The sequence below is a fragment of the Platichthys flesus genome, chromosome 19, assembly GCF_949316205.1.
Source record: "Platichthys flesus chromosome 19, fPlaFle2.1, whole genome shotgun sequence".
Classification (NCBI taxonomy): domain Eukaryota; kingdom Metazoa; phylum Chordata; class Actinopteri; order Pleuronectiformes; family Pleuronectidae; genus Platichthys; species Platichthys flesus.
In genome coordinates, this window is record NC_084963.1 from 6,216,397 (window position 1) to 6,283,533 (window position 67,137).

Sequence of the window (67,137 nt, forward strand, 5' to 3'; positions counted from 1 at the left end):
TTTAACGACAGATAAAGAGAACAAACGGAGCAAAAGCCACCGATGTATCTGATCTACTGTACATTGTCCTCAGCTCCCTCCCAGTGACTGTGTCGACCCTGTGCTCACACTCCTGACGTTCAATCTGAGAAGCACTGGGGGGGGGGGGGGGGGGGGACTTTCGGTAAAAGAGTGTTTTGACGGTGAAAGGGGATATGAACCAAACCCACTCAGAACCTGTATGTGGTCCAGTTGGCCTGCGTTAACACTTACGTGCACCTACGTGTATGCACATCCCCATGCATATGCACAGTGATGTTTGCATGTGTGTGTGTGTGCTCGTCCCTCTTGTGTGTTTGTGTGTGTGTGTGTGTTGGACTCTCAGCTGGAACTCCCTGTGTGACCGTCCTCCTCTCAATAACACTCTTTAAAACTCTGTTCCCATGAATGGGATCCATTGACCTGTGCTGTAGCTGAGTGACACCCTGCGGTGCAGCACCAGCACCAGAGGAGCTCATTTGTTTATAAGCTGACAATCACAGACAGGCGGACCCCGACGGCCACAGACACACATAAACAACTCCCACTGAAACACAATATTGATGTAGTGTACGAATCATTACACAGCTGCTTCTCAGACTTTTACTTCTTTGCTACTTTTTTAAGTCTAAGGAAAGAATAGAAATAGAAATATGACCTCTTGTCCTCGCTGTAGCTCATTCTACCAACACTCCCTCTACATTTACAGATAGAGACTAAACATAGATCCATTATCAATGCTGATCCTTTAGCTGGACTCACAGGGTCAACACATGGAAGCAAACAACCACTCAGTGTGATATGTTCACACCTACACGCTCAATTTAAAGTCTCCAATTAACCGAGCCCCAGCCTGCATGTCTTTGGCCTGTGGGAGAAAGTTGGAGTCCTCAGGAAAAGAACCCACACACAGAGAAGAGAGAACCAGGGTTCAAACCGGGAACCGGGCACCACCGTTCCACTGTTCCCCCCTGAACGCAACCACAGCATAATACAACCACAGTTTCATACTTGGGACATTATGTATATGCATATCTTCTTTAGAATGTAAGCTTGAATTTTGCAGGGCTCAGACCCCTTTGCTAAATTTTCTTCCAACCAGCAAGAATGAAAACACGATAATAATAATAATCATTAAATATTGGAACAAATCCCCCCTCCCCCCCCGCAAAAAACTCCTTTAATAAATGATTCATGAAAACAACATTAAAACCACTCTTCTCTGTGGCTGCAAGAACTTTGCACAGTTCGAAAGCACAGATGTTATGAATAATATCAACAAGGACTCTTTTGTATTCAAGCAAGGACAATAAGATGAACTGATAATTTGGGCATCTTTCGTTTTATTATTAACGCCTGTGCTATATATATTTAAAAATGTTTGCTCTGAAAAAAGATCAAGTAATTAGTTGAGAAACTAAATTGGGTGAAGAAAGAAAAGAGCAAAACAGTCAGAATCTTTTACCCTCCACCGTGTCAGCCCCACAGACAATAGAGGAAAAGAGCGTTGTCTATTTGAATAAAGACAAATCTTGTTGTTAATACTATAAACACTGGTCAAAGCCCCGACAGGCACAAATAACACATTACATTTAACCCTTAGGAGATTTGCTGTATAAATACACTGAGGCCTCGGTGTGTTAGCGTAGCTCTCAGTTAACACAGTGTCAAGCCTCAGACTGATGCAGGGATAATAACCAGCGCTCGGCCTTCGTCTGCTTATTTGTGCAGGGACCAGAGCGGAGCCACGTGAGATGAACTGGGACACGCTGGGCTTGTTTTAACAATGGGAAAGTGATTTGACCTTGTGACCAAAAGGGGGGACGGGACCTCCGACGGGAGGAAAAGAACATGTAAACATAACCAGGTGAACGTTAGATCCTCAGAATGAGAAGATGAGAAATGACTGAGAAGAGATGTCAAAACCAAATCTATTATAAGGCTCACAAGGCCACCTAGAGTATTAATAGGTATATCTTAGCCCCACCTACCAGCAATGCGTGCTAAAGGCTTATTCGAGTTTCTAGGGAAAAGCACTTCAGCCGAAACTTAAAAGGCGAAGTTACACTTTGAGCTTGTGTAGCGAGAGCTTCACAGATTTAGTTTCCTAATCTTATAAATACTCAGATGTAAGCTTTGAGGCAAACAAGTGCTTTTTATGTGATTTTTTGCTTTTAAAAGAGGAGAAATGGCCAATTCTATCTTTTCTTTCAAAAGCATTGAGTCATTGAAAGGTGTGATTTTCCAAACTTTCCCCAATAAAGCATCTGATTTCTTTTTAATGAGGGCTACAGCTACACAGGAAAGCACCAATAAACAACGCGGCGTTTCAGTCCTTTCGAAGAGAACCCACTCTGACATGTACCTAACAATGCCTCGTCTTTTCTTTTGTTTAACTGGTTTCGTGCTCCACAGGAAACAGACGTCTGCGTGCACATCTGCTTTCAATTCCTCCAGGTTTACTCTGTCCAATCTGGCAACCCCACCTCCTGTCTGGTGTGGCATGTCTTCATGTTTTTACAAGAGCCCTTTTCTTATTTAAGTGTGTATTAAGGGATGGATGATTGTCGAAGGCATTTTTCCAGATTGCAAAAAAAAAAATGTTTGCTTGTATTAAGGGCCAAAAACAGAACAAAGGGCTGGTTTAGAAGTTGTGTGTCGATGTGATGTGATGGCACAGATGATCAACGTGAGATTTGAGATATAGATATAGATTACACTAATATCTGTGTTAGCTGGTGACTCATACACGTTTCGTTTGCAGGTATTTTGGGGTCAGAGCCTGGAATCAGACTCCCCTGTTATTAAACTTCAGGATTTACAACTTGCAAACATGATTTTGGGCAAAAAAGCTTCAAGCGCATTGTAAAAAGTGATTTGTGTCCTGATCTCATGTCTTGAAACCGTTTTTCACATTTACCTCCTTTGCCCCTCGGTTTGACTGGAGGAATTTCCCAGTCCTCTGCGCCCACTGGGTCTGATGGTAAATGACCTGTGACGTCTGTCAGCAGCAGCACTCAGCGGGGGGGTGGTTGGAGGTGTAACCTGTGCCTCTGTTTGTTTATTCTCTGATGGAATGACTGAGTGACTTACATGGTCCATTGTTTGCAAAGTGCCGAGTTACACGGAGCGGAAGACAGATCGGGGGGGTTTTGAGTCGCGTTCTGTTTTCTACGTGGCACGAGTTTGATGTTTTTGTGTAGTCGGTACAGCTACGGTCAGGAATTTAGTGATGACATCTATTTTTGTTTTTCTTTAGAGCATATACTCACATTACAAAACTGATGGAACTGGTTATTCATAGCTCACGAGGAAAGGTGACTGAACTTCGACATACTAGTTTCTAGTCTCGATTAAATCCCTTCTTAAGATGAATATTGTTTATTTGATTTTACCACTGTACCACCAGCTGGGAGGTGATGTTTTCACTCCTGTCCATCTGCTGGATCTTGGAACTTGGTGGAAGGATGGAACATTGACCTTGAAGGAACCCATAACTTTAGATAACAAACGCTTTCTGATGAATCTAAGTGTTAGAATAGTTTAAATATTTCACATGGGGAATCTAGATGCCAGAATTAAACAGGATCAGTCTGTGATGGTCACTCCATTCCGAAGTTTATTCAAACTCACTTTGATTTTACCACAGTTCCATGACCTCCTTTCACTGAGGACATTACCTGGACCCTAACCATCGGCTTCACTTTGCAATCTTCTGTAAATGGAGAAAATAAAACCTAAGTAAACTCAACCAGGACTTTGTGTTTCTCCGTGTGTTGAACCACTCACCTCTCGTGCCTCACACCTCATTCATGGCTCTACAATCTACATCTTATGTTTCCTGTTGCGAGCCCGTCAGACGTGGGCAGCCCGCGGTGACCTCTTCCAGATCCACGGCCACTCGCTCCAAGCGCAAGCTAACATGTCAATTAGCTCTCTTTTCCTGTTGACATAGCAAATCAATTAACCCTCATTTCCTGTGCATCTAAAGAATCCGTTAGCGTTGGTTTCCTGTTTGTTTCCTGCAGGGACGACGTCCACCAGCGGGGGGGGGGGGCGGCTGCCTTGGTTGTAGCCAGACCACATGCACACATCAAACAGAGACTAATAGCGGCCTTATCACAGCACATTAACCTCACGTAAACATGCCATGAGCCCTAGGTCAGGGCAGGAGGGCAACGTACGTGTGTATGTGTGTAGCCACCCACACTTCAGTTACAGACAGCAAGAACACACAATCAGTGAAATGCTTTGGTGATACCAAACTACTGACTTGTGTCAACAACTACTAATCTTCAAGTGTCGTGTGATGTGAGCATTAATCTTCTCTGATATAAACAAACACTGGAGGACACATGAGCTCCAGGGACTTTCACAAACTTCTAACACTCTATATTTGATGTGGTATATTGAATGCTTTAATGTGTTTTTATACATTTTGCTTTCACATGTATTGTTGTATTAATGTATGAACACTTCAAGTTAAGTAAATATGTTTATTTATAGGATTTGAAAGTCTCACTTTAGCAACTTCTAGTGGGCACAATAAAAAATACATTGTAAAACATTATACCGTCGTTACTTTAAAATTCAAATAAGTAGTGAGGCCTTGTTGCAATCTGCTATATGGACTTATAATATAAAATATGCTGTGGTATAACATCATGAATGGGTGAACCAGATCTCTGCAGCGTCATTAAAGGTCTGGTAAATTAAAATTGTCCAATGTGGTGATAAACTTAACTAAATTTCAAAAGCAAATATATTTTCTATTGATGTTATCATGCAAAAGTCAGAAATGCATTGATACTGAAAACGTCAGTAGAATATTCCCAGAAAGTAGTTACGCTAAATCAAGTCCCTCTGATTTACTTTACAGCCAATCACAAGCGTTAAACTCCAACTTTGATCTAGATAAATATTTTATTGTTAACATAGTAATACTATTACAGTTATGTCATGGCATACGTGAAATGTGGAAGTCCTAAAGCACCAAGCTGTTTTATTGCAGTATTATTGCCTCTGAAATAATACATTCGGACAAAAACATGAAAAAAAAAAAAACGGGAATATTTCATTGACCTACATGAAAACTAAAGTAGTAACTATTAAATAAATTAAACAAATGGTCTCTGTGTAAAACACATTGACATGAATACTCTCAGCAGACGCACACAGCAAAGCGAGTGATAACACTGATACACACAGTACAATACAATCGCCTGTCCCTTTAAAAAAAAAAATCCATTTCACTGAGACACAGGACGCCGGCTATGGTGGTTAGTTCCTGATTTCTTTTCAAAAAAATATACTGCATATCTATTTATACATTTATATAAACAACAACAACAACAAAAAACACTTTTGATAATTTTCCACTTTTTTTGTATAACTCTAAAAAATACATCTATGATATTTAGAAACAATATTTACAATTCACCCCACGTTTTATGTAACATTAGTGAAGAGTCCAGGGGTTTAAGAGCTAATAGACTTTCTCTCTTTCACACACACACACACACAGACACACGCACATATATGCACATGCACTCTTATTGAGGATATTTGATATTCAGCCACACGTGTCCTCGTCCCCATTGGCTGAGCCGTCACTCGTGTGAGATCTCCGAGACACTTGCTGTTGACTGATGAGCGTCTGCTGTATCACTGAAACCCACGAGGGAGCCGACAGGTTGTGTAAGGTCCGCCAGACGTCCCATAATACTTCCTGTTTGTGAGGACTTCCCTTGTGTCTGTCCCGTTTCGTCCCCGTGCGCTCGCTCCCCGCCGCGCTGAGAGAAAATAACCGAAACCTTATGAACGCTTCGTGTTCCAAGAGAAACCGCTCGGTTGTAAGAATTGATACGCTCATCGAAGCCCCAATTTGTAAGAGACAAGCTGAACTGGTGTGATTTACCATTTGGACCCGACAACGCGGACATTATCCAGGCTAACGTCCATGAAGTGTTCTGTTACCTGACAGCTAGAGTCGATTTCACATGCCTGCTCCATGTTTTTTTCTCTGGCCACGTCCCCTCCTCGCCCTCTTACAAGATCAGGCCTCACTTTCTCATGAGCCAATACACAAAACCCCATAACTGAGAGTTTATTCCAGATAAAATGTCTGCTGGAGGAACACACTCCCCATCCGTGTGAGGAGCGGGAGCAGCGTGCAGAGGAAAACGAGGGAATAGGACGAGGACGAGGAGGTGGGGGAGGCTGAAGGTGTGTGGTGGTGGTGGTTGTGGGGGCTGTGGACTCGGTCGGGCGGCTGCACGGTGATGTAGCCATTGATGATGCGAACCAGCGGCGGAGCTGGCGACTGGACCATCGAGCTGTGAAGAGAAGAAGAGAAATACGATTAAAGATGTTGTCGATTCACATTCATCGTCTTATAAACCTCTTTTAGACTTTGCCAGGATATATCCACGAATCTGGAAGAAATACTGAGGATCTGCGAAGTTCAGTGAACGTCTGAAAGCAGCTAATGAGAGCATGCAAATTAGTGTTTGATTTAATCTAAGGGGCCGGTTTGGCATGGTGGAAGTATCCACTATACTATTAGTACTTCTAATTTGTAATTTAACAGCCAACCGTCCACCAACATTTGTTTAAGTAAGATGTTTAAACATCCAAACTAATTTCCATCCCTTTTCTAAACCTGCAGCAGCATCTCTGCACTGCCGTTCTCCTCTTGGAATTTGAAAGGGTAAGAAAACGCCTCTCTGCTTTTCCACATCGTCCACAATCGCCTGAGAAAACATGCCGACTGCAGGAGGTAAACAATGGAAATATTGATGATGATGATGATGATGATGATGAAAGCTAAAAACACAACATTTCCAGACAGAGGAATCCACTGATGCAGCACCGACCTACCAGGGGAGATTTGAGCAAAACCCCCGGGCGTGCAACTCATTGATCAGCTCGTGGCTACAAACCAACAGCCTGCCTGTTTTCACTTTCTTTATTTTTCCTTTTGTCTTCATATTACACATTCTGATTTATTTTTTTCACATTCCGTCTCAGTTTCTTTCTTTATCTTTCCTTTCAAGTCCGGCAATTAAATCTTTTCCGCTCTCCTGTTTGATGCCGAGCCCGCGGTGTTTGTGCTGCTGAGACGTGGACGAGGCCAGAGCAAACAAACAGCTCCTTAAGTCGGGATCTCCAGATACCAGAGGGCTGCAGCATCGCCCCATTCGATATAAAGTAACTTTACACAGGGTGTCCTTCTTCTGCTGGATAAACTGTTATCTGTGAACATATTTTGACAAGAAGCATCGTTTCGAAAAAAATGAAATTCTGCCCAAAACCCTAACTCATGTCTCAGTCTTCACATCCAGACTGAAGACAAATGAGAGCAGGCTTAAGCTGCTTTCAGGCGTGCACTGAACAATGGACATTCTCCGGAGGGGCTGAACGTGAGAAGGCAAAAGTCAGAGTCAGAGCCTTGTACGAAGTCCGCAGAATGTCCAAAGGAGCAGATGTGAGAACACAGGAGAACCTCACTGTGAGAAAGTGGGCGTGTTCACGACGTTTCTAGCAAGTGACAGACGCCAAAATGAAAAATAAAAGATTAGAAATATCTACATCATTGCAAAAATAATAGATTTCAGTGAAAAATGAAAATGTTGAACATTCCGGAGATTTCTGTGTTTTTAGTGAATTGCAGAGAATCTCCTACTATGCATCTCTGGCTTCAGAGGGATCATTGTGGACAAATGAGCTTGAATTTGAATATTTCCAACACTCGAGAAGTTGGAAAAGTTTACAGAAGTGTGTGAAATCATGTGCAAAGAAAAATGTAGCAGGGGAGAAGAAGTTTAAATATTCAGAGAAAGCCTGAGGTTGATTTTTTTGAAGTTTATTTAGCTTCCCGGGTCTGGAGAGGCTGAGGGAAACCAGGTGCGGCCCATCACTCCGTGGACGTGCATCAAACACAACAGAGAGCCGTGGCACTGTGGCCGCTTCTGTTCTCCGGACTCCCTCGCCCCTTTTTCTCACTCGGCCACCTTTTCAGACATTCAAATATACAAAGACGTGCACCGCGTACACTTTGCAGAGTGTACACAAACAGTCTGTTTCCTCCGCCGCTCAGACGCAGCCTCTCTCCGAGCGGGGGGGGGGAATCATTTCTGCAGACATAATGTACACAAGTCCTCACAAACCTCCTCTGTTCCCGCGGAGAACAGACGCGACACGGCTGGATTTTCCTTCCAGTGTGGAGCCGTCCGTACTGTACGTAGGAATATGCACGTTCACACAGCGGTAAGAAATCACTCTGTGCTCCAGGGCAAAGTCCTTCACTGGGGCAATTATACACAACCGTACCTGCTGATTAGCTTCAATTAATAATATTTATAATGATTAGAACCCAACCTGTTACTCTATCACACTGGAAATATTAATTACCACAGTAAATGTCGACTAAACGATGATTTAAAAAAGGTCTGCAACACCAGACGTCTGAGTCGCAGACTGCATTTAAAGATGGATGACATGACAGCGCCACAAGTGAAGCCAAAACTAGGAATCACTCCCTGGTGGCTCGCTGCAGTACAGGTCATAGACCCGCCTCCTCCATGTTAACAGATGGGACAACATTAAATGTATATGTGATATGTTGGTTTCTGTCATTTTAGCTCTTTCTTGTTAAACTGATTATCAAATATGATCTAATAAGATACCTGATAGAATAAAAATGGGAGGAAACATCCTGATTGACAGGCGAGACTGACACTGATTGGCCGAGCACATATATTTGTGGGTTCTTGATACCATGGCTCCACGCCACGATCACTACTACACAAACTCTAGCTCATACGTTCAACACTACCCTGGACTCAATAAATCGTCTAACAACGGAAAAGTAAATGTAAGTCCCCGGACAGACTCTGTTATTCTGTTATTCTGTTTCCATATCACCTGACCTGCAGGTCTTTGGACTGTGGGAGGAAACCACAGGAGCCAGAGGAGCCAGAGGAACCAGAGGAATCAAAAACATGACGACTCCTCCCAGAATGAAGTGCAGAGCGTCAAACCCTGGAGCTGGTTAGAACAAGATGACAGAGCTGACCGCTGAGCGTTCATGCTGCCAAAGTCAATCTGGTGTAAAAAGACATCTCAGGCTGTTTTAAATATGTGTGTAAAGAAAGACAGAAAGATAAGAGACAGAAGAAAAGGAAATAAAACAAAGCCTTGTGGGATGTTACAGCATTTTCAGACAAACCTCGAATTTCTAACACTGAGCTGGAATTACATCACTCCATCTGTGTAGTGTTAATATCAACCATAGTAAGCAAGCTGCGTTCAACACTAATTAAATACAAGGAGAGGATAAGCTGACTCAAGCTCTTTCAGAAGGAAAATAAAAAAGTAAATCTTACAGCTTTAACTTTAATTCATCCTTAATTACGAAGCAAAATCTAATTTTCCATCGGGGATTACTTTGCAGTTTGGGGAAAATACATATCGGGAAATATGTCGTACAAGTTTCTGATTCTGTCCAGATAGATCTTTGGAGTTAAGGCAGCCACTTTGACTTTCAGGCTGATGAATGTGCTCTTAATCCAGTTTCCCTCGAAAGTCAATAAAGCTGCTTTCAGACATGCACTGGAGTCCAGACCTCAGGTTTTCCAGAGGGGCTGCATGTGGAAATGCAAAAGAGTCACAGTCAGTCGCTCTGGACATTTTCCAAAACATTCCCTGCCAGCCGCCGAGGGTAGTGTCCAAGTGAGGCCATGCGGGAAGACGGACGGAAAACAAAAAGAATAAAAATATCTCAGGAAGATGGTGAGAGACGTCAGCTTGGACAATATTTGAGAGCATTTGGCGATAAGAGCTAAAGACAAGTGATATCCACTGCAGATGAAATGTCCTTTTTGCATGGGTTTCCTTCAGGCTCTCTGATTCTGTCCCACAGCTAAAAGATGAGAGTTGGGTGAACCGCAAACTCGGGATGTGCTGAAGGCCCTTCGGTAAATTAACCCTCTCGCCAGTGGGTGAAGTAAATGGATAAATTTAACCTTTTTGCTTCCTGTCTTGGTGCAAAATCCTATCAATGGAAACACAAAATGTCATCCCTACAACGAGCCCGGGAGAAGTTTCAACATGGCCGACCACACCTTGCTCGGGGGTCTCCTCTTTGTCTGAAAGGTGAGCTTGTTTTGCTGTCTGGTTAGTCCCTGCCTGGAGCTACTGGGAGACCCAAACCGGATACTTAGTAGGAATTCCCAGGCTGCTATTTTCACATCAGGACACTTATACCAGCTAGAAACTAGTTTGGACTCCACACGACAGGGTGTGTGTGTGTGTGTGTGTGTGTGTCTGTGTCTGTGTGGGAGTGTGTGCAGACTCCATGAAGAGTGTGGTGATGTGATACGTTGGCTGTTTAAGCCTGCGGCACCATATTCTAAGGACAAGCCTGCGTAACATATTCCAATTTCCTCCCTCTCCTCTCACATCCTCTCCGTCCTTCTCGTCTGAGCGTTTACCCTCAAACTCTTTTCTTTCCTTTTGTCTCCACCTCTGCTCTTTTGTCTCACCTTTTCTACATTCCTCCCTAAAGCCACAGAGAAGGGGTGACAGATGCACGGGCCTCGATGGGTGCTCTCTTACCTCTCCTCGATGCGAACCCAGAGGTCGTTGAAGTGCCGGTGCCGCTGCTTCTTCTGCTTGTTCCTCCTCTTCTTCTTCAGCATTTTCCTCTCGGCTTTCTCCAGCAGCTCCAGGCTGTCGGCCGGCAGGAGCATGTGGGGTAACAGGTCGTCCTCCAGGGTGCGCCCCTGGTCCTCCTCTTTGTAGGGGAGCTCATGGAGGAAAGGCTCCAGGAGGGGGGACTCGTCGTACTGGTCCTCGGACTCTGGTCCCAAGGACGATCGCCTGGAAAACACAAACCACAGGAAGTTGAGACACATTTTTAAAAAGGAAGATGTGGGAGATGCTTTTTGTCACAACAAGTAAGTTAAGCACGGACCATGGATTTAAAATTTAAGAGCATTTTTTCCATATAGTGCCTTAACCTTAGCTGCACAGGCAAAATGACACCCTGTATCCTGTTGACTAGAGAGCGACAGGGTTTTATGTTGGTGTCTCTCGGAGCCTTGAACACAAAGGAGCAATCTACAATCTCTGAAAGTCTACAGTCGGACAGTATTTCATTCTAAAACTATTCATTTCCTTTTGGGTGTTTTCGGAAATTTGACCTGCGGAGGGTGGAGGTGCTGCTGACAAAGGAGGTACAGATGCAAGCAATTCTAAATGAGAGAAGAGGAAAAAGAAAGGAAAGGGAAAGGAAGGAGGCCAGAGGAGAGGAGAGGAAGAGGAAGAATTCTTGCTGTGAGAACCGGATTCTGTGGATGTTCAGAGAACCAATATTCAGTTTAATTGAGAACATGTCTGAGATTTTCTGGAAGATAAATAAAAGGTCCAGAACAGGAGAAAAACTAATCTCTCTGATGAGCTGCTGGTCGTCCATGATGAGGTCAGTAATTATTTTTAACAAACACCATGAACACACACGCACCCTTTAACAATACAAACAAATAATTTCAAATAAAATCTAAGGCTCCTCCTTACCTCTAACCCTGACTAACCTAAATTTGTCCTGCCAAATGTATAAATTGTCTTATTCTGAACTTTTTGTAAAAATCTCTTCATTAAAAATACTTAAAGTGAAGTTTTGTCTGCTTATGATAACCAAAACATTTTTTTTATAGTTTAGTTTCAAGGCCCATTAAGGTCTTTCAGTTCCTAGAATTAAAATGTAATAATTTATAATTTAAAATCGGCTTCCCCCATTGTCAGAGTAGGTTTACTTGATTCTTCACCTCCACAGAAAACACTGATCTCAGATATGGTTGTATAGACCTTTGTGTTGGACTCATCATCCCGCATCAATCACTGGGTTTGTGTGTGAGAGCAGATTCCCTCAGTCGTTCATTGACTCACACACAGAACGAGAACACAGATCTGCAGCGAGATAGCCACCCACGCTGTGTGCCATGCTAGGCTGCACTACATGCTTCACAGCAGGAGGTATGAGTCCTGCTCGGCTTGGTCTTTTCAACAGCTCCTCATCAGTGACTTATCTCTGGTGCCATCTATTCAGTGGAAACAGCTGAAGACGTGAATGTGAGAGGTCGACGGAGGCGTTTGTTGTTGAAGCAGAAAAAAGATCCAAAACAAGAGATTCGATAAAAAAAGCTGAACCTGGTACTGTAGTGTTGAAAGTAGGAGAAAATAATACTTGATAAATGTCAGGTAAGTGTGAGAGGCCTGATCTCCGCTGAAGTACTCTGTGTACACAATAAAAACAGTGGCCTGAGCCTGGCTGTTCACTACGGTGGCCCTGAAGTACAAATCACAACCACAAATGGGAACAACACAACAATAAATCAAAGTCTGCGCCAGATCAAAAAAAATGTAATGTCGTAAATAAAATGAAATAAGAAAACACAGCTTATTCGCCTTTGTTCTTTTTGAATTGTTGTTCTGTCTTGCCCTTTATTTTCTTGCCTGCGTGATCACCAGCCTCCCCAGCAGACCAGTGGCTCTGCCAGTAAAGATACTCGATAATAAACCCAGTCCCCACAGTGTCAACCAAGCGGGTAAATTACTAAAACTCTGTCAAACTTCAAAAAGAGACAAATGTTTATTGGGGCGTTTAGGGAGAGTGAGCGCCCACGAAAAAAGGGAGAATCACTCAGCGGATAACGACCCGGTGCAGATCTTTTGATTTATTGGAGGCAACACATTTCTCACAAGGGGCTGACGCGGGACGTTCACATCTGTTTCGGGTCTGAGAACAAACACAGGCCGGCGAAAAAGAGTCGCTCTTACTGGGAGAACGATTTCCCATTTGAAATCCAGTCCGTGAAAAAAGTACAGAGAAATATATATTGCTGTCAGGGCCGAGAGGACGGCGGTCGCTCTGCAGAAATGTGGCCAGGACGTGGAACCTTACACCCGTTTAAGTGATAAAATATGGGCTTTCGAGAATTTCAGAGGAAATCGGAACGTGCACCGTCCCTTTCCGTGCAACATAATATTTGTTTTGCCTCGTTCTCTATCAGTCATCTCTTTTATTTCTCAGTTTCTCCTCTCCTCATGTCTCTAATGTTCCCTTCAAAATCAAATAATCTCAAACCGCTTCCTAGTAAACTTTCTGGAAGAGAAAACTTCCTGAACAAAACGCTCACTTTTCCCTGCGTCTCTTTGAATCTTTGAATTTTACCGAGCTGCGACTCTCAGACTTTGACTGGTCAGTCGGTGTCACATCTGGGTTTGTACTTCACCGCTATTTATCATTTCCTGTCATTAGTGTGTCCTTTACCTTGGCAGATTCGAGCGAACATATAATACGAAGCATTTAGGGGATATTTGGCAGTTTAACTCTGTTTGGCAGGAGTTCAGTGAAATTATTACAAAACATACTTTTGATTTCAGAAGAATAAATTGGGGCAATTTTGTCAAATTGGACGATCAAATATATTAAGGGATTAGTTCAATTTGCACCATGTACGTCCAAAATCAATCAGAGAATCCCCTGCCTCAATAGTGTGTGTGTGTGTGTGTGTGTGTGAGTGAGCAGTAAACCTACCTGTTTATGGGCTGCCCAGCGGGGGTGTGCTCCACCTCGTATCCCTGGCGACGCAGCACATCAATGACTGTATTGTTGCCGAGAAAGTGACCTGCAAGCAAAAAAAAGGGGAGAAGTGGTGACCTCCACTTTTCAATGCTAATGATTAGTTTTACAGCGAGACGATGGAAACGAGACATTAACCTCAGCGGGTCATAAGAAACTACAGAGAAAAATACATATCTCTTTGTGGTGGAGTTATTTAAGACGAAGAAGTTCTTAAAACAAAGCTGGATTTTGAAATAAAAGTCCACAGGTGCTATAAAAAATAAAGTTACTATTATTATTATTATCAAATAAAAATGAACAAGAAATGTTGGACTCTCAAATATTGCTATCTGCAATGGCCCCTTGAAATCCACGTTGGTTTGGCTCTAGTTTGAAACCCTGGTTTTGCAGTAATTTACTTTCTCATGGTAGCTTAGCATTAGCCACGCTAACTGTCTAGAAGTTCCAGCATGTATTTGTGTTGCTAAGCTAAGCTCATCACGTTATGGCATTAACTCATTAATAAAGAGGCATTAGAGTATTTTCCATCTCTTTATCGAGGTTTTGGCAACAAAGAGAATAAGAGAATGTCAGTAATGGTCCAACTAATCCACACAGACATCCCAGTTTCATCATTTGTGTTTTTCCAAAATCCCGTCGTCATCTCTCTTCATCTCTCCTCCCGATAAGTCTCCAACCCCCCCCCCCCTTTCATATCATCCCTCCTTTCTTCCCCTTCCCTTTTCTCCCTGTGCTCCTTATCTGCGACTTCCCCTCGGCTCCCTCTTCCTCTCTCCCCTGCTCTGACCCTGTCATCTAGGTGAAGTGGGGGCATTGAGGCTTCAGGTTGCCATGTCAAGAGGTCTCCATTCTTCCCCTCGGCCCGACAAAGGGGAGCAGGGGCCCTTTGTTGGGACCTGCTCAGCCGTGGCACCGCAAGAGGAGTGTAAACAATGAGCCCCGGCACTTTAATCTGGCCCAGAGCCCCCGATAGAGACAGGCTGGCCGAGATGAGTGCGACGCTTCGCCCGTCTCCCGAAACCAAAACCACGGGACTACCACAGACAAGTACAGACACTGTTAAGTGAATCTTCTTTGTGAAAGTGAATCTCAACAGTCAGCGTAACACAAATACAAAAATCTGACCACCTGTATATGTGCTTTAAACCTTGTTTTCAGTGATTCCCAATTGAGGGGTCCTTAACCAAATTCTAGTTCCCTAAATCATCTTCGAGTTCCCGTGAGAGAACGACCCGACTGGGCACTGAAAGCCTCCGTGCATTTATTTTCATTCGAAGCGGTAATCATGATCAATACGGGCCGTCAGCTGCATGAATAGCCGGCAGCCCTCGAACTCTCTGTGGGGGTCGTAAACGAGAGCGAGACGGAGTTCTCCAGCCGGCTCACGTTTAGAAACAACTCAGCGTGATTTATGTGAGTTTACGTCAGGGGGATTAAGGTGGGACAAATGGAGCTGTTCGGCACAATGCAGGGCCACAGAGGGGGGGGGGGGCGGACATCGGGACTTCAAAGGGATGTGCGCACATGGACGGACACACACACACAAACGTATATATATATATATATATATATGCTAAATTATAATAGGAGGTAAACCATCAATCCTGTCATGTCTCCATAGGCTTGTTTTGTGTTTGTGTTTGAAAAAGTTAGATAAAAGTTGTGTAGATATGTTTGTGATCGTTAAAGACATTTAAATCTTGTGGCAAAGCACAAAAAACTTAAGATGCAAACACTAGCTTATGAGATATATAAATATAAACACTTAAAAGTGACATATCTGTTTATAAAAATGGACGACACATCTCCATTTCCTCTCACTGTGGAGAAATGAAACTGAAACATTGCTCATTGGAACACTGCCATCTTGGACGTTTGGAGCCACAGGCTGAGAAGCAGCAAATGGAGGGCTGACCCAATCACCAGTCAGTGACATGGAATAGGCGAGGGCAGCCACCAGGGGGCAATCAAGGTGATTTGGCTTCACTTATCATGAGATTTTTGTCACATATTCTTCCTTAAAAAAGACGACTCAGGCTCCACTGTTTTCAAAATACAGCCTTTTAGCTTCCTGCAACGTTTTTGAAATGTCGTTTTTCTTTATGTTATGTTTAAAAAATAAGAGGGAAAACCTCAAGAAAACTACCTCCACAATAAAAAAACATTTCATGGGCAGAATTCTACTTTATCGGGAGTGTTTTAAGAAACCTCAAACCTGCCAAAGCAAAAAAAATGAAATCAAACATTTATTATAGAAAATGATTGATGTTTGGGTCTCCTGTGTGATGCAGCGGGTCTTAAATATCAATGGATGGATGTCGGAAGTGTTTGCTAATTTAAAATAATCTGTGTTCTATTTGTGGCTCGTAGCTCCTCTGGTTGCATCACAGTCGCGACTCTGAGGTCATTTCCAGAGCTGGGGGAATCACAGTGACTCACAAACTACTTCCAGAATTACTGTACAACTTAAACACTTCCACGTTTCCCCCTTCAAAACAAAGCACATGTGATAACTATAAAAAAAGTGCTGATACGTTATACCGTTCTCCTGCACAGATGTTTCCGTTGTTGACTCACACAATCCCAATCAGTTTTTTTTGGTTATTGGTTGTCTCAGGGAAAATAAAGATAAAAAGGTTTCCCTGTTAACAGCTGCAGATATTTATTCTAAAAAAACATTTCTACCTCATTATTTGAAATCCTGGGAAGACTTTCACACATCTCTGCTTCTTCGCTTCAGTAAGTAATTGTTTGGATCGCTAGGTTTCATAGTTTTCCACCAGTCGGGTCCAAAATGTGACACTTTCATTGTGGCATATAAAAAGCAGCAGTATTCATTCACGCAGCCCAGTTTCAGAACCACACGTCTGCAGCGGCACCTGTGACATCTGACATATATTTCCTCCGATTATTTATTCAGGCCAATTTCATACATTTTAAATCTATTAAATGGGCCACAACCTGTAAACCGATGCACAATATGTGCAGTGTGCGTGCTCCCAGCAGCACTGGGAGAGGAGAGATGGTGCAGATAAAGAGCCGGGGGACAGAAGTGAAAGCTCTCATTCACAGCCCGCCGCTCGCATGCAGCAGCGCTCAGAGACGCAGGGTCACAGATTGAATCATGTCATGGTTCTAAAAGTGTACAAAGTTTCTGTACCTCTGTGATGTGACAGTTTGAGTCTATAACAATGACTAATGATGAATAAAATACAGAAACACAATAAAAACACTGATTTAAGCCTTTTCTAGTCTACAGAAAAATTGTGTTTCCTGCAAAATGCTTGTACACTCCCCTTATGAACCACAGTTAAATTCATATATCTTTCATCTGGATCTACAGACACACACTCAGAAACATATTAGTCCCCTAAACATTGTAGTTTAGTTGTTTTTTTTAAATCAAAATCCTTGAATGATTCCTTTGTTAAAGTTCAGTGAATGTTTTGAAAAATGCCCTTTCTCTGCATTTTCAAGAAAGTGAAAATTCAAATCTGTATTAAAAATTGTAAGTTCCTCCATCACCAGTATCGAATCCTTAACTACACCAGTTGTTTTTGCATAATCTTGCTAACAATCAAACAAAACAAACATCATCTAAATGGCGGAGGTAGAAGAAAATGTATATTTCATTCAAATGTTTCCTTACGCTGAGAAGAACATAAAACACGTGGTAAATCCACTCCTGTGGCTGCCTGGCCTGGAGTCAGCATACAAGGAACATATTATCTTCTTTGAAGTTACAAATCCGAACCAAAATGAATGAAACATGAACGTTTCCTCTGACCGACCCTGGAGCTCTACCCGTCTTGATTTTTCACGAATCCTTCGACACACACCTGCGCTCGGACGGAAGAAAACAAAACGTCCGCTCTCGTCAATCAGCGGCTCGACTTATTAGACCATATGGTAAGCCTTAAATAGCATTCCTTTTCCATGCACATCAATATTTACATTACAACTTGTAACCAGGGCCCGAGCAGCAGTTCTCATAACATTACAGCACGTTGGATAAACAAACGCTACGGGCGGCGCTGAGGCCATTCGGCCCCGATAGAGCCCTTTCTAGCTGTTTATGTACCCACGCTCCCCCGCTATAGTGAGCCCGGCCTGGCAGCTCGTGATCACCACCACCACCGAGCGCTGAACGAAGGAGATGGAGATCAGGTGTCCGGTGCATTCTTGATTCTTTTACTATGCTGGGTTTCGGTTTGGTGACGTCACCGATGACGGGGAAAACAACGCAAAGTTTTATTGCTCTTTATTCGCGTGTCGACACTTGACACTGCTGTGGTTTTCGAGGCATCAATCTTTGCAGCCACACACGGGCGGCGGGGGGAGATTTAATACAAGGACAGAGTTAAGCAGTTTGAACTATTGTCAAAACTAAATAATAGCCTTGATTTCCATCTTCCTGACGGTTCCCAGCACGTCAGACGCACTAACCAGCCAAACTCTAAACTCGGAAAAACCTCATCGTCTTCAACTGGGACGGTGACAGTCATGAGACAACTAACAGGAAAATGATTGGTTATCCACTGACAGAAGAGATCCTCCTGGTGTTTCTCAAACAATGCCAGCACACACACACACACAAAGCGTCTGGAGACACTCTCTGCTGACACGGCACTTCTTCTTCTCCCCGGTTGGATCACAGTGTTTTCATGACAGATCGTCAGCTCCTCAGCGTATTAGACCAGAAACCTCAGTCGGACACAATTTGTCTGACGAGAGGCGGACGCTGCTGGAAACGGTCTCAGCAGAGACAATATGATTAGATGCTGTCAAGACAGATGACAATGAGTAGACTGTATTTCAAGTCATTATTCTCTCGTCATTTCAGGAACGATACATTTAAATTGACACAGTTATTTGTGGGTTGTTAGATTCGTTTTAGGAAACCCAGGCTTGTCCCAGTAGTTTTTCTTGTATGGAGACGTGAGGTCATATCTAGGTGTGATAACATATTAGATCATTTTAGTCTTTTTCATTTCACTCTACATATTTCTGTCAATTTTATTTGTATGAGTTAAAATGGTTGTGATTTATCGTTTTTATTTCTTTAACATCATTTCACCTCTTTTATTCTGCTCTTTTTAAACTATTCCATTTTACTTGTTTAACCAATTTTGACGTGTGCTTTTTGACATTGAATTGATCTGTTTAAACGTCCCTGCAAAGAACCTTCAATCCAACTCTGTGTACAAAGTATGTCTTAATAAACGATGCTAGATGAAAGCAGCATGAAAGTTATAAAGGTTCATCCAACAGGGACCATGAATATCTGAACCAGAGTCATCTTCGGCTACAATTTTCTGTCGGAACCAGAGATAAAACTAACCGAGCCCGGCGGGGTTAATGTTAGCTGCATGTTTTCCCTGATCACAGACACATGCAATGTAAATATCAAGTAGATCGTCCAGCCTATGGGACCAAAATATAATTTCAAAACTTGTGTCCGAACCTGGCCCGGCCCGTCGGGACCAGTCAGGACCCAACAGGCTGGGCTGGGTTTGGGTCGTGTACTCACACTCTCGTCTGCACCTCATTTTATTTAACTACATCAAATAAGCTTTCAAGAAACTTCATTCAAAACCATGAACCCAGTAGCACTGGTGGAAAAGTCAGGGGATCACAAGAGTTTCATTAGGATTCAAACTCCGGGGCGCAGCGGACACGTGAACCGAACCAAAAGAGGCCGACATCGCAATCCCGCTAATGCACCGGAAAAATGTACGAAGGCGACAAGATGGGAACGAGTCACAGAAGCACTGAGTGTTTATATAAAGAAATCTCCACCACAATTCAATTACTAGAAAGCAGCAGTGTTTGCTGAAGCAAAAGCTCTCATACTTGGTGTAATGTGGCCGAGTTGTGGTGTTGAGAGCTAAGAGTCTCTTAATGTTAATATAATATTCATCCAGGAAGGCACCGAGGTTCTTTACCACTGGAAGGGGAAAAAGAAAAACACTTTCAAAAAATGAAATGTTTTTGCCTGGAATCAATTTAGTATGAAGTTACTTTCAACTGCGTGTTGTCATATTTGATCCCCGGTCCCGAGCAGGATGAGGAAACTCTTCATACACAGTCCGAGCACAAGTGGGACACGAGCAGCCAGAAATGAGAAGTACTTTTTTGAATTAGTCTGTACATATATACACAAACAAATCCAGCCTCGTTATTGGTTGAAACTCGTCTAAAACCAACAGCGTATTGAATTTTACCTCCAATCCGCCGCTTCTCTAACCCCCCCACTGTACTATTTGCCATAGACAGAAATGGAAGACTTATTTAAATTATATTTGATTTATCCCACTTAGGGTGGATACTGGGAGGATGTAAAAACACACACACACACACACTCAGAGAGAATGACGCAGAAGCAGACAGGTCCAGTTTGAGGATTAAACCATCAGGCCGAGCCAAACCAAACCTCCACAGGTTGTTTTAGTGCTTCCACCGCTCGGCCGTTAATGGCCGACTGGCCGAGGCGCCCGCTCTCTGAAGGTGAGCTCACAGTTTCCTTCAAAACGCTGTGGAAGTTTTCAAAGCTGCGTTTTAATGCACATCTTTCACAGTAAAGCCCGGATGACAGAGAGCACATGGTTGCCCAAATATTAAGTGTGTTGTAAATTACAGGTTCTTTCTTAGTTTGTTCAGAAGTAGCTTTATTCCTTCTTTTTTTTATAGATACAGGCAATCGCCAAAATAAACAAAGAGACGTGAAAAGTAGTTTTTGAATCCATGTGATGAACAGTAAGATATGATACACTTCACATGACAAATCATTGTTAATGGCAACCTCTTGAAAAGACGGAAGCTAAGATCTGAAAGCTGCTTTCTGCACTGAAGTCTCAACATTTTCTGGAGGGTCAGCCACTCCTGACATTTTCCAGAGCTTCCCCCCTGGGCCCCCCAGTTACATGTCTGCAAAATATCAGGTTGAGCCCAATCGGGAATTCAGCAAGTTCAGAAGTTAAAAAAATGTCTTTCTTTTATCATCCGATTCTGTTTCCCGTGGTCCAAACAAATGTCCCTGCTCGATTTTAAATCAAATCTCCCCTCAGGATGTGATTTTTTTTTGATTGAACGATACCAGTGATGGAAAGCTGTGATACGAGACATCTGTGATGAGGCTGCGTGGATCTGAAAAGACTCAGAAACAAAACAGGCCTCGGGGCAGGAATACACGTCCTCTCCACCAACCAGGCCAAAGAATGCTAACACCCCACACCGGCACCAAAACATCTCTCAGGCACAAGGGAGAGGCAACGTTCAAACACTTTACGGTAAAAACTGATACCGATCACTGTGTCCTAGGGAGACGCAGAGACGGGGGGGGGGGGGGGGGGGGGAACCACTCGAGAAGCAGAGACAAGCAGATGCAAATTTCACGTGGACCAGGACTAGAGACGGAGGGATAGGGCATCAAAACAACACAGGAATGTTAAGTCATCAGATGCCAGACGGTGATAGCCGTGGATAAGAGCCTCCTGTCAGGCCCTCGGTGTAAAACACTTCTGTATTGAGACTTCATCTTGACACGGTGCCCATGTAAAGTCTGTTCCACGGGAGCGGGAGCCGAGCCGAGGCTGCCTGAGGTGGTATCTCAGTTTGGCATGGAGGTTTTCCAACCATTTTATTTTCTGAATGTCTTGTTTACAGAGTTAAACCAAAGAAGCTGAGTCTTGGAAAAGCAAACGTGAGCTAGAGGCCAACTGAGTTATCTGCTGGCTGATGGTGTCGGTCGATATGAACCATTTCATAGACGTATCAGCGTAGCTTTTATTTTTACAGAGTGAACTAGGAGGGCACTGAGGAGAGCACATTCCTCCACCGAGGCCCAACAGTCCCTCGATCTTAAACTCACTTGATCCTGATTTGTATTTGAATCTGAACATCAAACCTTGATCCATGAATCATACTATGAGAAATTACAAAAATGTAAAAAACACGCACTATCTTGCAAAGTTAAGGAAAGTGGAAAAAACAATCCCTGGATCTGCCTCCTGATCCACGTCCACACGGATTGGAGTGGATTCTTCCTTTTTATTTAGTTATTCTGATTAAACTGTAAAAAAAAACAAGCCTAAATTACATTTGTATATACATATTACATTTATTTGCACAAGGTTTTGATAAAAAGAATAGAGGAATCACTGCCAATTCTTTTCTTTTAGTTTATATACATTTTCACTCCTGAATATCAGCTCCCAAAATATCCACAGTCAAGGTTCAGTTAGAATAAGATGTGAACTTGTTTAAACGCTGTATCTGAAGATCAGTGGTTCTCTGTGTCTCAGAGGAGCTGCCAGTCTTCACTCTCACCTCATCAGTTCCCTTCACACGTACGGCAACACCTGGTTGTTTATCTTGGTTCATTTACTGAGTCGGAGCATCTCGAGGTTTCTGGGACCGGAGTCACGGCCCCAGATAAATGTTTGGAACTAATCACCTTTTAAAAAGCACCTAATTCAAATTGATCACAGGTTGTGTTTTAGCGAATGGAAGAAGGATAAACGGGTTTAGCTTTGAAAGAAGATATGATGAGTAAGATTCTGTTTAATTCGCCGCTGTGAAAATTAAAAAGACGGATATACCTGCGTTTTAAATAATTGGATCACGCTCCGGCTCTTTAAAAAAAAAACAACAAAAAGTATCAATCATGTATCACGTGTTTATCATTAGTGTGAAAGCTGCTAGAAGTGTCTGCCTGAGGTTCCTGGAGACTTGAGCTCTGGATTTATGCTGAGAATGAAGGAGAAGCCGTGCTCGTAAGAGGCCTGTGGTGTGAGCTTGTTTTTTAAACAAACCCTCACTGAAATTTTGCGGTGGCACCGAGCACTTTGGAGCCGTGTTCAGGATTACATCTGTCAGGCTTCAACAGTCTCTCTCCACACTCCCGGTGCTCCCGCGCTCTGCCAAGGAGTTATGGTGCTTGAACACACACCGGCTCATTCGCTGTGGTCGTATGAAAAAGTGATCAAAGTTGGAGAATTCTGTAAAAGCGAGCGGCTCTAAACCCGGCGGCGCTGCCAGCTCGGAGCAACGTCTCCTTTTACTTATGAACCCCCGGCCTCAGAGGAAATTCTTAATATAAAAGTAAGTGAAATGAGACTTTATAAAGTAGTTCCACTGGAGAGATACCGGTTCACCTGACCTTAGCTTGGCTGCTGGTTTATGCCTTCAAACCACACAAGTGCTGACATAACCAGTAACATCAACACGCCCAGTTCAAATGGGTCGACTGTGGAAAACCAGGGTTTCTTCTATAACTGATCCACCATCTTAATCTCTGTGTTTGATATTATATGTATTTATTTTTTATCGATGAGTCTGAATAATTGATCTTTATGCCTCTATTGTTTATATTCCTTAGAAGAACTCGATGAATTTGAAACATATTTGGTAGAAAGGTTCCCAACTCATAGATTGCCAGTAAAAAAAAGCTTTAATAAAAAGTGGCTACACGCAAAAACAATAAATCAATGAATGAATGAATGTCGGTTGTATAGATGGTTCAGTAGGACTAGATCTGTTGCAGTAAACTCGCTGCTCTAAAGAAACACTTCCAAAGAAACATTATCTTGAATTATTTCAAGATAAAACCTGAACTGAAGCAGGAAATTGAGATTGGCTTCCAGCAGACAGCATCAGCGGCCATTTTATACTTAAGATCTGATTACGATCGTTCAGCTCGTTCAGCCAAAAGGAGTCAACGATCGGTCTTAGTATTTTTGTTTCCTGCACATCTGGGCCTTTTGCACATCCATACCTGCTGGACCATATTCCTGCACTGTGCGTATATTCCACTTCCTCTGAAAGCACAAGTACCCTGCTCCGCTCCAGCCCTCCAACCGGCCGAAGGGAAGTCCCCGCTCCCCTTTTAAAAAAAGCATTCCACATTTTTACCTCTGATGTTTTTCTCCTCCATCAACAACATGTGGCTCCGAGTGCAATTTTGTGCCCATTTACTTTGAGTAATCTGCAGGAGATCTTGTCGATGTGCAGCCAGGCCTGCGTATCATCTCAGGTCGGGATCGTAACGCAGAGCAGATCCATAGGATAGAAGCCTGTTAGTAATCACAGGCTCGGCTGGTGCTCTCTCTCCCTACGTCACCCTCAAACATCTTGTTTCCACTTTTTGTTGCTCGATTCACAATATTTTCTCTCTCTCTGTCAATCACACATGTGTTAATCCCATTTTAGCCTGAATCATTCTTTCCTCCCAAGTTAACCGTGGTGTGTTATGGTTAAAACCAGGGAGCTTGGTTTTCCAGAGAGTCTCCGGCTTCCCTGTAAATCCTTCTGCATCACAACAGAACGTGGAGCACTTTTTAAATCTGCACCAACCGAATCCTAAATCTTGTTTTTCCGATCGTAATCTCAAATTCGCTCCAGAGCTTCGGTGACGCAAAGCAGAGATTACAAAACCCAGTACAGTGATTTCAGTGTGAGTTAAATTGAGTTTGCGGCATAAGAGAATGGAATTCGCACTTTCTTTTTATTTTGGTGGGAAGTTAAGTCATTTATTCCAAAAAATATTTAAAAAGAACATGCCATAACCGTACGGATATAATCAAAAAGACCATTTAAAATAATCTAGTTTTGTTTTCCTGCTGGGGTGAATCTTTTCATTCACTTTTTCGTTTTTTGGAAAATGCTTTAACGTTCAAAATACTTCTTCTATTTCTTGGTGCCAACACATTTTTTTTAAACTGACAAAAGGAAGTTGCAGTGTAAAAAGTCCACATATGTTCAGACATCGACCCAGACAACCCCTGAGTCTAAAGAAATAAATCTAACTCTGTATAACTGTGACGCCATATATGTCACACGGTGGGATGCATGGATAAATACAATAAAGCCTATTTGAGGATAAAAACTCAGAACTATGTGGCATCACAGAATCCTGCCCTGCTCGACAACACAGGCTCTTTCATGCAGCGCAGCAGAAGAACGTCTGCTCCGGCTCAACAAAACCGTATTCAACAACCCCACAGTGTGAGAGAGAGAGGAGGAGTGAGTGAGTGAGTGGAAGCCACAAATCACACCAGTCATGTTTTCCTCTGTCCCTTCATATCTTCATCGCCTGCAGGCAGCGTGTTTCGCTCGCCTTCATGTTTCAGCCCCCACGGGGACGGCTCCCTCATAACAATTCCCGCTGAGAAATCATCAATAGATGCACGGCTGCTTCGCTGGGTAGAGATATAATTTTCCTCTTCCCTTTCATACAGGGGTGAGGTATTTCTGGTCCGAATGAAAGTTGAGCCCCTGGGCAGGCGTGTTAAAAAAAGAAAGAGCCCGTTCCAGGTGCAGGAGGATATACGTCGGGGGTTCGAATGGGATCAGGGGTGAGGAGTTCAACGCTTTCAATAAATCACAACAAGCTGTTGTGACAGGCGTTCGCTGGCGTGACCGCGAGAGCAGTGCGGGGCCGCGTGGGCTGCGTCTGGGGGGAGCCGGGGCCGAGGCCTCTGACCTGATGAGTGCTCCTAAATGTATACGTTTAGGTGCGTTTCACTCAGCAGCCAGTTAGATCCTCCGAGTGGCTGACAGGTTTATCCTCTCATTTAAGAAGAGACAGAGCTGTGGCGATGACACGTTGCAGATGCTCCCGACAGCTTAACATGCGGCTGGTTTTAATGTGTTTTCATGTTTGGCCAGTTTTTTCTTCCTTTGGGGCTTTTAGGATTATAAATATGGAACGAAGATCACAGGCGGTTCGGAGGAGGAGGAAGATGAAGCAGCGGTGAGACACAGAAACACTGTCCAGTCACCAGCACCGGACGTCTGCTGAAAGATGGATGTTAAAGCAGCATAAAGACGTTTTTAAGTCACTGATAAGACACAAATACAGATAATTTGCTGAGCAGGTATGTGATTGATCCTTTTCCTTTATTGCCTGAAAACAGCAATAAGGAATTTTCTTAATTCATGTAGTGTCAAGGTTCAGACTTGCATGAACACCAAACCAGTTTTTGATATTATTCATTGTTCGCCTTTTGCAATGGCCAATCAAAAGTATTTTCTCAATCACAGAACAGTGTTTGACAGTATGCCCCTTTACTGTCACACATGACTATTTCCATTATTTCTTGATCTGCCCCTTCTGCATTGAATTTGACAATTTTAGGCCCAAAATAACTTGATCATGGTTAAAACAAATCAATGCTGGCTGTTGCTAAATCCTCAACCAAGTCAAACGCCTCGTTAAAGCTCCCATCCATCTCACCGAGTTCCCTGCTATCTCCGCCTTCACTTCAAAACTAACATCTTCATTCGATAGAGACGCTCTGATGTCTGATGTCTTAATAAATCCTGAACTACAACATTTTGGACATGTTGAAGTCTGATTTGTGGTAGAAATTAAACCTCCATGATGTAATTTAACAAATATAGAACAACTTAATAACAAGTTATATCTTAAAAGTGTCATTTAAACTCAAATACCAGAACTTAATCCGGGTTTGGCCGACGGTTCGCCCGCCCGCCTGCTCTAATCCTGACCAAGTGTGTGGTAGGTCTGGTCTGGACTTTAATGGTGCTGCGTGACATGTGTGTACTCATGTCAGCGACTTCCCCAAACAGTTGTAAACTGGCTGTTTATGAAGGTGAGGTGCTGTTAAAAAAAAGGCCCACGTTTCGGACTTTCACACCATCTGGGGGAAGAAGGAAAAAAAAGATTTGAGGAAGCCGAGCAGCGACCGCGGTGATGAAGGTCTGCTCGGAGTGAAAACACACCGCGGAGGGACGTGGGCCAGGTATGTGTAAAGACTGGCCTCTGGATTCAGGACAGACTTTGAGTGGGAATAACCAGTAAACCCACTATAGCTCTGAGACTGAAATATTAGGCACATAGGGGTAGTTAAAACCTAATTTATACTGCTTTCACGGGGGTTTAGAAAAAGACGTCTATGTTGTGTTTCCTGAGAAATAAGGTTCAATCCTCTAATTCCACAGTGTCTGACAGCATCACAGAGGGTGTAGATTCTGGGTGAGCTCGTTCCAACTCTTTATTGGAGCTGTGATGTTTACACTGGGGCAGAGACTCCAGCTTTTTCTGTGGCTGCACGCTTTAATCCAGTAGAAATATTGCACATGACGTGTGCAGCGTTTTTTTTTTTTTCTAACCGGCTCCTTCGGAATCTGTTGAGACTCTGAGATCGGCACTGGAATTCACAATAAAGTTCTGTGGGTTTGGCTGCACGGCTCGAGTTCCTTCATATACAATATTTTGTGACGATAAACGTAATCAGCTCTGCAGTTCTTACCGCCGCCAAGTTTTCATTGCCGTTTGTCTGTTAGCAGGATTACGCAAAAGAACTACTGAACCAATTTTCTTAGTGGAAGGATGGGACATGGGCCAAGAAAGAACACATTCATTTTGGATTCTGATCAACGGAGCCAATCCAGGAATTTGAATCAGTTTCTTAAACACTTTAAAACACTTTTGTTTTACATCTTCAGATGTTTCATGGAATAGATTCATGGAAAGTTTCTTTTTAATTTAATGCTAATTTCATTGTTAATAGTCAGCAACACACAGAAAGATCTCGGTATTTGCATATAACATATAATAAAACACTAAGATTACATTCGTACTTCTATGTTTTAGTTTTAGTTACTATGTTTACTACTGTCTACACTACCCCAGAGTTTTTGAGATCCTAAAATTGAGAAGTGCGTAAATGTCTCTGGCGCCAATTTAGTTTGAAAACTCCAGGATTGCGTTTTATTATGGATCGGCCAAAACGCAGTCGCCAATATTCCCCTCCTCCATGAAATCCTTCGTTTTACTTTTCCTCTCATTCGTAGTATTTTCTTTGACTAAGAAACCAACTGCCGAGTAGATCACGTCCTTCCTGTTTACGTGAACTGCGTTTTCAGCTCGTGTGGACGGAGACAATTTTTGTGGTTTCACATTAAACCACCTCTAACACACATTAAGTCTAATTCAGTATTTACCGGCTCAGTCACCACAAGGCACTGACTACTAAACTGCAGTGGACTCGGTGAGTACTGCATATTAAGTGACTATCCCCCCCCCGATCCAGTACTGAGATCTCCCCGCACACTGACAAGTCAAGGTGCTCCGTGTGAGTTACAAGCTCACGTCAACTTCTGTTACGAGCCGTGGCTCACGAGGCCGAGCCGTCCATTTACTACAGCCGACCCGCCGCACATCACAGATCACTAAACCGGGGGTATTCTCCTCGGCGCGGGCCCGACCGAGCCAAACAGCAACAGATCCAACGGCAAAACCTTAATTGTCTGTGAAAAGAGTCGAACATGTCGACGTACAGTAACCGTTAGAGGCCGTCAACCACACTGGCAATTACACCGCCACAAATATTTAAATGTGTGGCTTTGGAGCAGCAGAGGTGGAGGGGAGTCGTGATGTGCTAAGCAGCTCAGGGGGGGGGGGGAGGGACGACGCGTTCAAGCTGAGCATGGGAGGGTGGAGGGGAAGTAAAAGAGAAGTATTTGTAAGAGCCGGCAGAAACAGAGCCCTCAGCCTTCAGCGATATGTAAACACATCATTTTATTAAAGTTAAAAGGGCCAGGGGTATGACAGAGATTATAAAGGGAACACGGGCTGGGATTGTGTACTTGGGTTCGGTTACTATACCTCTGGAGCAGAGCAGTAACGGCTTCCATATGCCCGTCTGAGCACAGGCTCTTTTTCAATATCATCATTTAGTCTGAGTGATGGCCGCGGTGTTTCAGACAAACAGATGGGGCGGGGGAGAGACAAATTTCTAGGAGGTATTTACTTACAGTGCAGTAAAGTATAGCGAGGCATGACAATACGGTAATACGCGGAGCAGGGGGAGGCAGGGGAGGGGCCGAGGCTGAAATCGAACATGCACTGAACTTTGGACATGTTTCCTTGGGGGCTGTATCTGAGAACGCAAATGACTGAACTTTTCCTGCCAGGCCCCAAGTAAAACGTCAGAGTGAAAAGAATATAAATATCTATGATGTATTTGTGTTGCAATAGACTTGAAGAAACAATGATAATCGAGAGCTTTCGACAATCTGGGTCGGCGTCGATGTGCTGTAAACAAACTGAAAGAATGTATGCACCATGTCTATGTGGACTATTTTCCCCATCTTTCCTCAAGAGGCTGTTCTTTTCGGTTCAAGAGAACTTATTGATTTTTACATTCAGTTTCTGTAATGCTTTCGCTTTAAACCCTGCGTTTGCACTCAATTTGCCCGATTGTGCTCAGATTCGCTCTGCTTGTGCTCAAACTCTACAATTGCACTCAGATATGTTGTTGCTTGGACTCGGTCCAGACCTTCATTATTTTCCCGGCCCGACATGTGAAGCTTTGAGTGATATTGCTTAACCAAAATAAGCAGGTAAATAAAAGATCAATGAAACTTAACTGCTCTCAGAGGCTTTTTAGTCTAAAACCCTTTAGATGTGAGATTAAGCAACGACTCCGTTACCCTACTGACCTCTTTTCTTTTCTGTTTAATTTAGCGTAGGGAGGCTGGAGGCCATCCAGCATTCGGTTATAATAAGAAATGTTTTTTGGGGGGAATTTGTAAATCATCTCACAATAAATCCATAATATCAACAATGGACTGGGTGGTCATCACGAGTGTGTGCGTAAGCAGCTCTTATCTCACGCTCCCCATCTCCTCCTCATGTCTGACTCTGTTCTGTGTGGGTTCATCTGGGCTGAATGTGGAGTTTGAAGTTGCGAGCCAGTGACCACTACACTTTGTTTGACTGTGGCCTTCCTGACCACCGCTCTCACCAGACTGCATTTGAAAAAAAAAAAACCTTTAAAAACAGCAGCGAAAAGGAGCAGGAATGCAGAACTGGTCACGGGGCCCCCATTCTAATGAGTTTAGACACAACCAAAGAATCAATACATCAGGACTTGGTAAGAAAGTACTTTTCTGTAGGAGGTTATTATGACATTAAAGTCATAATAAGGTATTGCGGAATAATGTGTTTACTGCTCTGGCATCGGCTCAAACTCGCTCGGTCACAAATATCTTGGGAACCTGACCCGGGTAGATGTCTTGAGATTCTAAGTCAGCCCGATAACAGGATATCAAACTAATATATATTTTAGAAATACATCTCTTGACGTTATGACGGCCCCCGATTCATAAACAAGACGAGACACAGAGGGAATACGTGCACGGCTGTGTGTCTCTGACTGGATGTTTCTTTTTCACATGTGAAGAACGCAGCAGGAGATTGTTCAGGGGCCTGAACCATAGATATATATATATAAAGTCTAGATGTCTCGGCCAACGGAGTTGAACGTCCGCACATGGCGGCCATCTTGCCACAGGCAGCTCGCCCACCCATAACATTGTGTTGTAGTGGTACGTACCTTTTAAATAACCATAACTTGCTAAATTCTCAACCGATTTTTAAATGGTTCGGTTTGTTACAAACGTCAGCGATGTAGTTAAGACACTGCATACTTATAAATAATTGTTATTTAAAAAAAAAATTGAGTAATGTTCTATAAAGGTACAAGATTTCTATTTTTTATTTAAAAAGTACATGTAACACTACCAACACAATGTTATGTGTGGGCAAGCTGCCTGTGGCAAGATGGCCGCCATGTGCGGACATTCAACTCTGTTGACCGGAAACGCGGATGAGACATCTAGCCTTGAAACACGACATCAGTGTTCTTAGAGGAGAACAACAGTTTCTATCCCAAAGACAGACAAGAAGGAAAAACAGCACTAATATAATGATCTCCTTTCAAGAACAGCAATTGAAAAATAAAGTTAATTCATGCTCATTAATATCACTGATTTATTTGACAAATATGTTTACTGCATTCATTGAATCAAATTAAAAGTTGTTGCCATATTCTACTACTACTACTTATGCTAATTCTTTCAAAACTCTGGTCCAAAAAACTAAAAAATGGCTTCCAATAACAATAAACCACCAACACATCCAAACACCACCATGATTAAAACTCTGGACCATGTTGAGTTTCCTTTGGCAAAGTGCGATCAGCATCCAACCAGGCACTTTGACAGGGAATAAATTACAATGTACAAACTGTTGTGTTAACATGTTGTGGCAATAAAGCTTAGAGAAGGCAAAATGAGTAACCTCAACAATTTTCCACTTGGGTCCGTGTGGAATCTGAAGGCCAACCCCTGCAGGCTAATTGGATCATTACTCAGGAAGGGAAGTATGTTAAATATGTGGTTGCTTTTTTTTTTTAAACACACACAACAATCATTCCTCTAAATCTGATTTATATTTGTAGTCCTGTCTGGATGGATTTCAAGGAACCAAAATCTATCCTGCAGTGTTACATTGTGCGGTGAAAATAAACGTCTCTGGCGTTATTGCCAGTACAACGAGATATCAACTAGAAAAAACACAACACAAAATGTAGAATAGACGATAACTGTGTGTTTCATCTATTGAGACGACTATATAAAAGAAATATGATGGGACTGGTCTGATGGCTAATTGTAAAAGGGAAGTTGTGTACCCGACATAATGGACGCCATTGTAGTATCTGTGTGTGCGTGTGTGTGTGTGTGTGTGTGTGTGTCCTTTGACCCCTCCAGGGATAATTAAGGACACATTTTACCCAGGTCTGTCTAAGGTATGGCCTGGGGGCTGCAATGTGTGTGTATGTGTGTATGTGTGTGTGTGTGTGTGTGTGTGTGTGTGTGTGTGTCTGCATATGCACCCCGATGTGCCCCGTCCTGTTCCTTCTACACGCCGACCCAACCTGCCCTCCGTATGTCTAAGACTAGTGCTCCTGGGCTGATTGGCCGTATCACTTTCACTCACCAGCTCACACACACACTGAGGAACACACCTTTTTAGACCTAGCCCTTGTAAAGGTACCTCCTCAGGGAGACACAGTGAAATGAACTCCTTGTTAGGGCATGTGTGTGAGTGTGCGTGTGTGTGTGTTCGTGTGCGTGTGTGTGTGTGTCTGCTTTTCCTCAGCTGTTTCCTGCCAGCTCAGGGAGCAGCAGACTGTGACGGCCTCTCGCTCCACTCGGAGTTTCGCTGCTTTTCAGCTTCGGACTGACCAAAGAAATCGAGAAGGTTTCTGAGGACGTCCTCATGAGGAAACTCTGACTGTGAAACCGATGTCGCTATGATTTGATTTATGTCCCGACTGCACAACCCGTGATGAAGATGAAGAAGATCAAATGTCGGAGGATCCAGATTCTTTCCAAAGTGTTGTCTGCTCTTCACTATGAACATGTCGTGGAACTTTTGAGGTTTCACTGATAGTAAATCGGCTTAAACGACTTAAGAGTCAACAATGTCCTGAAATAAGAACTATATATTGTTATGTACGAAATAGACATTTTGATTTAAGCTGTGAAATATTTCCATTAACTAATAATATTGTTTGCGATTCAAACTGATTTATAAATATTTGTTTGAATTAACAGTAAATTAATCAGTGTCCATTTTTATAATTATTTTCAAACTTAAACATAAAATGTGTTGTTTTCAGTAAATAAATAAATAATCTTAGTGTTTGGGACTGCTTGTTGAATAAAACATGAATATGAATATAAACCTGTGTTTTTTCTCAATATTACACACATTTTAAAACGTTCTTACTACTTCTGTCATCTTTATTAAGAGTAAAGTGTTTAAACTGAGCCACCAGAGGCCAAACAAACTAACAAGTCTCCTGCAGGACAAAGACGTGTGTCTGCCTTCACCACACCACCCCCGACCAAGCAGCAGGAACACACATGCACACTCACAGAGACTCACACAGACTCTTCTGCACTCGAATGAGACAACTTTAATCTTCCTCTGCTCTTATCAGCTTTATCCTTCCTGTTTCAAGTCTCTTATCAGATCGCTGCTACTTATGAGGTCGGTTACAGAGGAATTCAAAGTTTTAAAAGTGACCTTTTTAAAGCTCCAACAGGCCGCACGTCTGTTTCTGCTCTGTCCTGAACTGATAACATGGACGTTTCATTGAGCCTTGGACACAACTCTGGTTATTTGGACCCAAAGCTGATTAAAACCGTCAGCTGTGTGGATCAATAGATGTATCTGCTGAGCCACTGAAGGGCTGGTTAACAACAACCAGTCCCCCAGGATTTAGTTGGATTTTTATCCGAGAGGAAAAAAGACGGATTGCGGACGATATGCAGTCTATTTTCGGTATTAAATGGATATATATTTTCTAGTCTCATCTCCTCTCTATCTGAAAGGGGCTGCACAATCGTCCAGATCAGAAAAAGACGTCTTATCTGTGAGCACCACTTCTCCAATCAGCTTTGATTTCAGGCCCAGTGTTCCTTTGGTCGTCTTTTTCTTTTCTCTTTCTCTACATGAGTTTGTTAAGCTGCTCGGACTAAGACGATTTCCGTCTCCTTTGCAGAAGGGCTCTCCCAACAAAAAGAGGAATTTAAGTCATTTTGTAGTGGGGATAGAAGTAAGCCTATTAGGTGCTGTGATGACCGGACGCATGAGTAAAGACTAAAAGAGATGTAAATGTTGACACTTTAGTCAGAGAGATATCTTTATTTGCCCCGTTTTATTCCGTCAAAGTTAATTGTTGAACACCAACCTGCGCCGAAGGCGAAGAAGAAGCTCTTATCGGGATGGTCCTCCAGCAGGGCCTTGACCCTCTTGCCCATCCTCTCATTCCTCTTGTAGATGAGCTCCTGTCGGAAGTAGCTGTCTATTTCCTGGGCAGTCACCTGCTCGCTGGGTGGCAGCGTCACGTTATTGAAGTTAGGGACCTACAGGGTGGGAAGAAAAATTAAAAATTGTTTTGTCTACATTTAAAAGACGTCAAAAGAAGGAATGTGAAAGGAAATTTATGGGACAAAGGACAACGCAGGAGGAGGGACAATAAAGATGGGGCGAGGACGATAGAGAGAGGAAAAGGAGCAGAAGGAAAAGCAGGAAGAGTAAAGTGTGGAGAAGCTGCGGGGGAGGAGGAGGTGGTGTGGGGGATGGAGGGTCAGTCACGGGGTTAGGGGTGAAGGTAAAAGATCAAGGGTGGTGTTGCCGTGACACTCCAACAGGTCAAGGGGTCAAAATGATACGTAGCTTATTAACTAGAGCGAAAGTAGGAAGAAAAAGATAAGATGAGATGAAATAAGATAAGATAAGATAGGATCAGATGAGATAAGGGGACTGACCTGTGAGGTGTCGTGGTTAAAGATGATGGAGTTGAGATCTCCACAGTTGTAGTGCCTGATGAGGTCCTCGGTGGTGTAGGGAACCTCGAGGCTTCCTGCCCTCAAGGACTCCTGCTGCAGCAGCGTCTGGTTCAGGGCGAAGATCACCTGGAAGGACACAGTGAGGATCAGTTACTGATCAGTTCATATTTAACCCGATAGAAGACTTAGAAACATCACAATCACAAAAACAATCGTATCATGCATCATGTTTTCAGATCTACGGCTCATGTGTACCCGCTCAATCTGTGGCATTAAGTGACAACAAACAGGAAGTCGGGCAGTTGCGTGTTGGTGACTCAAGAGGTCGAGGAGGTTACACAAGAGTTGAGGGGTTTCCTCAACCAACCATGTTCGCAAGGGTACAAATGGACCAGTACACGTGGCAAGTTTGGGTAGTGCAGCTTAAACATTCCTGTATGAGTCAACTGCCCATGCTCGAGTTAAGTATATCCACCTACTGGGATTGAATGTGGGATCAGGTACGAATGCGATGAACACCAGACCCACGCTGACCCTCATTTTGTTAAGAATGGAACAAGTGCACAACTTTCAGTGGATGAGGAAAGTGGTCACGCTAGCATCTCTGTGAAGTCGTACTTACTTACAGCAGTGCTTTGGGCTAATTGCTAACATGCTAACATGCTCACCATTTAAATGAGGATTTTTTATAATGGTTTCCTGCTGTTGAACATTTTTACCAGATCTTTGTGACTTTTTTACTAAAACACAAAAGATGCTGTCTGGTATCGTCCAAACTGGTAAAGTCTGATAAACATAGTCAGTCGTTGGGATTTATCCTCTTGGGACCATGAACGTCTGTAGACAATTTATGACATTTTGTTTAAAAGTTGTTGAGATATTTCATCTGTACCACTTTTTTCAAGAGGCCACCAGTCCAATGGAGTGACAGCACCATCCCTGAAGCCGAGCTGCAAGCAAGTGTAAAAACTCACATGGATGACATGTACCACAACGGAAACAGGACAAGAAAAGAAAACTCTTCAAACCTCCTGGGTGTCAAAACAGATCCGAGTAAATTATTTCCATCTTAACTAATTATTAGAGCAAAGGACTCAGTTTGGAGTCGAAGCTGTCGAGGTCTGCTCGGCTGCAGAGACTCAGCTTCAGTGTGTGTGAGCGTGAAATCGGCCTGTGTTTGGTGAGAGGGCCCCGGTGAAGCCTGCCGCCTCTGATCAGCGCCGCACGGACACACGTGCATGAATGTGTGTGTGCACGTACACACTCTCCACACACAAACACACGCACACCTTTCACCCCGAGTTTGATTACCACAGGAGAGGAGAGACTTTATGGTTGGGTTTGTTTCTCAAAGGGAACACTTTGTCAAAGTGAAGATGTGTTTTGTCAGCTGTGGTCACATGTGAATGTGTCTGCACGTTTTGTACAAATCCAACAGGCATCCGTGTGTGTATTCAGTAGTGTGTGTGTGTGTGTGTGTGTGTCAAATGAATTCTGTATTGATATGCATACCCGTACGCCAGCCAGGCCGACCCAAGCGGCTGCTTCTTTTTTTTTTTTCTTCTTCATGTTCTGTTTTCTAAGGTGCCCTGATGACACTTTTGTGGGAGCCCTCGGTGCCGCGGAGGAGAGGAGGAGGAGAGGAGGAGAGGAGGAGGAGAGGAGGGCAGCGTGGAGCAGATGCCTTCTTGTCAGGGGACAAAGGACCCCTCCATCACCCTCTCTTCTCCTCTCCTCGCCGCTCCCTCCAGCTTTCATCGGCCGCGCATCAAAGTGGCGCTCTGCATATGAAAAGGGCCCCCGTCTTTATACCACGCAAATTAGCCTATCGCCGCCCCTCCCCTCCCCTCCCCTCCGTTTCACAGAAAGCACCCTCACATCTGTGCCACGGCCGTGAAGGAAAGGCCCTCATCTGCCGGGTCTCCCCTTTTTTTCTCAGCACCCTCTTCTCTTTCTCCGCTCGCCCTGTGCCTTTCAGCCCCTTAAATTACGGCTGTGAAGGGAGGAGGGGAGAGAGAGAAAGAGAGAGAGAGAGAGGGGGGGGGATCGGTCTTGGCCCTGATAATAAGAAAGAGAGTTAAAGGTTTTTTTTGGGGGGGGAGGAAAGCGACAGACAAGAAAAAAACAAACAAGAAAGGGAGGAAGGACACGGCAACTCGGAGCAGAGAGAGGAAAACCTAAACGTAGGATTTCTTTCTCTCGGGCTCTGATCCCTCCACTTGTGTTTGTGCGCTCTGGGTCAGTGGGTGCACTTTCCCACTCGGCCCCTTTCATCAGGTCCCCCCCCCCCCTGTTTCTTCTTCTTCTTCTTCTCCTCCTGCTGCCCCCTGTCCCGCCCCTCGAGCACGCACACACAGCCGCACGGACACACCCCTCGCTGATATCAAAGCCAGCGCAGCCAATGAAAGTCAATAATTGCCCTTTGTCATGGAAATGCCCCCTCTTGTTGAGATGGAGTGGGGTGGCTGTGTGCGTCCAGAGCAAACATCATCACAGACAGATTCCCACATGTGGAGATCTGGAGTGTTCGGCGGCTCGGCTAGAAGAAGAAAAAGAAGAACTCTGGAGTGTGTTGGCTTATAGCTCAGTGAGTCCCGACCAGTCGAGGATCTGGGAGGAGAGGTTTCACCTTCATGCAATTGTTGATCACTTTCCAATAGTCATAAGAAATATGGAGTCCATTGGGAAATGTCATCGCAAAAGACAGATGGCAGCAAATAGTGTTTTGGTTTCTGTGGGGAAAAAACTTTGAAGTTTGCTAAGTAGAAGTGGCATCATTAGGAAATGTGCAACAACATGCGTTACAGCACTGATGCAGGAAGTGAGTCATAAGCTGCTCGGAGCTCCAGAGATAATTCACAGTTTCTCCAAAGGACGTGAATGTGATATGTGAGAGCCTCCGGGGATTATGTGGACTTTCTCCAACTTGCCTCCAATTGCCTCCTACTTCTTCTTCTCTTACGTTTTAATAGCACAGGGAGAATCACAACGACCAGCTGATTATCTCCATGCCCTTAACGTCTAATATTCTCAACCCTAATTGGCCAGAAGGGTTCATAATCTGAAGAGAGAAGAGAACTTGTGGAGTAACCAGACTTCGTTCAAGCAAATTTGCTGTTTGACGTCTTTTAAGCAGCAGAAACACCGACAAGAATCCAAAGAGAAGCTCGACTCACGGCGGCTTCACCCACAGCGTGTTTCTACGTTTATCACACAGGTCAGGAACATAACAAAGTCACGATAAGAGGACGTGAGGCATTTTATCCGAGCAACAAAGCGTCAGCGGCACATGTTGTCTGTGGCGTGTGTGTAAACTGTAGGTGAGGTCCTGTCACAGTGCGAATGTGGTGTAAAGTGAGCAGCTTGTAAACACGGGGATAAACTCCTTGTACGGTTAAAGTCTGTGGCTAATTGAAGTTGTTCTGACTGCAGCAGCTGGTTCTGGATCCGGAGAATGTTTCAGTAACCTAATTTCCAATTCGGTTTTAGTAAAACGCTAAAGAGGAGCATGTGTGTGCCGGCATGCAACGTGTGTTTTCCTGTGTGTGTGTGTGTGTGTGTGTGTGTGTGTGTGTGTGTGCATGTGTTTATTCTTGTTTTTCTGACTCATTGTGTGCACGTGTGAGTAGAAAATTATGTCTCCGGGTTTAAACAGGTGTTTGAGAAGTAGCGTGTCCACACTGTTGACAAACCATGTGTTCAGACACACGCGCACTTACAGGCACACACACCTGCACACACACGCACAAACTGGACTTGCAGCCAATTCAATGAGCCCTGGCCATCTCCCAAGTACAAATGAAGACTTCCAACGTAGCTCCTCTGTTTCCTGATGTTATCAGAGTAATGGAACTCCCTCTCTTTCTCCTCCTCACTCGTTTTCTCTCTCTCCGACACACACACACACACACACATGAAACTGGAGAGTCAAAGAGAATGAGAGAGAGGGATGGAGAGGAAGAGTGTGAGAGACAGTGACTCTCTGTGCTGATGTTATCAGAGGAGGGGAGATGAAGGCCGACAGAAATAGTCAGAGAAACGAGCTCCCAGTAACTTATGAGTGATGTTATCGGGGAAATGTTAGTCGGCGCAGTCAGGCCGAAAACCAGAGCCATCAGGATCACGCAGCGGAACAGTGACTCGGAAACTGTGAAGTCCTGAGGCAGCACGACTTTAAGCTTCAGTTATATTCTTTTTGCAGAAGCACACACGGAAATCCATCTTACAGCACCTTGATCGCCCCCTGGTGAAAGGCTGCAGTATAGGCCATAACCCCCACGTCCTCCATGTTAGCAGAACGGACATGAGCCAAATTAAAAAGTCCATATAGGCGTCAAACTTTTTTTTCCTCAAAGACAGACTTCCAGTTAGTTTGTTTTTAATTCGTTTCTGATTCCATAAAAACATTATCAGGGGGAAACATCATGATTGACAGCTTCGACTGACTCACTGCAAAAGTAGGTGACAGTGCAACACAGAGGTGGTGTTTTAATAAAAAGTGGTCAAGTATAAAACACAAGTGGTTTTAGAAGCTTTCCCCAAAGAAAAACATCGGTGGAAGTTTCCACTCGTTGTGAAGCGCACGACCAAAACTAGGAATAAAAACAAGTGTGAAAATCTTTTCACACTGGTAAAGAAAGGTGGTTGTGTGACCAGTAGCTAATGGATATTGCGGCTGAAGAAAATGGTTAAGGTTTGATTCAGTGGGTATTCATTGACACGCAACCCCCCCCCCCCCCTTCACACCACACACACACACACCTCTGCACGTACATAAATCTTTCACCACCGCACAAGTGAGCTTTCACTTTCTGACTGAAACACCACCATTTAAACACAGAAACACACACACACCTGTCACTTTGAGTTATCTGTATTGTTTCTACCTTTTTCTTGTCTGCCCCCCCCCCCCCCCCCCACTGTTCCCTCCTTCCAGCTCCCCTGAGCACATTTTCTCTTTCCTCCAACCTGCACTCCTCCATTCATCCTCCCATCATTTCATTCCTCCTTCCCTCTCCCCTTTGATCCTGTACATTCCCTCCCTCCCTCTCCTCCTATCCCTCCTTCCATCCATCTCTCCCTTTTCTCCGTCCCTGCTTTGATCCTACATATCCCCTCTATCAGCCAGGTCTTTTAAGATTTGACCCCTGCATTCCACAGGTCACTAATTACCTCCTCGCAGCGTGTGTGTGTGTTTTCGTGCGTGTAAGTGTGTATACACCTGTACGAGATTAAAGTGGTTTCTCTGTGTGTTTGTATGTACAATGTCTGTCCTTGTACATATGTGTGTGTGTGTGTGTGTGTGTGTGTGTGTGTGTGTGTGTGTGTGTTTAAATGCCTCATCATCATGGATTACTGCAGCCGCTGCGGAGCGCAAAGCCGATCTTTGAAGACAGTTTTATTAATTTTCCAATACGGGTCAAAAGAAAGGAAACGTTAGGCCGAGATTTCCTGCACAGGAGAGAGGGAGGAGAAGAGAGGAGGAAAAGAGAAGATGATTTCCTCGCCCAGCCACACGGTGAAATATCCTCGGGTCTGTATCTTCGAAAATAATGATGAGTGAAAAAGATTCTGTTCCTTTCTTATCTTTCAACCTTTCAATCAATGAATGTTGTTCTGAACAGCTCTCTCTCCCTCTCTCCCTCTCTCTCTCTCCCACAGCCAGACAACAGAGATCTGTGAGCATACAAAAAGTTCCTCTCTTTTCAAAGTGTGTATGGGAAACTTTTCAAAGTGCAAATAAACAAAGTTGGCTGTACTCAAGCAGTTCACACTTTTTCGGTCAAATAATTCAACTCATGTTTAAATCGATAAAAAAAATTTTCTTTCAACACAGACCCTGGAGACATGTTGTATCTGTCGTCTGATCAAGGACACAGACCCACATCTTCAACCGGTTATTTAAAAAAAAGACAGAAAAATAAAATCTTATGTAATCTTATCTTATGAAACTTGAACGACAACATGTTTAACATTTAAAAAAAATGTTTTAGGTTTCGATCTTACCACAAACTAAACTCCAAACCATCAGACTGTTGAACGCTAATGTTCTAGAGATAGTGTGTTGAAGGGTTAATTCTATGTTCAACCCTCCATAGGACTAAATTCCCTTTGACAATTAAAATAACGTTAACAGCATGTTAGAAGATAAAAGAAGAATTGATTATCAGACTGATCCGTTTAAAATCTACATGCACCGTTTATAACTCACACAATAATAAATGCACATCAAGAAATGAATTCTCAATGAAAATGAACATGAACCCTTAAGGTTGACACATAAGCTACATATATATGAATCTGTGAATACACTCCTCCTTTTATTTCTCTCTGTGTGATCAGTGTTTCTCTCTCTCTCTGTCTTTATCTCTGTTCAAACCTCTCTCTCTCACTTTCTCACTGTCTCACTCTCTCCCTCAAACTCTCTCTTGCCCTTTAAAAACATTCTTGCGGGGTGCATTTAGCTTGGTGCCCGGACGCAGCCAAATATTTAGGCTGTCACAAAGAATCAGCCTCAAACCAAATGTCTGAAGGTGTGTGCAAGTGTGTGTGTGTGTGTGTGTGTGTGTGTGTGTGTGTGTGTGTGTGTGTGTGTGTGTGTATCAGGGATTGCGGTGATTGAAATGTCAACTTCTCAAAACCACCGTCCTGCTTCAGAGAAACATTCTCACTCACCTCTCACTGTAAAATCATTAAATAAAATAATAAATGCTATTGAATCATGGTCAAAGTTTCTGTGGGGCCGAGTACTTGCCTACTGCAATGATTGTATTTTTTTATATTGTATCATATCTTAAATTATCTTGGACTAAATGGCTCTGCGGAGATGTTTTCTAACATTTGTAAACTAAATCGTTAATCACAGAAAAGTAATGAGGAGATTAATTAGTAATACAAGTAAGCATTGGTTGCAGCCCTAAACAATGATATGGTCTCTATCACACTGACAGTAGAATTAAATTGTGACTTTCTGACTCAAAATCCTAACTAAACAAAAATGTAATCAATGCAAATGAGTGTAAACGCAGATTGAATCTCACACACACACACACACACACACAGGTATTGTGGCCCGTACTCGCTGACAGTGTCCAAACAAGAGGAGCTGTTTGTGAAAGTTGGCAAACACAGACATCCACTGTTCACAGATCCATCTGTAACTCTCTCTCTCTCTCTCTCTCTCTTTCACACACACATGCACATACACCCCCCCCCCCCCCACACGGAGCAGCCGTCCAGCCACTCGGCGCGTCGGTCCCACTACCACGCGACACGTGGGTCTTGAAAACACAGCGAGCCACAAGGAAAACACACATCAATCTCCACAACTGTCCGTCGGCCGAGGGAACGCTGTTAATCTTCAGGAAGGCGCGAGTCAAGAACAACACTGCGGCTCGGTTTGGGGCCGAGGGTCCGAGGGATGCAGCTGTGAGCACTTAGCGTGGACACACACTGACCATCACGGTGTAGTCACGTTCTCGGTGTGTGTCCAAGGAAAGAAGAGCAAATTAGTGTCCACCAGCAAAAGAAAATAGCGGCTTCGCAACTAGTGATGGACCCGACAGTTCAACATCAGCTCTGCACATCACACGCATGTCCAAAGTTGCACAGGGATGTTTATTTCTTTAATTCCAATCCCTCATCTGTTCACTTACATCACTTACTCTTAAAGTACGCTTCATATTTCAGGGCAGACACACACGTGTACACATGTTCTGCTCTGAGGTCAGACAGTTTGACCTTTCCACCTCTCAGAGACTGAAGGTCACTAATGGACTTCCTGTAAGAAACTGAGATCATATAAATGCCATTGTTAAAACTGGTTTGCACTATAAAGTTACAGAAAGCGTGAGAGCTAGAGAGAAAAAAAGATGTCATGGGTAAAGTGATGATATAACATGGAAAATGTAGTGTTTCAAGAATAAGGTTGTTTTATTGAGGAAAAAGTGGTGGTTCTTTTTGGAGAGGTTGTAACTCTTCCATCAATTAAGGTGAATGAGCCAGTAAAGGTGGACTGGATTCTACTTTATTTAAATACATGTGCAAGATCAAAACATTTCTAGTTTCTGAAATAATCAATAAATTGAAATAAGTGTTTAAATGCTCTTGCAATCTGATTCTCAAGGTTTTGTTTGCTTTTTATAAATAACATTTTCAACTTTATTCTCATAATAATTTATTTATTATATAATACAATCCCTATTTCGCCTCCTTTTCAAATCCAGTTTTGTTATGATTATATTGCTTTTTCATTTTATTTAGTAGAAAAAAACATTTGCTAACACAGTCCAGAGTGAAAACACAGAAGAACAATACAGCTTTAAAAAGGGTGCTCTTTCAAACTAAGAGCCCTGGATACAGTTAGTGTTCTGTCAATGTTGAACTGATACCATCAGCATTCCTTCTTTGTAACTTAATAACTGGCCTATGAAACAGATACAGATTTTTTTTTGCATAACCAATGACGAAATAAAATGATTGTTAACATTTTGGAACAGATGAAAAAAGCTAAATCATTGATCTGCAACATTAGTGGCTTTGCACCTGAAGGAGAAAAAACAGTGCTTCAACATGGGCTTGTTTTAACAGAGCAAAGAGATTTTTATTTAAAGGCTAAAACATTGAGATACTTTCCTGCAAGGGATGATGGGTCAAATTGTGTGCAAAGACAATATGTTCTCGCCGCTGGACAACAAAAAAAAAGAAAAACAGCCGAGAGCAGAGAAAGAGCCAGAAATACATCTCAAAACTCTGACTCTGCAGAAGTCAGATAGAAAGAGACAGCAGGAGTGGAGAACCCACGCAGCACTATTTATGAGTATCTACGATTCCCTCAAACCACCGGCATAGACTCACAACCAGAGCACCTCTGGCAAACCGAAGAGGCCACACACACAGACCCTCACAGACACACACCATCCCACAACATCTGTGAGATGTATCTGTGAAAGATTGATCAATAAAAGGAGGCCGGAATCGAGAAATAGAGAGGATATAGAGATGGACAGTGGGAGGATGGAGAGAATCATCCCTGCAGGAAAAGAAAAAAACAGATAAAGCGATAAACAGACATGTGGGAAGACCGAGAGAGAAATAAAGAGAGCGAGACAGAGGGAAGGGAGCGATGGTTGTTGTTGTGTGGACGTCTGCCTCGACCCACAGCCTCACAACCACAGACATCTAAACAGCCAGTAAACTATGTAAAACATTCAAACATCCTAAATGTGCTGGGAGTTCAGTTTTCTGAGAAGTGTCTCCATGCGTTCCGAGGATGGGACTCACACAAGCACTCTCCTGTTATGTGAGGTCACGGCCAAAATAACAACTGTCAAAGCTGCACAACTTAAACGAGATTAAAAAAACGTAACTCTGTCCAATTTTAACAACTTGCCCTGGTAACTTATTATCAGACCCATAACGGTGTCCAAACATATGAAAGTAACACAAGGGTGTGAAAACCTTGAGAACAAAGCTCAGGGCAAACACACCGATGGAGTGAGGCGGGGCGGTGAGAGGAGCTGAATGACTCCAAACACTGGTGATGCTGTTAAGCTCTCACAGGTTTTATGATGTGCAGCTCCTGCCCGGCGGACAAACCCCCCCCCAAAACACAAACAGTCTATAGGGCAGGGACCTTGAAGTGTGTGGGACCGGGTGGTGCGAGGGGAACCTGAGACGCATGTGTTGGTCCATCATGTGTGTATATAGCAGCTTACATACACATCTGTATGCTCTTCACTGTGTCCTGCACGTAGAAGGCACATAAAGACGCATCGCCACTTTCTCCCGTTGTACAAAAATACCAACCCAAACATGAGTACTTCTTGTATGCCATCTTTGAGAACTTGGTAGCTTGGTCCATGTCCCATCCACCAACATGGAGGATGTGCTGCAGCCAAGAGGCACGACTACCACTTTCACTGTTGCTGAGAGTTTCGCTGATTGATTCAAACAAACAATACAATAAGTACTTAGCTATAAAAACCTATCATCCCAGGTTATGGTTTCTTATATTGTGCACGACCTCATATTGACAGGAAACCATCAGGTGTTAAACGATACTTGACACCCAAACTTGTCCTGGTTTGTTTTTGACCACCACACTGAATAGAGGAGAGGATGGGGGGAAAGGAAAATGTAAAAAGTCCTGATTATTTCCCTCAATAGACACAGTGTGGGCCACACACACAACCACACACACACAGGGAACACAGCCACACACACAGGAACACAGCCACTCACCACAGGTTTATACAACATCTCTCCCTCCTTTATGGATTCAAAACAAGTCGGAGCAGCGGACCATCACATTTCCAGTTGTGTTCAGACCAATATCTGTCAGTCATCCAAGAAGCAACAACTATTAATCAAAATGAAAACGTGTTCCCCTGAAAAGATCGTATCTAGAACACAGGCAGGCTGTTAGAGCCGGGCTCAATGTCCTCACCCGGTGAGTTTCCTGTGTTTCCTACAAGCTGCAGGAAAACGTGTGGATCACGAGACACAAAGTCCAACGTCAAGTCTGAAGAGGAAACGACTTCAAACAACTTTACACAACACTTGAGAAACTAAATAAGGAAACAGCTGGAACACTCAGAACAGACGTACGATTATTTAAAAGTGAATTAAATCAATTTGGTTAAAAAACTAAAAAAGCTAGCCACTCAAATCCTGGACGTAAAAGCATAGAGTGATGAGTTGATACTCTCAGGGTTAGTTTGTGGACTGCTGCAGCTGAAGCTAACCTTTGACTTGCTAGATAGATATCAGTTACAGTAACTCCTGGTTATCATCTTTACATAAAGTCTATGGTCGATAGCATGAATTTAAAAAGTTGAACATTAATTCAGATTTATTGTGCCTCTTTGAGAAATCCTCAATTTGCATTGATTCCAATGAAATTTGTATAAAACCCACTTTAAAACTGGGATTCAACCAACCAGCAGTTATCAAGACAGTGATCACAAACTTGACAAGTTACAGACGAGCAGCGACTGGGATGTCAGAGAGCAACTTTGCAGTGTCGGCTGAAAAACGTCACCCACCTGGAAGAAATTCCTGCTGACGTTTGAGGGGACGTTTGGTTTCACTCCTGGTGCTCGTCTCTGTAAAGACGCAGGGACGTCTGAGTCCTCGTCGGGTCAAACATCTGAGGGAAACAGCCACGTCTCACAAAACCTTCCCTGTGTGGCGCTCACCTGTGAAATTCTACTGCTGACACCCAAAATGTGGCCCGGAGCCAGGAAGAGGTTTCATCTCATCCACTGGACTGAATCATGTCAAATCATCCACATCACTCAAGTGGATTTTTAAAGGAGTCTTGGGTAAACTCTCCTCATCGTCCTTTTCAGAACGTCAAAGTGAATTTTCTGTGCATAGCAGCGTTTCCTCAAAGCAAAGAGACAAATTCATTTCTCTCTCATTTTTTGTGCAGCCTCAAATAATTGCAGCGTGGCTTCTGCTCCAAACCGCTGCACGAGTTCCAGGTGACACTAATCGTCCTGTGTGTTTGAGTTTGCGGACAGCTTCTGGCCCCGTGCTGCTCGGCTGAGGTCCAGTCAGGTTTGGCTCGGGCCTCCGGGCGGTGATGATCCTGGATTTAATCCAGACCATCCACAAACCCTGGCCAGTACAGACAGAGCCTGAGCTACCAGGAGCCAGTTACAAGACTTAGTGTCAGAAAATGTGAGCGGTTGGTGCTCATTTTGATGAAGAACCTGCTATTTAAATATGAAAATACATTATTTTGAAGTTTGATACGACAACTGTGTCAACTTCAAGGTTGTTATTTTCTATTTTGGGATTTTAAAGTAACTCGTAGGTCAAATAGATTCATAGGTTTCACCCTCGACTGCCTGAGAACAAATGATCTACTGGTCTCAGCTGAAGTGACAGTCGACTGTGAACGAAGACATTAGGCTTTTCGGCACCGACATGTTTCCACATGTAAAGATGACCATTACTCCCCTCCTTCCTATCTGATAGCTGTCATGTCCATTAACCGACTATTCGGTTAATGGACGCGAGTTTCTTTTCACAGGACGCTTTAACTTTATTAATTCAGTTTAACACAAATATAAGAGTCACAAAAACAACAGCTAAATTCACCGTTCAAGGAAAATATAAGTGTTGTGAGTCCAAGGATTCAGTTTACACTTAATTCCAAGTGGCAGTTTGTAAATTTTGCATTAATGCTGCTTAGTTTTCCCCATTAACTGCATCAGGTTCTAAGTGACAATTAACTTTAATTAACAAGTGACGACGAGAACCCCACGGAGGTAATTTGATGATGTTACAGCCTCATTTAAATAAGACATTTATAGGAAATGAATATTGGAATGAAAGGAATCATTTTTGCAGTTTGAATTTCACATTATTTGCCCCCTGGGTTTACTTGTTCAAACAATTATACCCCAACACAAGGTGGTTTATGGCGATTAAGCAGAAGACAACCTGCGAAACAAACTGTTGTTTTTAACATCTACTGTACATTTAGAATATGATATTAATCATCCAAACTCAAGCTTTATTTCCATCAATACACAAGAATAAATGTAATTACTATCTCCCTCCAGAGCCGTGTGCGTGGCACTGCTTCACTTTTAACACTCACTTGCTAATTCCGTGCTGATTGGTCGTAGCTTAGTAACAGCAACGACCTCGCTAACTTACACAACAATAGTGAGAATGATGGGCGCTAAACACATTGAAATGGTTATTTTAATTACTCTAACTGCTTTTATGTCAAAGTGTCGAAGTGAGTGTTAAGTACATTTGTAGAAGCTGAGCTTTTCTTACCTAAATGAAGGTGGAGTTCAAACTGCAGGACGGCAGCAACACAAACGTGTTCCTCTCCGAGCCGTCTGCCCAGAGCATAGTTTCACAATCACGTGTTGGAGCAGTGAGTGGAAAAGTACTCACTAAAATAAGCAGTGTTGACGATACGTGTCATTTAATCTGTAAATACGGCTCTTTTCATTTGAGTTGTTTTACATTAATCATAAGAAAATGGGGACTTGGATTAAGTCATTGAAATGAACTGCGTTTAACCTGTTTTACCTTGGACCCATTTGGCCAAATGAAGCATTACTGTGAGTTGTGTTCTGTGTTATAATAGGTATCAGTGTTTATATTTGAAAATTCAAATTTAGAGAATTAATAATAAGGATTATTTCTATATGAAACTTGTAATATTTTATGATATATCATTTAAATTTAGTTATTTTCTATAATATCTCTCATATAATCTACAGATTAAAGAATAGAGATATTGTCTTTTCTATAATCAACTGTTTATATCAGCAAATATATTATATATATATATATATATATATATATATATACAAATCATTTTGGTAGGCCTATTGCATCACCCCCTATTATTGTTATACGTAAAAAGATTAAAGTATATAATACTGGATAGATATAGATTTAAAAAAAGTAAAAAATATTGATAACAATGTCATTGCTGAAGTTTATTGACAACTGACTTTAGAACAAAGTTGTACAAAGAGCCCTTTGCACTGAGGGATTCAGAGTATTTCCTCTGGTCTAATCAAAAATAACAATAAACTATGCAGTTAAACAGGATTATGTATAAATCATAGAGACCCCTTGAGGGCTTTCCCACTGAACTGTGAAGATGCCAAAGCCATCAACGTATTTTATTTAGTAACAAGCCGTGCAGATTATTTTTAAGTATCAAACATGAGTCTGGGTGCAGAGCGAGGATCTCGGTGCAAAGCTCCGTGGCCTGCACAAGTTTTCATGACCTGGTGTTAAGTCGGGGAGACACGCTATTAAATCCCTGTTTGAGCTGCAGAAGCCCGAGTTACACAATCAGGAAAAGCCTGCGGCCGTCTCCGCAGGTCGGACCCTCCTGTGCTGGAGTGTGTTACTGTATATGCTCTCAAGGATCTGAGCTCCTTTTCTTGGCATGCAGCTGGCACCAGATACATCTCATCCGCTTTCAATCAAACATGCCCGACAAACAAAAGGATTCAAACGGGGGGGAATGAAGACACAAATGGAAAAAAAGTTCTGCAAAGAGGCCGAGGGTTTGCTCATGATCAGAGGAAAAGTGATTAAAGATGTCCACAGAAACAAAGTAGTATTTTAAAAATGTGAAAAATGCAAATGTGCAATGAAGCAAAAAAACTTTGAATAAACAAAAACAAAAAAACGATTACTGATGTGTGAATTCTGAAGTAATGAAGAGGTGAAAAGTGTCAAACCCTGAAGGTCATGGGAGTGAATCTCTGAGCTGCAGATTAATGTGAAGAACGTCACTTGTAGAATTAATGAACAGAACTGTATTTTTATCATTGCTTTTCCAGACTTATCACACACATTGATACACTGTGCGTCAAAACTAATTTTGTCTCTTGGTCAAGGACACTTCTAGGGATCGAATCGCCAACCTTCTGGTTAGTGGACAACCCTCTCAACCCCCTGAGCCATCTCCGCTTAAACCATCAAATTCACACCACACTTTTTGTCACTAAAAACCAAAGCACGGCTCATTCACCTCATCATATATCAGGTTAATGACATCCAGAGCTTTCTTTGTTCAGTAGCGTTTTCTTTACATTAACCTGTTGACAGAGTTCACGCTTCGTTTTCTGTCTGTGAAGCTCTCCGAGAGGGAGGGGGGTGGGGGGGGATTTGAAAGCTAGAGGAGCTCCGCATCCTCGTCTCTGGTGTCACGGGAACCAGACAGATGGACAGATAGTGTCTGAGGAAATGCCAGACATCTAATATGGGACTGTTTGGTCAACAGCGGGGAGGGAATCAAGCACCTCGGAGGGACATGACACCGGGGGGGGGGGGGCGGGTTTGTATACACACATTCATACAGATGTGAACTCTTGCAAACAAGCACAGGGATGACACGTGTAAGCTGAGACTTCCATGCAACACACAGACGCAGACAAAAATAAGCGGATGTGAGAGAAATCCAATCTGGACAAATCCACATCGAGTCCCTATAATCAAAGAATGAAGTAAAATTACAACTTTAAAAACAACTTAAATCAACCACTTGTGAATTAAACGATGTAAATCACTTCCTGCAATGTCAGTGAAGATAAATATGGAGCCGCACTATGAAACTTCAGCTGCCGAACAGGTGCATTTATATCTTATTAAACTGAAGGAAGCTTGTGTCAAGATATTTCACTTCCATCCATCTGTCTGCACATTTTCCTGTTTCCTGTTAATATCTCACATGAAGACATTTACTTGGACTAAGTGCTTCATGAATTATTTAAAATAACACCATCATTCGTCATTTGTCTCAATAACTAATGAATAGTCCTGTAACAGAGACAATCATCTGGCAGAGCATTAAAGCCATAATGAGTTTAATAAATCTCGGTACAGGTTATGATTTATTCCTGAGCTCGTCTTTTTTTCTTTCCTTCTCTTGGCCTGCGTCTGCCCATGTGAGCACATGTATACGTTTCATCACTGCAGGCCATTCTGCTCTGATGACCACTGAATCAATGGAGCGGAGAGTTCCTCTCCACTGGGACAAATGAGATTTAATCAGATTGGCTGCCTGTGTGTTTCTGTGTATTACGGCAATCATGCCAGCATATGTTCCCTAACACAGACACACACAAACACACACTCTCTCACTTACACCTGTCATATATGAAGAGTTTGATACCACTCCCCATTCATACAAAAGTTGTATGTTATGTTCCAGTGAAGTCCAAAGGATGGGGACACCAGAATGTCAATATATGGTTTTAAGTTGGATTATGTCCTGAATGTTTTTTCATCATACAGCCTGAACAAACTCCTGTAACTCTACATTTAGCAAGTTTTACCTTTTGTCTTTTTACCTTTTCCATTTGAGGATTGTCAAATGCGTTGATTTAAGATGAGTAAACAAATACTTAATGGAAACTTTGTGGGCTTCAAGGATGCTGTCCGGTTAGCACTTTCTACCTTTTTCCAGTGTTTGTGCTAGGCCAAATAGCTGCTAGCATAGCATCAAATCGTTTTCAGCTGGTTTCTTTAAGTGGTTTTGGTTTCATTATCTTTTTGCAGTTAGTTCCATAGACTGTGGATCATAATGGACGTATAGTCCGGATCCGAAGAGTAAAACCAAAGCCTGAAGTCTCTCAAATGACCAGCAGAGGGCGACTCGAAGTAACGATACTTTGGGGAAATGACTCCACCTTTCGTTATAGAGATCTCAATTGATTCAAGCCTTCTTTAAATACAGCTCGACGATCATTTTAATAGATTATGTTCCCATTTAGAGCGAAGTACACAATAGAACATGGCGTGATTCCGGGTGACTAACAGCTTGTGCCATCCAATGAGTGCAGGCGAAAGCTGAGCGTGGAAAATACACAAGATGGCGCCGGTCAAATTGTGAAACTCAAGGCTTCAACACGTCAGCTCCCAAACCAGTGGGTGACCTCACCACGTGGTTTAATCAGACATAAATGGACTTTGTGAAGTTGTCTGGTTCCACTCTCGTTTCCAAAAGGCTCAACTACTCCTTGAAGAGCTGACCTACAACAAAGGCTGATTTTTTCTCATCAGACACACATGTCGTCATCATCATTCTCATTTTGCCATCTAATCTCATTACTGACGGGGTTGAGACAGATTTTTCCTCTGTGGGTAAGCTCTGGAAATCCCTTCACCCAAAGCGCTACCCATGCCGGGCTGGAAAATAAGGACAACCATTGTACTGTCTGAAACGTGAAGCTTCACTTTCTTTCTTTTTTTATAGAGTTTACACAACCAACACACTTAGCAGTCATTACCATCATGACAACACTGGGTGTGGGAGTTTGGAGATGCTCATAATTTGTGACAGCGACTGTCCCGTCCAATGAGATGTAGCGCAGGGCGAGCCGTTACTTCGCATGTGACCTCTCGGATCTGACTCGTGGAAGCAGACAGTTTCCCACAGATCTGCTGAATCAAAAACAAACTTTTTTACCCTGTAATTGACACCAGATCTCACTCCGTGTGTGCAAAGAATATTTCTTGACCCAGGGGTCAAGATGATCTGTAACCAAACCCTCCGATTCCAAATCCTACAGATGTTAGGTAAGGACACGTCAGCAGGACACAAGAGTTTGGACGTGAGCCTGATGTGTTTGTTGTAGCTACGGAAGAGCATTTTTCTGAAATTAGGGAAATGGAAATGTCCAAATTGCAGACAGACAGGAAGATATGATAATGAGGTTAAAATCACCAGCGCTCCTGAGCCTGATTCATGCTCAGTTTCATGTCGGGCAAAAGTTTTGTTTGGTTTTGATTAACGAAAAAGAACTTCCTCATATATTTGATGCTTCTCCTGTGGAGATGAAAAGAGAGAAGAGAAACGATAATTGAAAACGTAAGAAGAACTCAAGTGCCCACATCAAACTATGTTTTCAGCTGGATCACTTTGCATTTCTTTTAGGTTATAAAAGATGTTTTTTTTTGGTTTGGATTTCACTGGACTTTGCCTCGTGAAACCCTTGCAGATCCAAAATCCAGCGGCCTGTCGGCTCAAGTGAAAAGAAAACACCACAACTGAAGTTACAAGGTTGTCAAACACAGGTAACGTCATGGCTCCATTTAACAGAGGCCTTCTTTGCTTAATGGCTCTTCCACTGATCTCGGTCTGCATCTCAACTCTCCTCGTTCCAGTGCGTCCTGGTCATGAATGAACCAGAATGGGCTTCAAAAATTCCTCCCCTGTTCTCATCGACGTGCACTGAGACCCGCATTCATCACCTCTCCATGCACCATTAGCCCCAGTGATGAGAGGAAAGAAACAACACTTTCATTAGCAGGTCTGCTCCACTGAGGTGTGGAATGTCCCATGGGTTTCCAACAACAGTGACAGAGAAAGACGGCCTTCATGCAGCCATTGTTGTCCTCAACAAGCTCACTTAGTGTAATGGGCAAGGCTGAGCCTGCTCTTCAAAAGACGAGGGGCACCGCGCAAGAGTAAGAGCAGTCATGCTTAGCCAGATTAGAGATCCCAGGAAAGAAAGTATAATTCATCGTGGTTTGAAAATGATGAGCTCAAAGGGCTCCAGTTATCGAGGGAGGCAAACTCAAAAATTAACATATCGCTTGTTTTAACAGCATCTTTAAAATGCAACTTTACAAAACAACGTAAAACTACTTTTCAGCATTTTCTGTTTTTTGTAAACTTGTCATGACACTATGACAAAGACTCTTTCAGAGGGTTTCAGCCCTTTATCTGTTAGCACGTTAGCTCAATCCATATAGTGTACAAACACTTTGTTTCCAGTGTACATTGGCCTTTGGATCCCAGTCAGGAGCCCGGTTCTCCCCATAGTAACATCTGAGTCGAGAAACAATCCAATATAAATCCATTGAGCCTGGCAGCTGGAAGATGAGCCCTTCAATTGAATATGTGGAGTGGTTTAGACAATAATAACTAATATCCTGTCCAGGAGAGCAGAGGTTAGAGGGAGGGAAACCCCCGAACTTCACCGAAAACAACGGTGAGCTCTATGAAGTAGGATATTAGGACCTGAACAAAAAAAAACTAAACAGCAAATATGTTTTTCCAGCGCAGCAAAGGAAGAAGGAAAGAGAAAACACCCTCCGACCTGAAGACAGTGAAACAGCACAGCAAGCATTCGTCTGTTCGTTGGTTGGTCGCCAGTGTCTGGGAGTCATGATGTTCATCTGTATATGTTGTTGTATTTCTTTCTCCAGTATTTATGTTGTTCTTAATTTATGGTGGACTCATGGTCAATCATACCATGGATAGTTGCCTTTTAACTCTTGGCCCTTTTTATTTTATGTCGGGAAAATATTATTTGTAAAATGAGTTATTTTTTGACCCGACTCTTGAATAAAAGAGTTGAAAGATTAACGGCAGAAGTTATGGTTGTTATTTATTGGTTCGTTAATCAAAGAATGAATCGAATAAAACTAATTTAGGGTTAATCAACTAATCTAATCTTAATGAATTGATAAAAAGTCTTCACTGGATTCAGTCCGAAATATGTGTTTCCCCTGGACAAAGCAATGAGGAGAGTTTTTCACTGCTTCAATAGCTGAATTTTTTATTTTCCGTTTTCCTCCCCGCTCTCCTTTACGCTCCGTTTGATGCCAGATACAAATTGCCAGTGAAAACATTACAGAGACTATTACAGACCACAGATACTGTTCTCTGGCTGCCGCCTGATTTAACAGCACTTTCAGTCAAGAATGGCGGCTGAGGCGGCAGCGTCGTCTCACCGAGCGGGTATCTCACTCATCACACTCTATCTGCACATCTCACACATGAGTTGACTAGAAAGGTTATAAATGGAGCTGCCTTTTTCAACTACATGGCAAAACTGTGAAATAGAAAAAAAAAAAAAAAAAAAAGAGTGTTTACAGGGGTATTAAACGGGCGGTTTCCAGCAAGCAGGGTCAGGGCGTCCATCAAGCTGCTGTTGATTAGATTGAAACTGAGTGTGGAAGTTATGAAGTGCCCAGCCGCCTGCTTGTTGGGGCAGTGTCAGGGTAGAGGTGGGTGCTGGGACACTAGTATTCATTGTTGAGCCTTCGAGGACCCGGTTCAATGATGATCAGAGTTTTTTTCCCTGTTGAAAATCAGCCGCTCACGCTCTTTCTCTGACATCCATCACAACAAGTTGCATATTAAGTAGGATTACGCAAAAAACTACGAAGCGGATTTCCACTAAACTTGGTGGAGGGATGGAACATGGGCCAGAAAGAATCTGAATCAGGGGACAGATTCAGGATTTTTTTGGTTTCCACTTTCATTAGCAGAGCAAAAAAAAAAGGGCATTATTTGACATTTTCAGCAATTTCCCCAAGAAATTAATTCATGGATCTAGATGAATAAAAATTACACATATTTGTTGGAACGGATGTTTTACGAGTGTTTGCAATTAGGCTGCAATTACAGGTAACTAATTGGTCATTTGTGAAATCAGCAGAAGAAAAGTGATGCAAACCCTGGTCTCCAATGGAAAACACACATTGTGCATTCTTGTACTGTTAGAGAACGCTTGTCATAAAAAAGGCCAGTGATATTTTTCTTGTGATGACGACGGTCACAACCAAAGTAGAAACTGATTAAAAATAACAGAAGGAATCTCAGAAGGAATCTGAAATATGAGTTGAACGTAAGAGATAAAAAAAGCCATTTTTGCTCACACTGCCGAGTTTATCAAGGACTAAACATTGCCACTGGAAATTGATATCCATTTAATCCCCTTATCAAAAAGTATGAAAAATTATGTAATTTTAAATTGAACATTGGATATATGATCCTGAATAATTGCGTATATCCCCCATTATTCCTCTACAAGTGAAGATAAAGCTAATAAACGTGCTGCTGGGTGGTTTAGGCACAGACTCTCAGTCTGGCCGGCCAACAAGGCCTTCTTTAAAATAACAATATTTTAAGCTTCTGGGTGTTAGAGTAAATGGTCGTATGTAATCCCCTTAGCCCCCCCCCCAACCAACATTAGCAGAAATTCCTCAATAATACGCGACATGATTTGCCAGTGACGGCCGGCTGGGAGAGATGTTTGTAATGCTGAGGAGGTCACGCAGGCCACGGGCGGACAGACACAGCGGCAGACGAGGGGACTTAAGTGTTTCGGTTTGAGGAACAAGGTTCTCTTTTTTTTTTCTGGGGATTTCAGACTCGAGTCATTAGGATCCATTTTTCCTTAATAACAAAGGACGTGGTGGAGCACGGCTGAGTGTTTGTACAGCTGATTAACACCGAACCTCTGAGCTCTGGGAGAGAGAGAGAGAGAGAGAGAGAGAGAGAGAGAGAGAGAGAGAGAGAGAGAGAGAGAGAGAGAGAGAGAGAGAGAGAGAACGACACGCCGCCGCCATCCAGAGAAAGATCTCAAATCCGAATTACACATCTGGTCTTTGTCGCAGGTAATACACATCTGAGTCTCCTGAGCCGGAGTAATTCAGGAGACGTGGTGAGGCCTCTTCAGCCGAGCAGAGTCATTGGTTCTACTGAAACAGACCGAACCCGCCAGTTGTGCCACGTGGTAACACATCATCTCAAACCCATTGCCGCACACTGGGACACACAGAATATGTCGACACGGGACAGAAGCAGGATGTGTTGATCTGTGGAATCAATTAGGGATTCACCAGTCCAACTGTTAGGACTCTGTTTGGCAAACTCAGCCAATAGCAGAGTACCAATGCTATAACACCAATGGGGCCACCGTGAACCTCCATAGTTGATTTCAAGAAAAACAGCCATAAAATTCGGAGCATTCTAAAGAATCATGAAATTCCTGACGAAGCATTTCTGCTTTTTACATTCCAACAGCGATGTGTCAAAGGTCACACAGTAAAATGCATGTGGTTGCAAACTTTGCTTTTAGTCAGCAGCTGAGAACCAGGTCAACCACAGGTCTGATCAACAGTTCCAAACTCACCTGGGAGAAGTTGAGCCCGTTGAGTGGATGACACTGTTCCTCCACCTTCTCCACAGCGCCTGTCCTCTTCCTCATCCTCTCCGCCTCCTGGGCCAGGTAAAGGTCCAGCACCGGCACCCCCCGCGTCTTAATGTCCGCCTCGGTTAATGAGTTCACCATCAGCATCACCCAAACCGGCCGCTTCCTCTCCCAGTTCCCAGCGATGGCGTTGAACAGGTAGTCTGCGTACAGTCCCTTCCCCCTCTGATCCGGCGTCATCCAGGACGGCATCATGAGCTTCACGTACTCCAGGTGTCTCTTGAGTCTCCGGTAGATGTCTCTGGGCAGGACGTCCTGCAGGTTCTCGCCCTGGGGAAGCAGCTGGCAGCTGGTCAGGGCTGAGATGGTGTACGGGTCCGTCAGGTCCAGCTCGAAGTAGACGATGCTGCTCTCCTGGAAGGCCTGCTTGGAGTTCTCGGGGATGTAGTCCCAGACGCGCGTGTAGGGAACGTGGATCGTACCATAGAAATATGAGGGGGGGTCCCGCTTGATCGTCCACAGGAAGGAGTTTAGGTCCGTTTGCTGAAGGAGAAGAGGAAAAACAACGATTAAGGATTATCGGTTTAAAAGCTTCAATCAGTTATTAGTTTCTTCACGTCATTTACTTTTAACGTGAGGTGTCACTGGGCCCGTCTGACACCAGCCAGTAAAACACTCGGTGTCTGAGTGAGAGTTTAGTGGACACATTACTAACAGACACATAATGACTTATTAACAGGCCACTTAGGACCCAAGTGCCAAACAAACAATACACATGTCAGAGACTATTAGACTCTGAGCTGTTACCCAGAAGGGTTTTCCATTTATTTTACCTCGAGAAAGAAAGAGGTGATCAATAAAAAAAAAAAAAAATCTATAGAGTTTATCTGTCCCCGTGGTAAACACAGCTGAATGGCAGTATGTTGCACTTGTGTCAGTTTTCAAACAAACCGACACTTTTGAGTTCAGTATTATGTTTAAAAACAGGATTTGTTTTATTTGATTAACTTTGTTGGATTTATGGGACTGAATGTGAAGGTGACACCTGTGACAGTGGGATCTTGTGATTGACATTTTTTAACTATTTGTCCCACAAGAAAACAGATGAATCAATGAGTAAACAAACAAACAAACAGGTACAGGCCTGCACGGAGCATGTTAAAGGAAACCAGACAGATTAAACCTGTTTCCCCATTAATTTGCACTGGATGCCTCCTGTTTCCATTGTGGGTTAAATTATCAAACTAATAACACAGAAGGAGATGCATGGGGGAAGAGGGTGAATGGCAGCTCAGGGCTCCTGTACTGACAAAAACTTCCATTGAACTACAGCTAAATAAAAGGTGAAGTGGCTTCTCTGGGGTAAAACTCACAGTGACCAACTCTCTTTCTAAGCAGAGCATGATTTCACAATGACTTACCTTCTTGTTCAGCTCGCAGTTGGCGGAGTCCTTCAGCCTCCACTGGTCTGCTCGGACCAGCAGCAGCAGCAGACAGGACTGGATGAATGCACCCAGAGTTGCCCGCATCGTAGCTCTCCTTCTCCTTCTCCTTTCTCCTCCGTGTCCAAACTTTCGCTTCTCAACGTGCTGCTACTGCTGCTACTTCTTCTCCCACAGCCGCGGCTCCATGCGGTCGCGTAAAACGAGCTGACAAGTATCCGACAAACCGCCGGACAGAGTCATGCTGCTGCCTTCAGCCACGGACGCACCGGCGCTGCAGCTTCACGTGTGTCTGGGAGAGGGAGAGCTGGTCATCTGGGGGGGTTTACGCACGGTCACACTGCCTCTCTCTCTCGCTCCACACGCACTCACCTCCCACTGTGAGTGTGCATTGCCCTCTATTCGCGAGTTTATCCAAGAAAGTTTGAGGGTTTCGAGCCAAAATGAATCAACAGGTCCGCGACGCGTCAACGCACCTGAAGCCAAGTTTAGAGGAAGTTTGTCTCCTCCTTGTTTGTCTGTTTGTTTGTTTGTGGCACCGGTTGTTGTTCTGTCACTGAGGATGGGTTTGCGCAAACTTCTTCTGCTCTCTCTGCTCAGTCCGCCGGCCAAGTCCTCACTGGGTGTATCTGCGGCTCTGCCTCTCTCTCTCTCTCTCTCTCTCTCTCTCACTCACTCTCTTTCTCTCTCACTCCCTCTCGCTCTCTCTCTCCGACGTGTGTGTGCGTACGTGCAAGCGTGCGTAATTGTGCGTGCGTCAGGCAACTCCTCTCTACCCCTTGGGTTGCCACTCACTCTCTCTCTCTCTCTCTCTCTCTACCTCTCTCTCCACCTCACACACGCTCACACACACATACACACGCAGCAGTAACGTGATTAAACAACACCCCAAACCGATGCATAAAGTCTCGATTTGCATCATTATAACTGAAGGTGTTACACCATCAGGATTAAGGGAGAATCACACCTCCGATTAATGCCAACATTTCACAAACATCCCCCTGACTGATAGGCCTGAAGTCCTGATTCCAACTCGATCAACCCTTTTTTGAATTTCTGGTTTCGGACGGGTGAGGTGTCCCCTTGTTGTCACCCTATTGGAGGCCCGCAGACAACCCCGGGTGCCAGTGGAGATCCCGTGGATAGATTATCATACCCCTGGTAGTTAATGCCTTACAAACTGGAGGCATTAACATGAGAAAACCAGCAATAACAGCGCCTGTTCCTCCGCCACACATCCGAGCACAGACATGGGAACCACAGATCAGCTCCACCTTGTTTAACGAGGAGCAGCAGCAGCTGCGACCGGGCAGGTCGTTCACCATGTGTTGACCAAATGTACTTTATTCCTCCAGGAGATGATGCTGGGATTCTTTTTTAAATATCCCCTTCATTTATTACCTTTTATTTTAGTACATTCATGTTTTGCCATGGATTCTGTGAAGCCCTTTTGTTACCATGTTTAGATAGGTGCTATACAAACGAAGTTATTATTATTATTAATCACATGTGGCACACAATTAAACCAGGACTGCATTGTCTGCTTTTGATGTTGTCTATAAATGCTGATGACTCAAAATATCTATTATAACTTTCAGCTTAATTTTTTTTTATTCCAAATTAAAATTCAGAAACATTAAGATTCAGCAATTGTTGTGTTTTGCATGGATACAAAATTATCCAGGCTCTTTGTGGACCTATATTTCGGGGTATCATTTGATTAGGTGTTAAAGGTGCATTACTATCCACTAGGACATATATACAATTTATATGTGCTATCATAAAAGAGTAAAACTGCTTATTTCAAAGATCACGCGCACACACATTGAGTGTCTCTGCTCCATGAGGCCGGTCTATGCGCTCTGGTTCTACGCTGTGCACCGTCCCACGTCCCGGTGCGCAGGAGGAGGAGGGGGGGGGGGGGCGCAGCGAGCACATGTCCGTGTCGTCAAACGTCTGAGTAAATACAAACCTGTTTGTTTACGCAGAGAACGAAGGACTCGGGGGCTTTAATGTCCGCTGTTTGCTGTTTGCAGACACACAACAACAGGAGCTGGTGACGGGAGGACGAGGAGCACAGACTGAGATTCGTTCATCTGCTCACCGGGAAGAACAAATACATTTAGAGTTTAGAATGGACACTAAAATATAAACGTGTACACTGACAAGGTTATGCACGCGTGTTCAAATACATGTGCATCTTCCAAAGAGCAGTTTTAAAATGTTATAAGTGTGAAATGTGGACACTTTCATTATCAGGCAATCCAACTTTGCCAAGATCTCACACAGCTCCCCCTGGTGGATAAAGTTATATTCTCCAGCTCTGCTCACCCTTCTTCAATTTGGTCCCATTGATAAGCTGAACCTGCTCTTAGTATATAACAGGCTCAGCCATTCATTGTGATTTGGGACTAAGTATGAGGATGAGGAGGCAGACGGGGAGGATGAAGGTGAAAAGGCAAAGACGATGAGAAGCTGCCGAGCGTCTCTCGGACAGGTCCATGTATCTGTGCTGATGACATGTGCAATCGAAAATGACAAAACATTGTGATGGTTGTGAACTGGTTGTGTGAGAGTGAGCGTGGGTGTGTCTGTGAGTGTGTGAGTCCAATTTCCGTTTCTCAATCCTTTTCAAAGATGAAAGAGGAAGCAGCTGCAGGTGTTCGTTTTACCTTCATACAAGGGCACAAACACAGATGAGCATTACAACACACACACACACGCACACAGACACACACACACACACACACAGGGAAAGCGCCAGACACCTGTCTTTTATTTCCATTATCCCACCATTCAGCCCACAGAGGCCGTTTCACATAAATACTTATCCAACATACATCATCCTCTCTGTGTGTACATGTCACATTTGTCTGAGGTAAATAACCTGTTAGCTTTAAAAAGTCTTCATTGGCTCCCTACAGCAAATTGAAACCACATATTTCACTCGTACTATAGACTCCGGGGTCAGGATGACGTCTTGGGGTCAAGTTTCGGGGTCAGGAATTCACTAACCGGCAACGTCACCCTGTCACATATCAGATCGAATATGTCTCAACAGTTTAAACCCATATGACTCACACACATATGGTTCTGATGAGCAAAAGAAATGAATTATACCCCTTTTTTAAATAAAGGTTAACTTAAGGTTTGAATTTCCTGAAACTATAGATTGTATATAATAACGGACGGCTATATCAGTGCGTCAATCATGAGTTTCCACCCAAGTTTTGCGTCTTGAAATAATGAAATATAAACTAAACTAATCATTTCATCAGTGTGATGATCTAAAATGACATCCTTTGAAAATAAGGATCTATTTACATTTTAGTTTGGCTGATGACCCATCCACTAACATGGAGGAGGCGGAGTTTATGACCTGTACTGCAGGCAGCCACCAGGGGGGCGGGATGATGTGGCTTCACTTTTTGGGGAGCTGTCATGTCGTCCATCATTATACAAATCATCTAATCACAGTATAGAAACAGTTCACGCCTTGATTTCCATGTTTCATTACATCTTTCCTTTTTCAATCTGTAAGTCTGTCTTATACAAACTGGAAATCACAGTGTTTCAATGCCTGTTCTCCTTCAGAATATTGTGTTTGAAGCTCGTTCAAGTGACCTCGCCGTGTGACGGGCGCACATCTGTACATTTCCACTTTAAAGTGTCTGTTTGTGAGGATCAAACAGAACCAGGCTCCTCTCAGGTGTCTCATTCAGTCTCTTTATAAAAACCTTCAAAAGGATTTCACACTGTGAACTGACCACATATGTTTCATTATATAAAGACCGGGAGGTGCATGTATTTGATCCTGACCCCTACAACCCTCTCTGATGCTCTCAGTAATGATATACACTACCCATCATCATCATCTTCCTCATCATTTTTACATGTCATTTTTTTTCATCATCATCATCATGATCATCAGGAGTCAGGGCTTCAGTTCTTGTTCTTGTTTTCTTGTTTTCTTAATTCTCCACAATACAAATATCATAAATCTTATTGATTCATCACAATTTGACAAATGCCATTGTCCCAGTTTGCATGAAACACGGAACTCACATGTTACTGACTCTGCACAGAACACCAGCTCCCACATGTGCTGCAGAAATACAGATGTGCTTGAAGCTACTCAAGCAGAACGTGAACTCCATCTTCCATACCGAGGATTCCTCCGCTCTCCTCAGACAGCGACCCCCTCCATCCACGTGGAGCGGTGAGAGAGGAAGAACTCCAGCAGCTGCTCTGACTCCAGCTGACCCTGAGAGGAGAGAGCTGGGGAAACTGAAAGCCCGACCACAGTAACCATGTCTGACACGTGGAGGTGGATTGTGGGCCTGTGACCGGAGTCGTCTCCCCTGTGTGATGCTCGCTGACAAACCGCCGCAGAGTGAGCGACTGCAGAGCAGACCCCCGCAGGTCCTCTGTCCATTCATCAAAGAGTCGGCATGGAGGGAGAGGAGAAGAGGGGATGACACAGAGGAGGAGAGAAAACAAAGTTCTCCTGAACAAACCGGGACATCCGGCTGTGCCTGGGGAACCTGCAGGTGCTGTGATGATATCAGCTTCAGCAGTTGCATGGTTCCACAGTCAGTTTTGGACTCTCAGGTGTGAAGTGAGGCCTTGTTAATGTGATAGAGCATGTTCACATCCTGCGTCTGGCAGGTTAACGTCTCCTCAGAGTGAGTCTGAGCCTCCAGCAGGGCCCTGCTTGTGTCCTGCCCCGGTGAACCATGTAGACGCTCTGCACCATATCACACATATGGTTGGCTGAGAGGTCAGTATTGTACATTTGTATGTAGTTTGTCATCATGGTTGTGTTAAATACGTCTGTGCTTTCTGTGCAGTTTCTCTTCTCAGAGCATCTTACATCGTGGAAACAGAACTCTGCTCCTGAAATATCAGCATTTTCTTCACATCTAAACAATTAGTGTTAAAAAAGATGAGCAGATTATTCTGTGTCACTACTTTTATTTACTTTGTTGAAGATAATAACTGTTAACTAAGAAGAATCTGGATCTATTAGTTGGTGTTATAGTTTTGTATCTGTTAATCTACTGTGTGGAGCAAAGTGAGTGTGTCCCTGATGACATCACAGATCTGTGTAGGTGGGTGGAGGAAGTGAAACACGAAGCTACGCCAAGAAAAGTGGTTGAGATTTAGCAGACATATAATTATCCTCATGATTTTTGTTAATGTTATTTTGCTCCCTATTTCGTCTTTGTAGAAACAAGCTGCGAAGCTGGTAACACAGCAGAATACACATCCACCTGGAATACACTTATCTCTGTGGATCCATCAGACCACAGTGCTGTAAAATGAAACTGCTTTCACTCCAATCCACCAGACGAAAGGACAAGAGTGTGTCACGTCTCAAACACTGTTCATGTTCAAAGATCCATTTAGAAATCTCAGGGTTAACAGAGAGAACACAAACTCTCAAAAAGAAAAGAAAAGTGTTGTATGGTCACCTGGAGATTTATCCAGAGACTCAGTCCAGTTTGACATCACTGGTCCAGCGGGGATCTCGGTCAAATCTAAAGTGTAACTTGGCAGCGTTCTTTGATTTTCAGAGGCAGACGTCGAAATGGGTCTGTTAATACATGAAAGCGGAGATTGGTTGTTGTCAGGTGTCTGGTCAGACTTCTGCAAACAAGCCATGGATTGATTGATATGAACTCCTGAAGAAAGTCTACACAATGGGGTCTGGACTTTCTCCGAACTTTGTCTTTTACACCTGAAGAACGCAGAAGGAGATTATCCAGTTGTTTTCAGATTTGTGTCCATCACGTGTTAGAATCATCAGCTCACTAACTCCTGCTGTAGTCTCACGTGGGCTCTTCAGGACATTATTCAGAGATTTTTCAAAGAGGGCTGGCCGAAGACACTCCAGAGAACGTCCACAGCAAGTGACCTGGACATTTGCATCCTACATTTGCAGCTTCAGAGAAACCAGGCTGCACAGGAGACACAGAGGAGGAGTGACTTCCTGTAAACCACCAGGTGAATGATGACATGAGGAGCGATCGCCCTTCATCCAACAAAGGATCCAAACCCCAGTGCGTGATTCCTCATCGGGAAATCCTTAATTCGGGGATCAGCTTCCTGCTCGAGGAAGTTTTGGTTAATCTCCCACAACCAAAACACTCAGATGTTTTATTGCTGGTGTAAACCGCACCGGGTTACCCTGTGTGGAATGTGTTCTACAAGACAAACGTTGATCTTTGTAATCTGAGTAAACAGAGACTTCCTTAAATCTCCTGTCTCTGAGTGGATTCGAAAAAAACAAAACAGTGGCTATAAAAATCCTGATCTGGATTTTCAAAGTTATTCTAGCAGTGTTTATTAGAACCATTCACTTCAGAGAAATTGTATCTGGGGTGTTTTTTTTAAATCAGACGCAGTAAAACAATCGCAGGAGACTTGACGTCTGTGATGACATCATCCCTTAACAGAGATGTAACCACATATCTTCTCTGTGTGAAATGATGAACTGATGTTTTTGTGCTTCTTACAGTAATCCCATCTATTCTAATCTGCGACTTCCCGACAAAGCAAAACAAACCTGGCAGATAACTTGGCTCCGGTGCGTTTCCTGCAGGGACCACATGATTGGTGTTTTTGATATTCACCACACGTTCAGTCTTCTGCTTCCCGTAAACAATCTGAGTCTCTGGACACTAATGGCAAACGACACGCCGTCCAGGAGAAGGCGTGACTGCACGGTGAGCGGCGATGGAAGTGGTGGTGTGACTGGGCCGTTAGTCACAGCATCAAAGCAGCAGTGGGGCTCATGGTATGAAGCCCTTACTGGAATCCGGGGTGTCCTGACGGCAGTGGGCAGACCCACGCCATCCAAATGTCTGAGGTTCTCAATTACTCTTTTTATAACCAGGAATACATTTTGATTCCATCGACACTGACAATTTGTTCCACTCTGGGTTCGATTTCTCGGTTTATTGTAACAGACGCGACACATTCCCGCTTTTTTCGCTCGTCCCCAGCCGAGGTCAAAAGTTGATTACGAGTTGTTTATTGCTCCAAGTCAGAAGGAGGTAAAGAAAATAACAGTTATCCTTCCTACTATTATCATTCCAGCTCCGCCCTGGACTTCCAGCCCGTCTCTCTCTCCCTCTCTCTCTCTGCCGCTGACGTGCATGTGCATTCAGACCATTAGTTTTCATGATGACATGCTTCAGCTCAGGTCTCAGTCGGCTGTCACTGCCAGAGGCTTCAGAGTCGGAGCTGAGCGTTCCTGATGTTGATCTTGACGCTGACCTGCACCGCAGAAGTTTCCAGGCTTATCTTGTTTATTTCTTATTCATAAAACCTCAAAGCAAAAATATTTCCAAATCACAAATGTCCCTGTATTCTATTTTATTTCAACCTGATCAAAGTTGGGAGTTGGGGGGACATCTGTTGTGTGTGACTGCTGCAGTGACACAACAGTAGATTCTTTCAAATGATCAGATCCAGAGCAAATATTCCAACAACTTATCCGAGGATTATAGATTCATATATAGAACATATTCCCTGAGGATCCACTCAGAATACTAACATGTTAATTACAAATACATTTGTGGACATTTTCTTGGCTCCTTTTCCCCTTTGTTGCGTTTCCAGCCGTCATTAAAAGCCACGGAAACATCTTCATTCATTTAAAAGCTTCTCTGGAAGGGAAACAGTGCTCGTCGGTTTCTCTCTGTCAGTCTGCTGAAGGTCACAGTCACGGGAGTAATTGTTGTCACAATAAAATATGAGTCAAAAGATGACTTTTTAATGGAGACACTCTCATGCTTCATTTCTTTCCGGGATCTAACCGTGCTAGTGTGCCAAGAGAAACAGAAAAGTTTTTTTGGGGGGGGGATTTACTGCACAGTCTGAGGTTCTGGCTGTATTGTCATAATTAACTCAGAGCAGGGTGGGGGGGTGGGGGGGTGGGGGGGATCTCCAGGGCACATGCAGCCCACAAGACAATTTGATCCTGCCTGTGAGACGATTCAGAAGCTCAGACAAAAGCCTCCACAGAGAGACACTCAAATCTCAAGACAGCAATTCATGTTTGTCTGTGATAATAAGAAAATAACACGGCACAGTAGACTGTGATTTCCTTCAGGGTGGTTCCCCCCCGGGCTGCCTGGCTGCCAGGTCCCGGTCAGGTCGAGTGAAACACACATGTAGCTGTCATGGGTCGTCTCTGACAAGCATCATGACGACTGTCAAGGAAAGACAAATAGGAGCGGGACGTCAGTATTTCCCAAAGAAATGGATAAATGATCATTTTCCATGTGCATCGCTTTGAGAGAGGAAACAGGCAGCTAAAGCTTTTCTCCCGTTTCCACTGTTTCCACTGTTTCCACTGTTTCCACTGTCAGGCCCCTACCTGGAGAGAACCCATCTTTAAAAGTTGCCCAACCTTCCACCACCGTGCACACCTCCTCATTCCAAGTATTCAAATTCAAATCCAGAGAACCAAGGAACCTTCTGAAAAGCTTCGTCCATACAACTGGGATTATCGTGCCTGTCACTGAGATCTAATTACCCGTCAATAAATAACTCCGGGGCCGTACGTGTGAAAAGAGATTGAAGCGACACACCGACTCACTCGGGTCGTCACTGAGTTTCTCAGTCTCACCTTTGCGCTCGACTTCTAACAGACACCTTAACTCACTTACACACTATTTTTCCATTGAGCTCGATCGCCATCGCACCGGGAGGGGAGCTCCGAGGCCCGGGCTAAGGATGGGGAAGGGTGTGGAGGGGGGGGGGGAGGCCTCGGCACAACCCGAGCCGGTGTTAGTGCACAGCACGAGGGAGAGAGGATGAAGGAGTGTGAAGGAATGCAGCTGTTCAAACAGCTCTTTGATTTAGTGGTCACCCAGTGTGACTCACTCCGGCTCAAATACCGTGGAGATCACTCAGTCGTTCATCCCTCCGGTCGGCTGCTTTCCTGCTTCGGGCCTTTGTGTGTTGGTGTGTGTATGTGTGTGTGTGTGTGTGTGTGTGTGTTTTTCTAAAAAAGAACAGAGATGCTGGGACTCTGTACAGTATCGGCTGCGCCTGAATCCGATGACTTGTACATGTAGTGGTGATTAAAAAATAAAGGCCCACATGCACGATTCAGTTTCTACAAGTGTACATTTCATATCGGGCTAATGCTGATAGACCTGAAAGCCCATCACGGAGATGGAGGGATGAATAATTTCAAGTTTTCTTATTTCTCTGTTTTCACTGTGTCCCTCAGCTGTTGACGTCCTTCACATGCAGGATTAATCCCCAACATTGGGACCGAGACAAACCAAGTGGAATGTGTTGTCCGATGTAGAATATGTGATCGGCCTCAGTGGTGAACACCAAGTCATATTAGCCAGATTGTTTTTCCGGGCAATGATGAAACATGTGCAATCTAAACCTCAAACTATGAACACGATTCACCACCAGGAATATAATCAACGTTTCGGTTAACATTCGTCTTTACTCAGTTTTCATTTAGTGGTTTTGGAATTTGTACCCGACAAAGCATTTTGGAAGTCAAATCATATTTAAATGCACAATACGAATATATGATGATCAATTTTTTTATTGCACTGGTAGATTTTTGAACTGGATTTAATGGGATGTTCTGGGTCACAGTTACTTTCCCTTGATATGTTAAAGAAAATAAGTTTTCCCTCTGAGCTAATGTGTGGCAGCTACGTTTTTAGCGACAATAGCATGAGCGTCTCAAACCCCCTTTGTTTCTCCACTTCGGCCACGACAGCAAATACTTCTACATCATGTATACATAAGTATTTTTGCCCTGTACTGTATGATCGTTGAGTTTTACCGATGACTGTTGTGTTGCTGTTTTGCATAATTGCCACAGAGCTGCACATAGTTCTACTTGGGGAAGTTTTACAAAGGGTAGTTTCCTGAAGGCTCCATTGTTGTTTGACAAATATCAGAAGTGCATATTTTCATCACTTTGTCTATAACAGAACATGCTTCCATTGTTTCAAAGATCCGAATGTTTCAACACAACTTTAATCAGCACAATGTGAATATTTTGGAGATATTTTTATATCTCCATGTTTTCACATTGGCTATAGAGTTGTTTTTTTTTCTGATTCTTGTAATATCCTTGTTTGACCTGCGTGTGGAGGCTGATGCACACGAGAGGATAATAAGCCGATTTTAGACCTGATTTGTCCCTTTGACAATAGAGGGGGACTTTCCTGATTTGGGGTCAGTCGGTGTTGATTATCTGCCCAAACAATGGAGAAGTATGGGTATTTGAATGCTACAGATTGAGTCGGAGCCTCCGCGATCCTAAAATCCTAAATATCAAACATGACAGGGACCTGGAACGGACAATGAGTGTGACCCGAAAGCTGAAATCGTTTTGTAAAATCGGCAAGTGTGTGGTCGG

At 43.4% G+C, this 67,137-nt stretch overlaps 1 protein-coding gene across 1 annotated transcript; it reads right to left on the reverse strand.

Moving 5' to 3' along the window:
* Positions 1-5,030: 5,030 nt before the first annotated feature.
* trabd2a (TraB domain containing 2A) lies at positions 5,031-57,300 on the reverse strand. The gene is made up of 7 exons (XM_062412325.1): positions 56,706-57,300; positions 55,267-55,827; positions 33,818-33,964; positions 33,238-33,412; positions 13,619-13,709; positions 10,636-10,899; positions 5,031-6,353 (listed from the first exon to the last, which is right to left on the reverse strand). The coding sequence occupies exons 1-7, from the start codon at positions 56,811-56,813 to the stop codon at positions 6,125-6,127; spliced, it is 1,575 nt and encodes a 524-aa protein (XP_062268309.1). The 5' UTR covers positions 56,814-57,300; the 3' UTR covers positions 5,031-6,124.
* Between the last annotated feature and the right edge of the window lie 9,837 nt (positions 57,301-67,137).

Excerpts from the sequence above, each read along its gene's own strand:
- trabd2a (XM_062412325.1), bottom strand. The coding sequence starts at position 56,813 with ATGCGGGCAACTCTGGGTGCATTCATCCAGTCCTGTCTGCTGCTGCTG. Across the intron at positions 55,828-56,705 it reads ACTGCGAGCTGAACAAGAAG|CAAACGGACCTAAACTCCTT; the intron begins GTAAGTCATTGT and ends CTTCTCCTTCAG. Across the intron at positions 33,413-33,817 it reads TTAACCACGACACCTCACAG|GTCCCTAACTTCAATAACGT; the intron begins GTCAGTCCCCTT and ends CCCACCCTGTAG.